General features: G+C 51.0%; 1 protein-coding gene, 2 long non-coding RNA genes, 1 other non-coding gene and 1 pseudogene across 4 annotated transcripts; 2 read left to right on the forward strand and 3 right to left on the reverse strand.

The window, feature by feature from the left end:
* Positions 1–924: 924 nt before the first annotated feature.
* Positions 925–7,652, reverse strand: LOC144576725 (uncharacterized). Its single transcript, XR_013519154.1, has 3 exons — positions 7,602–7,652; positions 3,883–4,164; positions 925–1,824 (listed from the first exon to the last, which is right to left on the reverse strand). It is a non-coding gene; the product is annotated as an uncharacterized LOC144576725 (long non-coding RNA).
* Positions 7,653–7,759: 107 nt separating this feature from the next.
* On the forward strand, positions 7,760–9,192 carry TEX44 (testis expressed 44). Its single transcript, XM_002749937.7, has one exon. The coding sequence runs from the start codon at positions 7,796–7,798 to the stop codon at positions 9,032–9,034; it is 1,239 nt and encodes a 412-aa protein (XP_002749983.1). The 5' UTR covers positions 7,760–7,795; the 3' UTR covers positions 9,035–9,192.
* An 11,422-nt stretch (positions 9,193–20,614) lies between these two features.
* LOC144576726 (uncharacterized) lies at positions 20,615–24,675 on the forward strand. The gene is made up of 2 exons (XR_013519156.1): positions 20,615–23,955; positions 24,338–24,675. It is a non-coding gene; the product is annotated as an uncharacterized LOC144576726 (long non-coding RNA).
* Positions 24,676–41,979: 17,304 nt separating this feature from the next.
* Positions 41,980–42,950, reverse strand: LOC108592091 (small ribosomal subunit protein uS5 pseudogene; annotated as a pseudogene).
* Positions 42,951–64,500: 21,550 nt separating this feature from the next.
* On the reverse strand, positions 64,501–64,608 carry LOC118154900 (U6 spliceosomal RNA). Its single transcript, XR_004745152.1, has one exon. It is a non-coding gene; the product is annotated as a U6 spliceosomal RNA (small nuclear RNA).
* Between the last annotated feature and the right edge of the window lie 5,680 nt (positions 64,609–70,288).

Below are 70,288 nucleotides of genomic sequence, written 5' to 3' on the forward strand. Positions count from 1 at the left end.
GTGCTAGGATTATAGGCCTGAGCTACTGGGCCTAGCCTGACATTTCTTGAGTGATAGATAGGAGCGGTTTTTGTTTGTTTGGTTTTGGTATTTTTGGGCTGGGGACAGAGTATAGCTCTGTCACCAGGATGGAGTGCAGTGGCATGACCTTAGCTAACTGCAACCTCTGCCTTCCGGGTTCAAGTGATTCTCCTGACTCAGCCTCCTGAGTAGCTGGGACTACAGGCGTGCCAAGATGCCCAGCTAATTTTTGTATTTTTAGTAGAGACGGGTTTTACCATGTTGGCCAAGATGGTCTTGATCTCTCAACCTTGTGATCCGCCGGCCTCAGCCTCCCAAAGTGCTGGGATTAAGGCGTGAGCACCATGCCCGGCCTTTTTTTTTTTTTTTTAATAGAGATGGGGGGTCTCCTATTTCACCCAAGATGGATTGCAGTGACTATTCACAGGTATGATCACAGGGCACTGTGCCTCAGAAACCCTGGCCTTAAGTGATCCTCCAGTAACCCACAACAGGGTCACCTTGCCCGCTGCCTAGACAGAGCCAATTTCAAGACAGGGAAATTCCAATAGAGAAAGAGTAATTCAAGCAGAGCTGGCTGTGCAGGAGACCGGAGCTTTATTATTACTCAAATTAGTCTCCCTGAACATTCGGGGATCAGAGTTTTTAAATTTATTTTTATTTATTTATTTATTTTATCTGGACAGTTTTATCATAAGGGGATCAGAGTTTTTAAGTGTAATTTGATGGGTTGAGGGGCCAGTGAGTTGGGAGCATTGATTGGTTGGGTAGGAGATGAAATCATAGTGAATCGAAGCTGTCCTCTTGCCCTGAGTCAGTTCCTGGGTGGCGGCCACAATATCAGACAAGCCAGTTTATTGATCTGTGTGGTGCCAGCTGATCCGTTAAGTGCAGGGTCTGCAAAATATCTCAAGCACTGATCTTAGGTTTTACAATAGTGATGTTATTCCCAGGAGCAATGTGGGGAGGGTCAGAATCTTGTAGCCTCCAGCTGCATGACTCCTAAATCATAATTTCTTTGAGATGGAGTCTTGCACCATTGCCCAGGCTGGAATGCAATGGCGCGATCTCAGCTCACTGCAACCTCCGCCTCCTGGGTTCAAGTGATTCTTCTGCCTCAGCCTCCCGAGTAGCTGGGATTACAGGCGCCAGTCACCACACCTGGCTACTTTTTTGTATTTTCAGTAGAGACGGTTTCCCACTGTTGGCCGAGCTGGTCTTGAACTCCTGACCTTGTGATCTGCCCACCTCAGCTTCCCAAACTGTGCCTGGCCCCTAAACCACAGTTTCTCATTTTTTGGCTAATTTATTAGTCCTACAAAGGCAGTCTAGTACCCAGTCAAGAAGAAGGCTTGTTTTGGGAAAGGGCTGTTACCGTTTTTGTTCTAAACTATAAACAAAGCTCCTTTGCTATACAAGATGGTGAAACCCCGTCTCTACTAAAAATACAAAAATTAGCCAGGAATGATGGCAGGTGCCTGAATCCCAGTTATTCGGGAGGCTGAGGCAGGAGAATCGCTTGAACCCGGCGGTGGAGGTTGAATGCAGTGAGCTGAGATTACATTTAGCTGCATGTAATAGAAGACCAAAAATAATCATTTGGGCACATACGGTGTTATTTTCCCTCACATAAAGGAATTCGAGAGGTTGGCGATAGTCTGGTCCAGTGGCTGCTGGACAGCTCCAACCATGGGACCCAGGGTCTGTCCATTCTTGCTTGGCCCACGGTCTTAGTGTGTGCCTTCCACCCTCAAGATTACCTCGTGGACCAAGAAGGTTGCTGTTGCTCCAGCCTTCACGTTTCTGACAGAGGAAAGAGCAAAAAGATGTTAAACTCTTTGAAGGATTCTTTCGGAAGTTCCACCCAATATTTTCTGCTTACTTCTCAATGGCCAGAAAGTCACATGTTCTTACCTACCTACAAAGAGGCTGGGGAAATGTGTTCTTTTAGCTAAGACATGGTGGCCCTAAATAAAATCAGGGTTCTGACACAGTGTCAAAAGACAAAATTACAGTCGGTTTAGTTTAAAGATCTCAGTTGGCTTCGTGATTCAGAATCAGGCAACACCTGATTTCCTCAAATAGAGTAAGGGTGCCAATGAATGAAGCAGTGAAAGGTGGCTTTATAGACAAGAGGAGGGCAGAGGAAAGCAGAAACTAAAAACAGAAAGCAGGCTAGCTGCAGTGGCTCATGCCTGTAATCCCAGCACTTTGGGAGTGAGAGGTTCACTTGAGCCCAGGAGTTAGAAACCAGGTGGGGCAACATACCAAAACCCAATCTCTATAGAGAATTTTTTTTTTTTTTTTTGACACGGAGTTTCACTCTTGTTGCCCAGGCTGGAGTGCAATGGTGCATTCTCGGCTCACCGCAACCTCCGCCTCCTGGGTTCAAACGATTCTCCTGTCTCCGCCTCCCAAAGAGCTGGGATTACAGGCATGTGCCACCATGCCCAGCTAATTTTTTGCCTTTTTAGTAGAGACGGGGTTTCACCATGTTGGCCAGGATGGTCATCTCTTGACCTCGTGATCCACCCGCCTCGGCCTCCCAAAGTGCTGGGATTACAGGCGTGAGCCACTGCGCCTGGCTCAAGAATTTTTAAAATAGTTGTATGTGTTGGTGTGAACCTGTAGTCCTAGCTACTCAGAACGCTGATGCTGGAGGACTGCTTGAGCCCAGGAGTTCAAGACTGAAAAAAAAAAGGATTAAAACAGAGGGAACAAGCCAGGTGCGGTGGCTCACACCTGTAATCCCAGCACTCTGGGAGGCCAAGGCAGGTGGATCACGAGGTCAGGAGATCAAGACCAGCCTGATCGATGTGGTAAAACCCCCTCTCTACTAAAAATACAAAAAATTAGCTGAGTGTGGTGGCATGCCCCTGTAGTCCAGCCGCTCTGGAGGCTGAGGCAAGAGAATTGCTTGAACACGGGAGGCAGAGATTGCAGTAAGCAGAGATCACACCACTGCACTCCAGCCTGGGTGACAGCAAGACCCATCTCAAAAAACAACAAAAAAAAAAAAAAAAAAGAAGGAATTTCATTATCATGTCACTTGAAGATTGAAACGGGCCTGTTTCTGTAATGTCGGCACTTTAGGAGGCTGAGGTGGGCATATTCCTTGAGCCCAAGGGTTCAGGACAAACCTGGGCAACATGGCGAATTCCATCTCTACAAGAAGCAAAAAAAAGCCAGGCACGGTGGAGTGTACCTGTATTCCCAGCTACTTGGGAGGTTGAAGTAAGAGAATTGCTTCAGCCTGGGAAGTTGAGGCTTCAGTGGGCCACAATGATACACTGAACTCCAGCCAACACCACAGAGCAAGATGCTATCTCAACAAAAAAAAAAAACGGGTGTGGTAGTTCACATCTGTAATCCCAGCACTTTGGGAGGCTGAGGTAAGTGGATTATATGAGGCCAGGAATTCAAGACCAGCCTGAGCTGAGGCAGGAGAATCGCTTGAACCCGGGATGTTGCAGTGAGCCAAGATCACGCTGCTGTACTCCAGCCTGGGCAACAGAGCAAGACTCTATCTCATAAAAAAAAAAAAAAAGAAAGAAAGGCCGGGTGTGGAGGCTCACACGTGCAATCCCAGCATACTTGGAGGCCAAGGCAAGCAGATCATGAAGTCAGAAGTTCAAGACCAGTCTGGCCAACATGGTGAAACCCTGTCTCCACTAAAAATACAAAAATTAGCCACGCATGGTGGCACACGCCTGTAGTCCCAGCTACTCAGGAGGTTGAGGCAGGAGAATTGCTTGAACCTGGGAGGCAGAGGTTGCAATGAGCCAAGATCATGCCACTGCACACCAGCCTGGGTGACAGAGCAAGACTCCATCTCGAAAAAAAAAAAAGAAAGAAACTGACCCATTTGGGAAACTGGCAATCATCTCTGTCTCCTGGCGATTTGGATCCTCAGCATGAGTGACCTCATCTTGACATTTAGTCCAGTCTGCTGGGGCCTGGTGCAGGAGCCTCCTGTAGTTTCTATTTAGCCATTGGTCTGACACTAAGGAAGAAGGCCCTCTGGGCTGCGCAGCTTCCAGCCTCTCCAGGACTGCTTCACAAGCTACAGGCTGTCCTCGTCAGTCCCTCATACTCCAACAAGCCTGGGATTGCCCTGTGACCTCTGAGCTGGCGAAAGGGTATCTGCAGGGAAAATAAACACTTAGTGAGCAAGGAGCCTGGTGTCAGAAGTGCAGTCTGGCTGAGTGGGAGTCAGTGAAAGGAGTGTGAAGGGAAGGCCTGATCCTGGGAGGGGGGAGGAGGGAGGGAGCCAGCCAGGAGAGGCAGCAGGAGAGAGGAGAGAAGACAAGGGCAGAGAGTTTCAGGGAGGGAAATTTTCCATACACTCCTGACAATGCTGCTGTTGGTGCAGCCCGGTGCTGGCAGCAGCTGTCACCTGCTGGTGTGGTAGAACCAGTTCTACTGGGCGGCAGCATCATTACCATGCTAGTCATTAGATATATTTTTTTCTTTTTTTTTTTGAGGCAGAGTCTCGCACTATTGCCCAAGCTGGAGTGCAGTTGCACAATCTCAGCTCACCACAATCTCCACCTCCCAGGTCCAAGCAATTCTCATGCCTCAGCCTCCTGAGTAGCTGGGATTACAGGTGCACACCACCACGCCCAGCTAATTTTTGTAATTTCAATAGAGACAAGGTTTCACCATGTTGGCCAGGCTGGTTTCGAACTCCTAACCTCAAGTGATCTGCCCACCTCAGCCTCCCAAAGTGCTGGGATTACAGGCATGAGCCACCGCACCTGGCTTTTTTTTTTTTTTCTTTTTTAAGGCACAGGATTTTGCTCTGTCACCCAGGCTGGAGTACAATCATGTGATCACAGCTCACTGCAGCCTTGAACTCCTGAGCTCAAGAAATCCTCCTCCTGGGCCTCAGCCTCCCCAGTAGCTGGGACTACAGGTGCACACCACCATGCCCAGCTAATTTTTGTTTTATTTTTTTGTAGAGACAGGGTCGTACTACGTTGCCCAGGCTGGTCTTGAACTCCTGGGATCAAGCTATCCTCCCACCTTGACCCTCCAAAGTTCTGGGATTGCAGGCATGAGCCACCGTGCCTGGCCACTGGTGCAACATTTTTCATATCCCTCCTGGGTATGAGAGTATTGGAAGTAGAGGCTCAGTGCCACAAAGAAAAATCAGCACTGAGAGCCGGGCGCGGTGGCTCACGCCTGTAATCCCAGCACTTTGGGAGGCCGAGGTGGGTGGATCATGAGGTCAAGAGATGACCATCCTGGCCAACATGGTGAAACCCCGTCTCTACTAAAAATACAAAAAATTAGCTGGGCATGGTGGCGCATGCCTGTAATCCCAGCTACTCAGGAGGCTGAGGCAGGAGAATTGCCTGAACCCAGGAGGCGGAGGTTGTGGTGAGCTGAGATCACGCCATTGTACTCCAGCCTGGGTAACAAGAGCGGAACTCCATCTCAAAAAAAAAAAAGAAGAAAAGAAAAGAAAAATCAGCACTGAGACAAAGGATCTTTCAGCAATACAATTTTTACTTCCTGGACTGCGAAAGGGTACTCTTGCTAACCATCTTGTCACAAAAGTACAATGAATCAAGGAAAACAGATAAATTTATTCCTTATGCATTTGGGGTTGTCTGTGTCTGATCTCCATTGGCTGGAGCCAGACCTCACAATCTAAACTAAAACCTGATCGGCTAACAACTTAAAACTTTTCTAAACAGGTAAAAGCAATGGAGAGCTGGGGCATGACTGTGAGCATGTCCAGCGCAGATATCTTGGTTAAAGTACAAGGACATAGAATGCACTACGTGCCCGTAAGCATGGCGTGTCTAACAGCTACATAGGATAGGGCTTAACAGAGTTATTAGCACACTCATGATTTATTCTTTAACAAGAAAGGAAACTTTAAAAAGGAACTTTCTACTTCCCACAGAGAGAGTGCTGGAAAGCTTAGTATTGAAGCCAGACAGGGTTCAAATCCCAGATTCAGCGCTTATTAGTGGTGTGGCTTTAATTCACTTATTCTCCGTGAGGCTCAGCATGCCTATGTGTAAACTGGGTATACTAGTAGATCCACACCTACCCACAGGTGATGGGTGAGGGGAGGGTGCCACGATTCTTTTCCTGCCCACAAGCAGTCACCAAATGTTAGCTTATAACCCCTGGAGAAGCACAGACACGACAGACTGAGCCTTTTCCTCCAACCATCTTCTTTTTTTTTTTTTTTTTTTTTGAGACAGAGACTTGCTCTGTTGCCAGGTGCCAGGCTGGAGTGCAGTGGCGTGATCTCGGCTCACTGCAACCTCTGCCTCCCAGTTTCAAGCGATTCTCCTGCCTCAGCCTCCCGAGTAGCTGGGACCATAGGTGTGTGCCACCCCACCCAGCTAATTTCTGTATTTTTTAGTAGAGACGGGGTTTCATCATAGTCTCGATCGATTTCTTGACCTCGTGATCCACCCACCTCGGCCTCCCAAAGTGCTGGGATTACAGGCGTGAGCCACCGTGCCTGTGCCTGGCCTCCTCCAACCATCTTCTTAATGACCATAGGCAGAAGTAAGTTTATCCGGCGTTATCCTTTTCTGAGGAATACTCAGAGGTCTGTAGACCTTTTGTTATTCTCTGCCCTCCCAGACCGGTTGGGCAAGGAGAAGATGGAGATTTTTTCCCTACATCAAAAGGGTTAACCCTGCAGCCACAGCTGGTCAGGAGCTGCCCAGGCCCTTGGCTTTTGCTTATTCCTACTCTCACTGCTGGGAAAATGATTCCCTGCAGGAAACTGATTAAATTAGGGTCTTTCTTAATTTCGTTTTCTTTTTTGAGACAGAGTCTGCTTCTGCCCGGGCTGGAGTGCAATGGTGTGATCTCAGCTCACTACAACCTCTACTTCCTGGATTCAAGTGATTCTCTTGCCTCAGCCTTCCGAGTAGGGATTACAGGCACCCACCACCATGCCAGGCTAATTTCTGTACTTTTAGTAGAGACAGGGTTTCACCATCTTAGCCAGGCTGGTCTCAAACTCCTGACCTCAGGTGATCTACCTGCCTCAGCCTCCCAAAGTGCCGATTACAGGCATGAGCCACCATGCCCAGCTTAAATTGGGGTCTTGAGGCTCCAGAGTAGACAGAGAGGTGCCAGGAGGGATCCCTTATAAACACTGATTCTATTTTTTTATTTTTTTGAGATGGAGTTTCACTCTTGTTGCCCAGGCTGGAGAGCAATGGCGCAATCTCGGCTCACCGCAATCTCCGCCTCCCAGGTTCAAGCGATTCTCCTGCCTCAGGCTCCCTAGTAGCTGAGATTACAGGCATCTGCCACCATGCCCAACTAATTCTGTATTTTTAGTAAAGACAGGGTTTCTCCATGTTGGTCAGGCTGGTCTTGAACTCCCAACCTCAGGTGATCCGCCCGCCTCAGCCTCCTAAAGTGTTGGAATTACATGCGTGAGCCACCGTGCCAGGCCAACACTGATTCTGAGTCAACATCTGCATCCCTTCTCATCTGTCAAAGTCCCAGCTCTCACTCCTCCTGCAGGCCTGTGGCTGTACTTGTCCCTGTATACACCCCTCCAGCCCTTTCCAAGACATTTTTTTCCTATATACCTGCAAAGTTGGTGACAAATTGTCCCATAGACTCAGCCCACTTGGAAGGCTGCTCCAGAGGCTCAGGACCCTTGCTCTACAGGTACCTGTGACATCACCAGTGACCAGTCCCTTGTGACCTCGCCACCTGGACAACCCAGCCCAGCTGGGCTGCAGCCACTCCCTCCAACTGCCACAAGTAGCAAAGAGCATAGATGACCACAGGAGAGCCCTCCGTAGAGGCCAGCACCACCAGCAGCCCCACACATGGCACTTCCGGGGTCCCCCCAGGCAACGTGGCTGACAACACTTCTAAGGACATCCCAGCAGGAGGGCCCCAAGGTCAGGTCCCACTCACAGCAGATGTCTTGGTGGTGAGCAGCTCTGCCGCATCCACAGACCAGCAGGATGTTGATCAGGCCTCCTTCCAGACAACCACTCCGGAGGCCATGTCAACATCTGGGGACAAAGACAAGGGTGCAGTTGTTCCAGAACATGACCAGAAGACACCTAGAAAAATCACAGCCCTGCTTCCCAGCCAAAACCCAGGTCCCCAGCAAATGTCTATGAGCCTCCAGAATCCAGCGTGGGACACGCTAGTTCAAGACACAAGGACAAGTCAGAGTCTAGTGGTTTTCCCGGGTCACCTCCTGGGTAAGGACAAGACATCACAAACGGCGAGTGTTCCCAGGAGAGAGCGGGAGTCAGCCCCCTCTGCCCCTAGTGCTGAGCCACAGTCCACCCAGCACATGGAGGCTCAGCCGGCTGGGAGTGATGCTGACAAGGTCACAGCCAGTGCCGATGGCCAGCATGGCCCTGAGGCCACTGGCACCACCAAGGCTGCAAAGGAGAAAGCTGAGTGTCTGAAGGCCCCACACCCCAACGCTGAAGCTTTGCCATCCGATGAGTCCCCGATGGCCATGGGGGAGAACGTGGTGGACAGCTTAGGAGACCCACAGGTTTTGTTCTTCCCTCCATCTCCAACAGGCAATGTGCTCCCGTCACCTGGCCCCCAAGAGGTGGCCCTGGGGAGGAGACCCCTGGACCCCAGCCTGTACATGGCCAGTGATGAGAACGGCTACATGTACTCCATGACCAGCCTGCTGGGCAGGGGTGAGGGCTCCATCAGCTCCCTGGCAGACATCCTGGTGTGGTCCGAGACTGCCATGGGCATGGCTGTGGCCACGGGCTTCCTGGCCTCTGACCACAGCACTGTGGCAGACCTGCTGCACAGCTCGGGGCCCAGCCTGCACTCGGTCTCCAGCATGCTGGGAAGCGTCGGCTCGGCCTTCTCCTCCAGGCTGGTGTCCGGGACCGGCTCGGCCCTGCGCACCATCGCCCACGTGCTGGAGACAGTGGAGCAGAGGACCATGGAGGGCGTCCGCTCAGCCATGAACTATCTGACCAGCCACCTCACGGCACGCCAGGCCCATGCTGACCCCAACTATGATTAGAGCCCCGCACAGGGACCCCCGAAGGGCTGGTTCAGTGGCCTCCAGAGCCCCCTGGGACCCTCACCCCCTGCTCTCTTGCCCACCTCTGCTCTGGATGGTTCCCCCAGCCCGTGCAATAAATCACCAGCAAGCGTTTCTTTCTAAGCACCAGCCTCCTCCCTTGGGGTGCAGTTAGCAACATGATGACAGCACAGGGGGTCTGAGGGTGGAGTGGGAACAATGTCCCCTGAGGGTTTCTCAGGTTGACCCATTCAGGGGCAAATGTGCAGGCAGAGAAGAGCCTGGGCACAGCTGGGGGCAGTATGGGCAGGGGGAAGCGATGCAGGTTATCATGCATGGTGTCTTCTGGCACTTGATAAGCCACACGTCGTGGCTGCCATTATCCTTCTCCCCTGGCGGGCTGGGGGTGCGCAGGGAGCAGGACTCTAAGCAAACCAACTGTCCCGGCTTGCATCGGACTAAGGGGGTTTCTGGGTTGTCGGACTTCCATATTTACAACCATAAAACCCCAGGCAAACTAGGATGAGTTGCTTACTTTAGACCCAGGTCTCTTTCCGTGGTACTTACTCGTGTGTGTGAAGATATACATCTGGGAAAGCATTAGCAAGGCCAGGCCTTGAGTGCAGTGATGGGGCAGCCATCTGCTTTGGAAGCCGTCAGCCCACACTCTGGCAAGACCCTCTGCAGCACCCGGCAGTGTAGCCTGGTGAGTGATGCCCCAGCTGGATGTCTGCTCCCACCCTGCCCTCAGCGAGTGCCCTCAACAGCTCTCACCCTCGTGCCTTCATGTGTAGCCCTGGCCTTGGATCATTCACTTGCCCTTCCTGGTTCCCAGCAGGGTCTCCCAATGGGAACCCTGGGGCCACAGCTAGCCAACTGATGGGTTGTTTGACCTACGTAGTTTCTCAAATTGTAAACTAATCGCTAGCATTTAAAAAATAGATTTTAGAGTGGGGTGGGGTGGCTTATACCTGTAATCCCAGCACTTTGAGAGGCCAAGGTGAGTAGATCACCTGAGCTCAGGAGTTCAAGACCAGTCTGGCCAACATGGTGAAACCCCATCTCTACTAAAAATACAAAAAAATTAGCAGTATGTAGTGTTGCACACCTGTAATCCTAACTACTCAGGAGGCTGAAGCAGGAGGATTGCTTGAACCTTGGAGGCAGAGGTTGCAGCAAGTCAAGATGGCACCACTGCACTCCAGCTTGGGTGACAAGAGCAAGACTCGATCAAAAAAAATTTTTTTATAAATACCCACTTCCCTCCAAAAGCTGCCACTTTCTTTTTCCTTTTTTTTTTGAGACGGAATTTTGCTCTTGTTGCCCAGGCTGGAGTGCAATGGCACAATCTCAGCTCACTGCAACCTCCACCTCCTGGGTTCAAGTGATTCTCCTGCCTCAGCCTCTTGAGTAACTGGGATTACAGGCATGCGCCACCATGCCCGGCTAATTTTTTGTATTTTTAGTAGAGACGGAGTTTCTCCATGTAGGCCAGGCTGGTCTCAAACTCCCAACCTCAGGTGATCCACCTGCCTCGGCCTCCCAAAGCGCTGGAATTACAGGCATGAACCACCTCGTCCAGCCCAGGAGCTGCCGCTTTCTGTAGGTGCAATGGGAACTGTCCATATGTCATGAAAACAATTAATTCAGAGGAGTGAGATTGTGGATACAGATCCCAGTAATCAGGGGACTCTCAGAGAAGCAATTAAGCCAGTCCCTAAAAGAGAGGAGGAGGATGCCTCCCAGACAGAGGCAATAAGAACAAAAGCAAGCCAGGCGCAGTGGCTCACCACTGTAATCCCAGCATTTTGGGAGGCCGAGGCAGGCAGATCACGTGAGGTCAGGAGTACGAGACCAACCTGACCAATATGGTGAAACCCTGTCTCTACTAAAAACACAAAATTAGCTAGGTGTGGTGGCACAAGCCTGTAGTCCAAGCTACTCAGGAGGCTGAGATAGGAAAATCGCTTGAACTCAGGAGGCAGAGATTGCAGCAAGCTGAGATGGTACCATTGCACTCTAGCCTGGGCAACAGAGTGAGACTCTGTCTCAAAAAAAAAAAGAACAAAAGGCAAAACAGGCATGATGGGAGTGCTTGGGGTGGAATCAAGCAGCTGGGGCCCACTGCAGACGGCGATCAAGCTATCAAAATGTGCTCACTAGTGATTTTTTTTTTTTTTTTTTTTTTCTGTGAGACGGAGCCTAGCTCTGTCACCCAGGCTGGAGTGCAGTGGCACGACCTCGGCTCACTATAACCTCCCCAAGTGATTCTCCTGCCTCAGCCTCCTGAGTAGCTGGGACAGGTGTGTGCCACCATGTCCAGCTAACTTTTGTATTTTTAGTAGAGATGAGGTTTCACCATGTTGGCCAGGCTGGTCTCAAACCCCTGACCTCAGGTGATCCTCCTGCTTCAGCCTCCCAAAGTGCTAGGATTACAGGCATGAGGCACCACACCCAGCCTCACTTTGAGATGGAGTCTTGCTCTGTCACCCAGGCTAGAGTGCAGTGGCCCAATCTTGGCTCACTGCAACCTCCATTTCCTGTGTTCAAACAATTCTCCTGCCTCAGCCTCCAGAGTAGCTGGGATTACTGGCACGCGCCACCACCCCCAGCTAATTTTTGTATTTTTAGTACAGACAGGGTTTTGCCATGTTGGCCACGCTGGTTTCAAACTCCTGACCTCAGGAGATTCGCCCTCCTTGGCCTCGAAAAATGCTGGGATTATAGGTGTAAGCCACCATGCCCAGCCTCAACAAATATTTTTTTAAACATCCACTATATGCCAGGCACTGCTAGATACTGAGACCACAGGGTGAACCAGACATCAGAAGGAACAGAAACCAAACTCGAACCCGATTAAGCAAAGAGATGAGTCAACCAGCACAACGGCCAGGTGTGGGCCAGGCAGAGCCAGGGCCTGGTCCTCTGGGCTCTGCTGTTCTGGCTCGGCTCCCTGAGCCGGAACTGAGACTCTGTGCTCCCAAGTCTCAGTTACCTGCTGAAAAAAGAGAAGCTTGTTCCCACCGGCTCTGGCAAGAGAGTCACGGGAGGCCGCTGCTGGGCCTAGCTTGGTGCCTGTGCCCTCTCCTGAACCAATCACAGAGGGCACAAGAATGAAATCCGTCATCACCTGACCTGGGGCCAGGGTCAGACCAGAATTGGGGCCTTCCCAGCGGAAGGGATGCTGGACCCACAGCTGGCAGAGTAGTAGCGAGCGCGTCCTTTGGGTCCAGCTGTCTTGAATCCTGACTGTCCCTCCCACAAACTGTGTCACCTTCATCTCCCCATGCTTAGTTTCCTCATCTATGAAGTGATAACAGTATCCTCGCTTAGGACTATTGTGAAGATCAGATGAGTAAATATGTCAAGTGCCTACAACAGCACTATGTGATCAGAATCGTCTTTTTTTTTTTAGATAGAGTTTTGCTCTTGTTACCCAGGCTGGAGTACAATGGTGCAATCTCGGCTCACCACAACCTCCGCCTCCCGGGTTCAAGCAATTCTCCTGCCTCAGCCTCCCAAGTAGCTGGGATTACAGGCATGTGCCACCATGCCCGGCTAATTTTGTATTTTTAGTAGAGACGGGGTTTCTCCGTTTTGGTCAGGCTGGTCTCAAACTCTCAACCTCAGGTGATATGCCCACCTCAGCCTCCCAAAGTGCTGGGATTACAGGCATAAGCCACCACGCCCGGCTCGTCTTGATGATTGCTGCATGCAGCTATGTGCCAGGGCACTCATGACTTTATTACAAGGGGAGTGAAGACAGGGCTGCAGCAGCTGCACATTGGCAGTTACTTGCACTGGGTGTTTGCTGTTGGAGAGGGAGGGAGGGAAAGAAAAGTGGCAAGCTAGCACACTTTTTCCCATCAAAGTGTTTCTGAGGGGTTCGTATTAACACCTAAAGATCAATGCTACTCAGCAAGGACAAAGCTCCTGCCCAGAACAGGGAAAAGCTGTGAAGTCTCACTGGAACCACACAACTCTGCCTTGCATTGCATTCTCCAGGGCCAAGTTCCCAGTCCCCCATTGGCTGCTTTGAGTCCCCAGGGCCCCACCACTGGCCAACTCACTCTGTGCTGCTTTGAAGCCCACTCAGTCCAGTGTCGCTGGACAGACCCTCCCCGCTTGCTCTTCTTGCTCCTCCCCTCCTTGCTGTGGGGTAAACAGTTGTGTTGGCAAACCCACCCGGGCAACACATGGTCTCCGAGGGGACCCCCAGGCATCAGGTACTATCACACCTGGGGAGGCGGTCAGGGCTGCAGGCTCAGGGCTGGGGTGTCTGACACGGAGCGAAAGGGTACACTCCAGCTCAGGATGGATGGCTGAGGGAGACATTATAGAGTGAGAAAGATAAAGTGCAAAGACAGGAGCTTGGGGAAAGGTCCCATCCCACAGGCAAGAGAAGAGGAAGCAGTTCCTAAAACACAGGAGCAGTCCGAAAGTCGGGGTCATCCAGCCCCTCGTGGGGACCTGGGCTTGAAGGCATAGGGGACCACCCCAAAATATACCCTCTGGCATAAGGATTATTAGAGCTGAAGGCAATTGAGAAAAAGCAGACGGGATGAGCTTTTTCCTGAAAAGCAGGGTGCACGTTTCCTTGTGAAGCCCTTCAACCTTGTCCATACCAGGCAGGGGAGAACAGCTTTATCACTGGAGACAGAGACGGCACCGAGAAGTGTCTACACAGACAAGCCTTACTAAATAGCCTATCTACCAGTGTCCCCTCATTTACCTTCCCACAGCCTGCTACCCCTAAAAAGTCCAGGAGCCACTTCCCTTTGCCTTGTCACTTCTCTACAAATGTATCGTCTTTTGTTAGAAGGGTATAAAGCCACCAGGCCTGCTTTGTGGGGTTTCTCTTCCATGCAGCCCCCCCCCACCATGCCAGGTAACACTTTTAACATTAGAGAGTCACCCGAAACCTATTCTGGTATAGGGGTCCACCCAATCTGAAAAACAAAAAAAGCAAAACTTTTAACATCAAATAAAATGTTTATGCCCTTCTCCAGTTTTGTTGTTTTTTGAGACAGTGTCTTGCTCTCTTGCCCAGGCTGGAGTGCAGTGGCACGATCTCGGCTCACTGCAACCTCAAATTCAAATTCAAAATCAACCTTCCAAATTCAAGCAAGTCCCCTGCCTCAGCCTCCCAAGCAGCTCGGATTACAGGCGTGCACCACTATACCTGGCTAATTTTTGTATTTTTAGTAGAGACAGAGCTTCACCACGTCGGCCAGACTGGTCTTGAACTCCTGACCTCAAGTGATCCACCTGCCTTGGCCTCCCAAAGTGCTGGGATTACAGGTGTGAGCCATCACTCCTGGCCTTTTTCTCCTGTTAATCTGTCATTTGTCCAATTATTTTGCAGGCCCAGCTACTGAACCTAAGAGAGTAGGATATACTTTTTCCTCCCCTATAAAGGCCCCATGTGGTCCCCTGGGTTCAATGGATGAAAACTGAATAAGGGGGAGCACCGTATACGTATATATACGTATATATATATTTTTTTTTGGGGGGGGTACGGAGTTTCACTCTTGTTGCCCAGGCTGGAATGCAATGGCATGATCTTGGCTCACTGAAAACTCCACCCTCCTGGGTTCAAGTGATTCTCCTGCCTCAGCCTCCTGAGTAGCTGGGACTACCGGTGTGCACCACCATGCCCAGCTAATTTTTGTATTTTTAGTAGAGACGGGTTTCACCACGTTGGCCAGGCTGGTCTTGATCTCTTGACCTTGTGATCCACCCGCCTCAGCCTCCCAAAGTGCTGGGATTACAGGTGTTTGCCACCTTGCCCAGCCAACAATCAGCATTTCTCTAGGATCAACAGCCATCTCTCTGGTGTGTTCTGCCAGGAGATATTGGCCAAGTAAGCTGAGGTCTGCACTGGCCAATAGACACGGAGGCTTTACCAAGAGCCAGCAGGGCAGGGACCATGTCCTAACAACCGAGCCCACCAGGAGATGGCTAAGGGGAGGCCACCAACAAGTCCTGGCAGACATCAGAAGGGACACCCGGCCTCCCCGGCCTACACCCCAAGGTTGGACTGTCCTAACCCCCTCAAAGAAGGCCTTGTTCCCCCAGCCGCTGGGAGCACTGACGTTGGATAGCCTTCAGCCTCAGCTCCTGCAGAGAGCACCTCACCCAAGGTCATGAGGTCCCAGGCCCAATCCCCACACTGATCTGTGCAGGGTCTGAGGCCTGATCATCCTGACCTACCCAGCTTGGGATAACCGCAGCTCCAGAGCTCCCGTGGGGCTGGCTGGGGCTGTTATTGAACCTGCACTACCGGCTCAACCTCTCCCTCTCACACTCCAGCTTCATTCTGCTCCTCCTCACAGGGTGTGATCCCAATAAACATTCCATGCACCAACCCGTGGCTCAGGGCCTGCATTCTGGGGAAGCTAATGTATCACCACAGGCTGCTAATTTCTCCCACCTGAGATGTGTTGCAGCGAGGGGGATTCAAAACATAGAAAACTTTAAAGATTAAAAAAAAATTTTTTAAAGAATGTGTCTCTTGTTTTAAAGTTAAAAATTTGGCTGGGTGCAGTGGCTCATGCCTGTAATCCCAGCACTTTGGGAGATTTAGGCGGGCAAATCACAAGCTCAGGAGTTCGAGACCAGCCTGGCCAACATGGTGAAACCCCGTCTCTACTAAAAATACAAAACAATTAGTTGGGTGTGGTGGTGTGCACCTAATCCCAGCTACTCAGGAGGCTGAGGCAGGAGAATCAATTGAACCTGGGAGGTGGAGGTTGCAGTGAGCCAAGATCGCACCACCACACTCCAGCCTGGGCAACAGAGTGAGACTCTGCCTCAAAAAAAAAAAAAAAAAAAAAAGCTAAAAATTTCAGGTAACTTTTGAGAATGGTAAAGGAACCAAATCTTCATTAGTGTTTGTACTTGCTTTGTAAGCACAATATATATGTTTTTGATTTTTGTCAACACACCTCTGCTGGCAGGAATGTCGGATGATATTTCTGTGTAGTCTCTGGGCCTGCGGCTAATTGGTTGAAATTCCTATGCGACTGTAATCCAGGTTATAGGTCTGGCTGGGTGAGGTATAGCTTCTGTCAGGGAAGAGTGTCTCCAAAATAAGGTGATAAAGTGATCACACATAGGACAGTCCCTCAAGGTGGATGTGATAAAGTGTAGAGGTAAATTAAGTACTTAAGTACATACTTAACTATTTAAATGAAAGACCAGCCCAAGCTAAGAGGTAGCCCTCTGTCCTAGACCGACTTGATCTTGAGCTTCCAGAGTCCCAAAGAACACAGACTGTGCCCTCTGCTGGAGGGAAGGCACCACCAGCCCACATCAGGGGGGCCCAACGGTGCGGTGGCTCAACCTGCAATCCCAGCACTTTGAGAGGCCAAGATGGGAAGGTCACTTGAACCCTGGAGTTCAAGACCAGCCAGGGCAACATAGCAAGACCCCATCTCTACTTCTCTACAAAATTTTAAAAAATAGCCAGGTGTGGTAGCACATGCCTGTAATCCTAGCTACTCAAGAGGCTGAGGCAGGAGGATCACTTAAACCCAGGAGGTTGAGGCTAGGGCAAGTGGCCAAGGGAGCAATGATCACGTAACTGCACTCCAGCCTGGGTGACAGAGTGAGACCCTACCTCAAAATAATAATAAAAAGAAAAGTATATTTTTTTAATTTTTTTTTTTGAGACGGAGTTTTCACTCTTGTTACCCAGGCTGGAGTGCAATGGCGCCATCTCGGCTCACCGCAACCTCCGCCTCCTGGGTTCAAACAATTCTCCCGCCTCAGCCTCCTGAGTAGCTGGGATTACGGGCACGCGCCACCATGCCCAGCTAATTTTTTGTATTTTTAGTAGAGACGGGGTTTCACCATGTTGACCAGGATGGTCTCGATCTCTTAACCTCGTGATCCACTCACCTTGGCCTCCCAAAGTGCTGGGATTACAGGCATGAGCCACCGCACACGGCCCTATTTTTTTAATTTGTTAAAGAAAGGGGACAAAAAGGGCACAAGGACTGAGGGGCACAGACCCTCCAACTGCAGTGACTGCCAGAGTTGAACAGCACATCAATATAACAGTGCTCCAAGACTCAGACCACAGAAGGTACAGAGCCCTCCAGGAAGGGCCCAGCCACAGAATACAGGTCTCCATGGGTGGAGTCTGGCTGAGGGGGGTCTCAGGACAGGCAAGGTCCCCTGACCCTGTGCCTAGAAGCAGGTTGGCCCACCCTGTGGAATCCTGCACAACTGGACACTGTGGCCCTTACTGTCTCCAAACCTCAGTTTCCTCATCTGCAAAATGGGTCTTCCATTTGCCTCACAGAGATGCTGTGGTCAATAATGCTTTTTTATTTTATTTTATTTTTTTGAGATGGAGTCTCACACTGCTGCCCAAGCTGGAGTACAGTGGTGCCATCTCAGCTCACTGCAACCTTCATCTCCCAGGTTCAAGCAATTCTCTCACCTCAGCCTCCCAAGTAGCTGAGATCACAGGCACTGGCCGTCATACGCGGCTAATATTTGGATTTTTGTAGAAATGGGGTTTCACCAGGTTGGCCAGGCTGGACTTGAACTCCTGACCTCAGGTGATCCCCCTGCCTCAGCCTCCCAAAGTGCTGGGATTACAGACGTGAGCCACCATGCCTGGCAATAATGCATATTTTTCAAAAACAGCATTTAACAACGGGCATATGGCCAGGTAAGGCTCATGCCTGTAATCCCAGCACTTTGGGAGGGTAAGGAGGGCTGATCAAGAGGTCAGGAGATCCAGACCATCCTGGCCAACATGGTGAAAATCCATCTCTACTAAAAATACAAAAATTCAGCCAGGTGCCTTGGCTCATGCCTGTAATCCCAGCACTTCAGAAGGCTGAGGTGTGTGGACCACCTGAGGCTGGAAGCTTGAGACTAGCCTGACCAACATGGAGAAACCCCATCTCTACTAAAAATACAAAATTAGCTGGGCATGGTGGTGCATGCCTGTAATCCCAGCTACTCAGGAGGCTGAGACAGGAGAATTACTTGAACCCAAGAGGCGGAGGTTGTGGTGAGCTGAGATTGCGCCATTGCACTCCAGCCTGGGTGACAAGAGAGAAACTCCATCTCAGAAAAATAAAAATTAAAAAATTTGCTGGGCATGGTAGCTCGCCCCTGTAATCCCAGCTACTTGGGAGGATGAGGCAACAGAATCACTTGAACCTGGGAGGCAGAAGTTGTGGTAAGCCAAGGTTGCACCCCTGCACTCCAGCCTGGTGACAGAGCGAGACTGTCTCAAAAAAAAAAAAAAAAAAAAAAAACAATGGGCATGTGACAAATGCCAGTTTTCTTTTACTGGGATTTTCTACATGATCTGTGTACTGGTGAGGAGCCTCTTAATTGAAAGTGACAGGAACCCAGCATGTAGTAGCTTAGGCACAAACCGGATTAATGGGCTAGGTCAGGAAGGGCTAAGGTGAGACTGGCTGTGGGGATGCTGGGAACAGGAACTCAGTGCTCCCAAGACTCTGTCCCCATCATTTGTGTCCTCCACCTGCCATGGAGTTTCTGTCTCTCCGCCAGCCTTCTGCTCCTTGCTGGGACCATGGGCCCTGGAGGCTCCAGGCCCACAGGTTGGTCCTTGAAAGACCAAAGAGGAAAAGCCTCAGTTTCCCCTGTTGAATCTGATTCATCCTAGGGGGTGGGACCCTGGTTGGCCCAGCCTGGATCCTCTCAAAGCAGGCTGCTCCCAGAGGGGGAAGGAGAGACCCAAAGCAGCCTGTCCTAAGGCTCCCCTAAGTCCCCACTGTAGGGGTCACTGTCCTAAGCCCTGTCCCTCCTATATCTGAAGTTTCCCCAAAAGATAAGAGTTGCCTTTCCCACAAAAATAGGCCAGGAAACCAGATGGGGTCTGATTTTTGCCTAAGGCCACACAGAACCCACAGCTGGGCTCTGGGCCCTGGGGCATGCCCACCCACAACACACAAGTTTGCCTGTGAACACCCTGCACACAACCAGAACCTTCCTTTAACCACGCACTTTGGCAAGAGCCACGGCACTCAGATCTTTCAATACTCATCCCCCAACCCCATGGATTAAAAAATATTCCTTTGCACCAGGCTCAGTGGCTCACACCTGTAATCCCAGCACTTTGGGAGGCCAAGGTGGGCGGATCACGAGGTCAGGAGATTGAGACCATCCTGGCTAACACGGTGAAACCCTGTCTCTACTAAAAATACAAAAAATTAGCTGGGCATAGTGGCACGTGCCTCTGGAGGCTGAGGCAGGAGAATTGCTTGAACCCAGGAGGCAGAGGTTGCAGTGAGCCAAGATTGAGGCCACTGCACTCTAGCCTGGGCGACAAAGCGAGACTCTGTCTCAAAAAATAAATAATGAAAATAAAAATAAATTCTTTTGCATCTCTGAATATTCAATGTCAACCAATAAGGAAATAGAATTCACCTAAAATTCTACTTTGGCTACTCACCTCCTGTATTTTATTAGTACGTTTCAAAATACAGTCTTTGGGGAGGAAAAACACCTCCCACCAATGGTCTGACCACACTGAACTTGAACAAGGCACGCAGAGTCCTTGTAAGAGTCCAGTAAGAGATGGTTAGGATTACCCCAGCGGCAGATGGGTAAAGTCGAGGCACAGCAGGGCAGTGGCATGGTGGCCCGTGCCGGTGGCACTTGCGCAGGTTCTGGGCCTTGTGTCCCAGTCTGGGTTCTGGCTTCAGCACTTTATATTCTGCTGCGGTGGGAACAGCCTATGAACAGGGCCCATGCCAGAAACTTGGAGGTGGTCAGTGCAGACCTCTCCGGCCCCAATGCCCTCACCCAAGGGTGGCCTGGGCTGGCCTGACTGCCCCCAACCTCAGGCAGCGGTGAAGCAGAGGGATGTCACACAGCACAAACGCCAGGGGGGCCACAGGCGTGGGGAGGGCGGCAAGGGATGAAGCAGAGTGGAGGGCGCAGACCCCGCGTCTCCTCCCCCAGGGCAGGTGGCCAAGCTCAGAGAGTTCCTGGGTGATTAGAGGGAGGGGCGCAAAAACGCCCAGGGCGGCCACCTGCTCCTTGTTGCCAGAGCAGGAACCCAGGTTGGGGCTTGGGGAGCAAATGAGGCTGGAACAGAGCACGGGGCAGTCAGATGGGGTGAGGCGAACAAAGGCCTCTCTCTGCGAGAGAAATCCCGGCTGGCTGCGGGGCGCATTCAGGCCACAAAGAGGCTTTCTCCGGCCACCGGCGGCCTGGCCAACCCGAGGGCAAGGCAGGGCGTCTGCGCTGCCGCGGGCCAGGCAGCGCCGCTTCCGCGAGGAAAGAGCAGCTACCGGGTTGGGGCCGGAGCCGGAGCTGGGGCTCCGAGGCGGGACCAAGGGCGCGGGGGGCCGGCTGGACCTGCGAGGCCGGGCGAGCACCCCCAGCCCCATCCCCCAGCCCAGCCCTGCCCTGCCGGCCCTGCCCCGCTGTCTCCATGGCGACCGTGATCTCAGTGCCTGGGCGGGGAGGGAGAGGCTGAGCCGGTTGCTACGCGACGGCCCGGTGACGTCAGACAATTGAGTTTGGTTCCCAAGGCAACTGGCCCGGCAGCTGGGCCGGGAACTATTTGTGTCTGTCCCCAGAGGAGCTGCGGAGCTTCCAGGGTCTGGCGCAGCTGAGGAAATGCGCTCTGGGCCCAGGGCAGGCGGGGGCCGGGACACAGAGGCCCTTTCAGCCCCCGGAGGCCTCGGCCCGGGCGGGGCGGGGCGGGGCCGCACCCTACAGGAGGACGCCCGGCCTTCTCCCCACTCCTGCCTGGGAGGCCCCTGGTCCCGCAGGCTTTGTCCTGTTTATAAAAGTGCTCCAGAGTAAACTCACTGAAGAAAGGGGCCTCTGTGTGCAGCAGCCCGGCCCATAGCGCCGCCCTCAGTGGGCCCTCAGCACGGCCTTCTCATGGGACCGAGGAAAAACGCAGACCCTTGGGAGCTGCCAGGCCCCTCCAGCACTCAGAACCCCTGACACCAGGCGCCTGGACACCTGCGCCCTGGGCCGCAGTGCTAGAATAAAATGCATGGCCGCTTGTTCTAAAACCATGGACGGACAGTGTGGGAAACAGGTCACAGCCCTGCCCACTGAGGGTGAATGCACGAGTGAAAGTGACAATACATGGATAAACTGAGGCGGCATCAGCCACAGGGAAGAGAGGATAAAGTTCTAGCCTGGGGTGGAAGAGGAACAAGATGCAACAGGAGCAGAAGGACTATCAGGTGTGCAAAGATAAAGCGGGGACCTAAATTTGGGCCTGAGAGCTGGCCCAGGCCTGCTGGTGGCAGTGACTTAAGACCTGGGGCGCTGTGACTGAGTCTCAGACCCAGTGATGCTACCTACCCAGGCCTCTCCCAGGCTTCTCCCCCAGTGGCATCCTGTCACTACAGGGTGACATCCAGGCCCTTCACGATCTGTCTCCAGGGAGCCACCACCTCCCCCAGCCCAACAGGCCAAGCACTGACATCCAAACCCACTACCTGCCCAGGAGCCAGGGCAGGCTTTGTCCGTCTGGCCAAGAGAGGCGTCAGCCCATCCCTGTAAACAGCAGCATCTCTCAACAGTCAACGACTGCCTTCTGACAGCCTGACTGGGGGCTCTGAGTGTGGGAGGCGTCTGCCATCTCTGAAAGGGTGGTTCCAGCCTGGCTTCCAGAACAGGGATCTGCAGACTGTCCACCACCAGAGCGCCACTGCAGTTGGAAAGGCCTCAGATCTATGTCCTCTCCTCTCTGGGTGGAGCAGGCACCATGATCCGTGTTTCATGCACAAGGACACTGATGCTCAGGGACTGCAGGGCCCGTGCAAGTATCCACCCAAGCCCACATCCCACCGAGGTTCCCCAGTCTCTCCCAGATAATCCCTCAGAAACCATTCCTGGGCCCAGGAACCAGAGCTGCTGAGCAGGCCCACCAACATAATTTGTGGAGCCCAATGCAAATTGAAAATTTGAAGCCCTTTGTTAAAAAATTATGAAGAGGCCGGGCACGGTGTCTCACATCTGTAATCCCAGCACTTTGGGAGGCCAAGGCTGGATGATTACTTGAGTCCTGGAGTTCGAGACCAGCCTGGCAAACATGTCAAAATCCTGTCTCTACTGAAAACAGAAAAATCAGCCAGGCATAGTGGCTGGTACCTGTAATCCCAGCTATTTGGGAGGCTGAGGCAAGGAGAATTGCTGGAACCCAGGAGGCAGAAGTTGCAGTGAGTCAAGATCGTGCCACTGCACTCCAACCTGGGCAACAGAGGCTGAGCCTGGTGGTTCACACCTGTAATCCCAGCACTTTGGGAGGTGGAGGTGGGTTGATCATCTGAGGGCAGGAGTTCAAGCAAGACCTGGCCAACATGTGAAATCCAGCCTCTACTAAAAATACAAAAATTAGCCAAATGTGGTGGTGCGTGCCTGTAATACCAGCTACTTGGGAGGCTGAGGCAGGAGAATTGCTTTAACCCAGAAGGCAGAGGTTGCAGTGAGCCACGATTGTGCCAATGCACTCTAGCCTGGGCAACAGAGTAAGACTCTGTCTTAAGGGCCAGGCATGGTGGCTCATGCCTGTAATCATAGCACTTTGGGAGGCCAAGGTGGGTGGATCACCTAAGGTCAGGAATCTGAGACCAGCCTGGCCAACATGGTGAAACCCCATCTCTAAAGAAACAAAAAAAAAGACTCTGTCTTAAAAAAGGAAAATTATGGATTTCAAGACAATATCAGCAGACCATCAAACTAAGGATGAGACCTATGTGACTGCACAGGTCATAGGCTCATGAAGCTGGCCAGGACGGCAAGTCCAGGACACCAAGCCACCAAGCCAGCCTCCTTCCCAGGCACCAGCCACCTCTTCCCTCATTCTGGGTCCACCTGCTGGCCAGTTCCTGGGATCTCTCTGGCCCGCCCACTGGACGCTGCTGGACATCCAGGGCATCCTGAGAGAGGTCCGCTAGACATCAGGGTGGTGCCCAGTACTTTCCCATCAAAGACCACAGAACACTTCTGGAAACGCTTCCAGAAATGCTCAATGCTGCCAGCACTGGAAGTTTGCCTGCCTATTTTCAGCTGAAGAATACTTGCTCTTGAAGAAAATGTAGCAGGGGCATCTACCTAAAGTTAAATGTAGCAGCCGAGAGATGAGAATCTGACACTGATCAACATTAAAACAATTTATAAGAATGAAAGTCAGCCAGGCATGGCGGCTCATGCCTGTAATCCCAGCACTTTGGGAGGCCAAGGTGGGCAGATCACAAGGTCAGGAGTTCAAGACCAGCCTGCCCAACATAGTGAAACCCCATCTCTACTAAAAAATACAAAAAATTAGCTGGGCATGGTGGCACATGTCTATAATCCCAGCTACTCCGGAGGCTGAGGCAGGAGGAGAACTGCTTGAATTGGGAGGCGGAGGTTGCAGTGAGCTGAGACTGTGCCACTGCACTCCAGGCTGGGCAACAGAGTGAGGCTCCATCTCGAAAAAAAAAAAGAAAAAGAAGAACAAAAGTCGAGGACATGTTTGTAGCCTCCTAAGGTCCATGTCATGCCCCTGATTTGTCTCACTCTGCCCTTGGGAAGCCAGGGAAGGGAACTTCTGCCCTGGCCCACCTGGGTTTGTCCCTACCCTGGCATCAGGCCATTTACCTTTCGTTCCCTTGAACCCAACACCTCAATTTCATTCCCACCCAAGAGCTTTGAACTTGCCTGGTTAATGTTCGTCTTCTAGTCTCTACGGGGATCCCTGTGCACCCTGAGCTCTCTTCCAGCTTGTCTGGATCCTGCCCTTCTGTCTCAGTGCCGCTCGCTGGGCTGCCCAGATACCCCACAGGACTGCAGGGCTGCTGGCCTCAGACAAGATGGCCCTCCACTGTCAGATCCCTCCAGAGATGGCCTCGACTGGAGGGAATGCCTCTCAAAAGCCCACATCTCCCCTTCATGGGTTCACTCAATTACTGGTAAGCAGTGTCATCCTGATGAGCGACCAGGTCTGGATGGGGGCGGGGGGGTGGATAACCTGAAGTCAGCAGTTCAAGACCAGCCTGGCCAACATGGTGAAACCCCATCTCTACTAAAAATACAAAAATTAGCCGGGCGTAATGGCACATACCTGTAATCCCAGCTACTCGGGAGGCTGAGGCAGGAGAAACGCTTGAACCTGGAAGGCGGAGGTTGCAGTGAGCCAAGACTGCACCACTGCACTCCAGCTTGGGCAACAGAGTGAGACTCTGTCTCAAATTAAATCATAATAATACAAGACCATCCCTGCTCTGGAGCTCCCCTTGGGGTTAGCAGGATCTTCCAAGTTCTCCCTCTGCCCCTCCTGCTGCCTTCCCACAGAGGTGCCGACCCCTGGAACACGCCCTGATGAACCTCCTGCCTGGCAGTCTCCCTCTCAGAGTTGGCTTCCCAGGAAAGCTGACCTGCCTCCATGAAGCTGCGTCTCCCCTACCTGGGGCAACGGTGAGCACCTCCCACCTCTTCAAATGCCCTGTAATAGTCATCTACTCAGCAGATCCTCTGTGAAGGCCTCCTATGCGCCAGATGCTGTTCTGGGTGCTGACGGTAAAGCAAAATGAAGCAGACACCCCTGCCCTCATGGAGCTCAGTCCTGCAGATGAGCAGGCAAGAAGCAACGGGAGATTTAATGCAATGACATTAAACATCATATAAAGGAATGATACAGCAGAGAATCTGATTGTGGCTGGGGGCACCTGCTTTACACCAAACTTCCTCTGGGTCAAGGAAGGTCTCTCTGAGGCACCATGTCTGAATCAGAGGCCAGTCGCTAGGCAAGTTGAAAGACAAACATTAACCAGGCAAATTCGAAGCTTTTGGGTGGGAATGAAATTAAGGTGTTGGGTTCAAGGGAACGAAAGGTAAACTGGAGTGAAGCTGATGATGGGAGATGTGGTGAGAAGTAGGACCAGGGCCGGGCACGGTGGCTCATGCCTACAATCCCAGCATTTTGGAAGGCCAAGGAGGGCAGATCACTTGAAGTCAGGAGTTCAAGACCAGCCTGGCCAACATGGTGAAACTTCGTCTCTACAACAACAACAAAATTAGCCAGGCATGGTGATGTGTGCCTGTAGTCCCAGCTATTTGGGAGGCTGCTGCATGAGAATCACTTGAACCTGGGAAGGTGAATTTGCAGTGAGCCAAGATCATGCCCCTGGGTGACAGAGTGGGACTGTCAAAAAAAAAAAAAAAAAAAAAAAAGCAGGACCAAGCAGGACCAGAGGATGCAGGGTCTTGAAGACGAATCTAGCTTTTGTTGTGAGTGAGGTGGGAATGTCAGGTGGTTCTAAGCAGGGCAGTTGTGGAATCTCTACCCGCTTCAGGCGTCACTGGCCACCAGACAGAAAATGAATTCCTTACATGAACCACCTACTGTTTGGCACGTGAGCATTTCTGGAAGCATTCTGTAAAATGGCTGTTAGGTTTGGGGTTTTTGTTTCTTTTTTGGCCATTAGGTTTTTTGGTTTTGGAGGTGTTTTTAGAGCTAGGGTCTCATGTGGCCCAGGCTGTACTCAAACTCCTGGGTTCAAATGATTCTGTCACCTCAGGCTCCCAGTAGCTGGGGCTACAGGCACGCACCATTGCACAGGCTGAACATTAGCGTTTTGTTTTTTTTTTAACAGATGGGGTCTCGCTATGTTGCCCAGGCTGGAGTACAGTGGCTATTCACAGGCACAGTCCCACTACTGATCAGCACAGGAGTTTTGACCTGCTCTGTTTCCAACCTGGGCCGGTTTACCCCTCCTTAGGCAACCTGGTAGTCCCCCACTCCCAGGAGGTCACCATATTGATGCCAAACTTAGTGTGGGCCCCCGATCAGCATAGCACACTACAGCCCAGAACTCCCAGACTCAAGCAATCCTCCAGCCTCAGCCTCCTGAGTAGCTGGGACTATAGGCGTGTGCCACCGCACCCGGCAACATCAGCTTTAACCTGCGTTTGTGGAATATCCTGTCTGCTGTTTAGGGGCTGGAATCCAGCACTTGAACTCGTTTGGATCCCCAAACTTCCATGCTCTGAGTAGGTGTTTAATGAACATTTATTATTTGAACATCTGATGAGTTGAGGCTTCTGTTTTAGTTATCATCTTCTGGTCTTTTTTTCTTTTTCTTTTTTTGAGAGAGAATCTCGCTCTACCTCCCAGGTTGGAGTGCTCTAGTGCGGTGGCGTGATCTCAGCTCACTGCAACCTCCACCTCCCAGGTTCAAGAGATTCTCCTGCCTCAGCCTCCCAAGTAGCTGGGATTACAGGCACCCGCCACTATGCCCAGCTAATTTTTTTTTTCTGAGACAACAGTTTCGCTCTTATGGCTGGGCGCAGTGGCTCACGCCTATAATCCCAGCACTTTGGGAGGCCGAGGCGGGTGGATCATGAGGTCAAGAGATGGAGACCATCCTGGTCAACAAGGTGAAACACTGTCTCTACTAAAAATACAAAAATTAGCTGGGCATTGTGGTGCGTGCCTGTAGTCCCAGCTACTTGGGAGGCTGAGGCAGGAGAATTGCTTGAAGCCAGGAGGCAGAGGTTGCAGTGAGCCAAGATTACACCATTGCACTCCAGCCTGGGCAACAAGAGCGAAACTCCATCTCAAAAAAAAAAAAGAGTTTCGCTCTTGTTGCCCAGGCTGAAGTAGGATGGCACGATCTCGGCTCACCACAACCTCCACCTCCCCAGTTCAAGTGATTCTCCTGCCTCAGCCTCCCGAGTAGCTGGGATTACAGGCGTGTGCTACCACGCCCAGCAAATTTTTGTATTTTTAGTAGAGGCTGGTTTCACTATGTTGGCTAGGCTTGTCTCGAACTCCTGACCTCAGGTGATCTCCCCCCCCACCCCCTCGACCTCCCAAAGCGCTGAGATTACAGGCATGAGCCACCGTGCCAGGCCTGATCTCCTGGTCTTCTCACAATGTGGTCCTTAGACCAGCATTGGCACCAGCTGGGAGCTCGTAGGAGATGCAGAATCCTAGGCCCCACCTAGGCCTACTAAATCAGAATCTGCAATTTAACAAGATCCCCAAGAAACTAATGAATGGTAAAGTTTAAGAAGCACTTCTAGAGGGCAGAATAACTGAAGCACCTCAGAGAAACCCCTCATAGGCAGCAGGAAGGGGGCGGGGGTTAAAAGAGAGGCAGCCCTTATTAAGCCTAGCTGAGATGAGGAAGATTTTGATTGGGGGTAAGAGAAGGCTAAGACAAGGCTGGGAAGGAGGAGGCAGGTGTGAGGCTGGAGGGCTAGTGGTCTGAAGCAGCCAGCCCTAAGGGCCGACAAAATGAGGAGGTGGAGATTCCCAGAAAGGCAGGAAGGGCCAGGCGCAGTGGCTTACACCTGTAATTCCAACACTTTGGGAGGCCAAGGCAGGTGGATCACCTGAGGTCAGGAGTTGGAGACCAGCCTGGCCCAGATGGCGAAAACCCGTCTCTACCAAAAATATAAAAATTAGCCGGGTGTGGTGGTGGACGCCTGTAATCCCAGCTACTTGGGAGGCTGAGACAGGAAAATCACTTGAACCTGAGAGGCGGAAGTTGCAGAGTCAAGATTTCACCACTGCACTCCAGCCTGGGCAACAGAACAAGACTCCATGTCAGAAAAAAAAAAAAAAAGAAAGAAGAAGAAAGAAAGAGAAAGAAACAAAGGAAGGAAGGAAGGAAAGAAGGAAGGAAGGAAGGAAAGGGAAGGGAAGGGAAGGGAAGGAAGGAAGGAAGGAAGGAAGGAAGGAAGGAAGGAAGGAAGGAGAAAGCTCTCTCGGGAGCAGCCCCTTAGATGGCCAGACAAGAATGGGGAGTTAGGTGGCGTGAGGCTGAATTCTGGCTCTGGCTCTGGCTCTGGCTCTGGCTCTGGCTCCCACGAGCTGGGCGACCTTGGGCAAGTTATTATACTTAACTTTCTGAGCCTCTACAAAGTGGGGATAATAATAGATGTGCCAGCTGGGGGGGGGAGATTAAATGAGATAACACACATAAAACGCTTACTTAGTAGAGTGCCTGGCACAGGGGAAAGGTGGGGGGCACTCAGTAAATGGTAACTGTGATGATGATTCAAGTGTGGGTTGGATTGGGAGGGCGAAGAGGGGCACTGAAGGCTTCTGAGATGGGGAGTACTGGGGCCTGTGTGTGGTTTCTTTTGTTTGTTTTTTTGAGACAGAGTCTCACTCTGTGACCCTGGCTGGAGGGCAGTGGCCTGATCAGTTTACTGCAGCCTCCACCTCCAGGGTTCAAGCAATTGAACCCTCCCTGGTAGCTGGGATTACAGGCGCACGTGCCTCAGCCTCCCTAGTAGCTGGGATTACAGGCGTGCACCACCATGCCCAGCTAATTGTTTTGTATTTGTAGTAGAGACGGGGTTCACCGTGTTGGCCGGGATGGTCTCGAATTCCCGATCTTGTGATTTGTCCGCCTCAGTCTCCCAAAGTGCTGGGATTACAGGCATGAGCCACTGAGCCCAGCCAGCAGCCTGTGTTTTAGGGAGATGAAGCCAGTGGGAGCACCAGGGACAAGGGAAGCGGGGTGGCCAGAGGCTGTGGGGGAAGCAGCTGGCCTAGGGGCCGAAGGAGGGAGGGGCAGGATGGCTCTGGGCTTCTAGGAGTGGGCCAAGGACAGGCAGGCTCTGGGGGAGACTCGCTGTGGGAAGTGTCTGGCTAGTGGGGAGGGGGGCTGCAAGGGATAGCAGAGAGGGTAAGACTGAGGCATAGGAGAAGGATCAGGACCAGAGTCAGAGAGGAAACCTTCAGCCACAGGGCTTTGTGGGTACCTTGGGACAGGTGAGGCTGCTCCCAAGGAGGTCCTGAGGGAGCAGGAGGTGAGCTCACGTCACACGGGGGCTCAGTTGGGGAGTCTTAAAAGTGGCAGCCACCCTGGGTCACTAAGTCTAAGAGATGTCACCTCTGGCAGACAGGAGGAGTGGTGCTCCCTGGGATGCTATCTCTGGCCAGTCCCTGGTTTGCAAATCCCTTCCTTGCCTGTGAGGTGGAGCTAGTACCGTCACCATCCTATACTGCAGATGGAGAAACCGAGGCCCAGTGCGGCGGCCGTATTCCAGACTCTTCCGCGAGGACACACGGGTTTGGCTAAACCTGGTGTTTGTGGCAGGGTCTGTTCTGATTGGCCGACGCCTGTCCTACTGGTTAGTCAATGTTTTGAAGGTCACCCTGGTTACACAGCTGGATGGAGGAGGCGGGATTCCAACGAACCCCTGGGGCTGGAGCCCGGCTCTGAACCACGACCCTCTCTCCAACTAGCGCCTCAGCACAGCTCAGAACAAGCCATGTGTGTCGAAGGGCTTTGGATACTGTAAGGCACAGTATAAATACCAGGTTCCTCCATTCCTCCCGGCCGCGAGAAGCCTGTTGAGGCCAAAGAAGCTGGGCCATGAAAAGGCAGAGACGCTGCGGTGGGGAACCAGCATTCTCTCTGTTTACACGACGGGGAAAGTGAGTTAGAAGGGAAGCCTCCCTGAGTGGAGCCCCATGGTCAGCCCTTGGGAGGTTCTCACTTGCCAGACGCCGTCCGGCAGTAACAAGGTTAGCCTGGGCTTGTCCCCAGGAACAGTCCAGGCTCTCCTGCAACTGGCCACCAGGGGGCGCCGCTCCCCCAGCCATCTCACTGACCCGCCCCCTCCGGCCCCCGCCTACCCACTCCCGCCAAACCTGCTCGCGAGAAACCAGGCCTTGGAAGGAGTCCCTGAGAACAGGCATAGAGACTGAAAGTAGCGAAGACGCGGGAGATGCTGAGTGGAGGCGGGAGTTCGACCCTGCCCCACTGGAAGGGAGAAGGGAAGGCGGGACGGAAGCCTAGTTATACCCATTTTCAATTCCCAGACCAGCCCTGTGGAGGAGCGCCTGTTCCCACTTTACAGATGAGGAATTAGAGGCCCAAAGATGTTGGGTGAGATCAAGAGGCTAGGGACAGGCAGCGGTGGGTCGTCTGCTTCCAAGGTCAGTGACCAACGGGACCACAAGCAAATGCTAGCTCATTTGGCCCTGTCGCCTCCCGGGGTTCCACCCCGCCCCGGCCACCCTCCGCCGATCCTGTTCTGAGTCTTGGCCAACATCACAACCCATTCCCCCGCTGTGTTCCAACAGCAATCCCAGCAGCCCCTTCAACAACCTGAACTTTTTGGAAGCCCGGCACCTGCTTCATTGTTCTCCAGGGAGCCCCATCAGCCACCCATCCCACAGCCTCCCCATCTGGGCGGAGCCGGGAGCCCCCACTGCAGCCCTGTCCTGCTTGACATCCCTTCCCCACCCCAGAGACCCCGCGGGGTCAGGCTTTGCTCCTCGGCACTCCATGGCAGGCAGCAGCACGAATAAACAATGGGACATTCGAACCAGGAAGAGCCTGCGGTTGAGGCCAAAACAGGCACCAACGTTTTCTCTCAGCTCCTACCAACTCCTTTTATGGCCTCTGGGCCCAGTTCCTTCTTCATAAAAAGTCAGAACTGGAAAAGGCCTCGAGTCACTGGGTCCAACCTGAGCCAACACTTTCCTTCTCTATAGGAAAACCCGTCGTGCCGCCTCCCCGGTTCCAGCCAGGTTTACAGCATCAGACTCGGGCCGGCAGCGTCCGGCACCAGAGGGAAATTCTGGCCCTGGTGCGGGACCTGGGCAAGTCCGCCCGGGAGGCCCAGTCCCTGCACCTGTAAAGTGGGGGACGATCCTAACTGTAGCTTGTTCAAAGCCCACCCCCCGCCCCCAGCTTGAGGTTCTGTATCTAGCCCCGGGACCCGCCCTAACGAACACTTATTTCGGCCCCCTCTGTCCAACCGTTTCCTTCCCTCTGCCCTGAGAGCTGCGGGCAGCTTGCGTGTGTGGGCGCACGTGCGTGCAAGTGATTCTGTGTGTGCAGGAGCCAGCGGCAGCCGGACACACGTCGGCGCACGCGTCCGCGTCTGTGCGCGCCCCGGCGGTGCCGGCCTCCCCTCGCCAGCCAGGTGGCCGTGTGCAGCGCCGCGTGTGCCCCGCGTGTAGCAGCCCGGGCCGTCAGCCCCTCGCGGCGGACAGCACGCGGTGCGCGGCAACCGAAACGTGGGAGCTTCTGGTTCCTGGTCCCGGGGACCAGCGCCCCCTCCCCGCCAGGGATTTTTTTTTCTGCTCGGCGAGGCGCGCTCCGGGGCGGGGGCCGAGAGCAGCCCCGCCCGGGCCGGCCTGCTAGGGCGGCTAGGCTGCCGGGAGCGCGCCGCCCCCACCCCGGCGCCCCGATGGGTTTTTCCATGACTGCATCCGGCCTCGGGCCGCCTTTGTTCCCGCCGTCCCCGGTCTGCCCGCGAGCCGGCCCGCCTCTCCCTGCGCGCCGGGGTTTTTCCAGGGCTCAAGTGGAGCAGGAGCGAGCCGCCTCCCCACCCCCAGCCTCCCGCGCCCTGGCTGCCCCCGAGTCCTCTTTCGGGGATCCGAGCCCTCTCCAGACACGCTGCTCTGTCCCCTGTCCCCGCCTCCAGGGCCTGCGTCCTCCCAGCCCGACAATTGTGCGCAAAGTTGACTGTCACCGGGACGGCGCGGTTCGGCATCTCGCAAAGGCGCTGCCGGCGCCCGTAGTCCCTCCCGGGGGCTGCACGTTGGAAAGGATGAGGTCGCCCCTACTTTGCAGTTGCAAAGGGTCTCGCGTTTTCCCCAAGGGGCAGGCGGTGCAGTCAGGGCCCTGGGAGGCCTGGCCCACTGCGGAGGGGAACTTGCTCGCGCGCACGCGGCCCGACGCCCCTGGGAGATCTCCGTGTGATCACCGTGCGTGGCAGCTCCTGAGCGGAAACACCTCCCACCTCCACGTGAAAGTGGGCTCACCTGCGGGCGGAAAGCGACAAGACTGGGTGCTCCCCTAATCCCCTCCCCTCTGTCAATAAGGAAATGGAGACAAACCGAAAATAGGCCTTGGAGAAAGGAGAAAGGCGGGATGAGGGAGTCGGGGGATTATTAGAGGGAGTGAGGTCACGCTCAGAGTCTCAGATCCCCGGTGCCCGTGGGAACTGCGTGTCCGCCACCGATCCTGCCAGCTCCGGGTTGAGTTCAGTCTGTGTCTCTGCGCGCTGCGACTTTGCGCACCCGGGGGCCTCCCAGTTATTGCCTGGCTATGCTGGCGGGGAAAGTGTAAGAAACGCTGTGTTTGCCCTGCAGGAGAAGCCAGACTCGCAGGGGTGCTCAGGCTGGGGAAGGGTGCCTGCCTCTGTGGGGCTTTTGGAATCCCAGGTGGCGCCTTTCTACAGCCGGGTAGAAGGCAGCCATGACCTCAGGTGGGGAAAGATCTGGAAGTGCGGGTGGGAGGAGGATGAGGACGGGGCGGGAGAAACTCCCTGATCGGCAGAGGCCAGAGTCCCAAAACCATCTTGCTGTGCGGGGTCGGAGGGAACGCCCTGTCGGCCCTTTGAGTGCCAGCTCCCTGGTCTAACCAGTCTTGAGGGAACCCACAGGCTGCTCCGGAAGGGCCTTTCCTCCAGGTGTCCTCTTGGTCAGCTTTGCCTGCTCTTTGGGGTGTCCCTGTGTCTCCGACCGTCCATTCTCAACCCTCTTATTTGCTTTCAGAGGCAGGATACCAGTCCCCATCCCCAACCATCCCAGGATAAGAAAGTCTTGGTCCTGGCCGGGAGCACTGGCTCCCAACACCTGTAATCCCAACACTTTGAGAAGCTGATGCAGGAGGATCTCTTGAGCCCAGCAGTTTGAGGCCAGCCTGGGCTACATGGCAAGACCCCTTATCAGTAAAAAACAAAAATAAATTAGCCAGAAGTGTGGCCTATGCCTTTGGTCCTAGCTGCTCAGGAGATTGAGGCAGGAGGATCTCGAGTCCTGGAATTGGAGACCAGCCTGGGCAACATAAGGAGGCCCTGTCTCTCAAATAAAAATAAAATAAAAAATAAATAAAGCCTTGATCCCACACCTGGATTCACTGCTGCTCACAGGCTAACTCAGAGGCCCTTTGCCCTTGTGGAATTTGCCCTTGTGGGATTTGCCCTTGTGGGAGATTCCCGAAGTAGGGGCCCAGCCCTCCCATAAGGAGAACTTTAACTGAGATACTTGCTTCCCTCTTCCATCAGTCCCCCCAACGCCATGGCGATGGAGGCCTTCAAGGTGCACAACTCCTCATCTACTATGCCAATTGATACTGACTAGACCGAGCAGACAGCAGGGCCTCCTTAGATTCACCTAAAAATATTGGGGCAAGCAGGATGGCATCCAGTTGTGGCATCTCCTCTCTCCTTCCAACACCCTGCACAGGGGAGGAAGTCACATTTAAAGAGCTAGTCAGGGCCGAGTGCGGTGGCTCAAGCCTGTAATCCCCGCACTTTGGGAGGCCGAGGCAGGTGGATCACGAGGTCAAGAGATCGAGACCATCCTGGTCAACACGGTGAAACCCCATCTCTACTAAAAATACAGAAAATTAGCTGGGCATGGTGGCACATGCCTGTAATCCCAGCTACTCAGGAGGCTGAGGCAGGAGAATTGCCTGAACCCAGGAGATGGAGGTTATGGTGAGCTGAGATCGCGCCATTGCACTCCAGCCTGGGTAACAAGAGCGAAACTCTGTCTCAAAAAAAATAAATGAAGAGCTAGTCAGTGCCAGGCGCAGTGGCTCACATAGCGAGACCCATCTCTACTAAAAATACAAAAAATTAGCTGGGCGTGGTGGCGTGCACCTGTAGTCCTAGCTACTCGGGAGGCTGAGGCAAAAGAATTGCTTGAACCCAGGAGGTGGAGGTTGCAGTGAGCCAAGATGGCACCACTGCCCTCCATCCAGCCTGGTTGACAGAGCAAGACTGTCTCAAAAAAAAAAAAAATCTAGTCAATTCCGGTGGTGCCAATGGTAATGGGGCCAATTTAAGTGGTGTCAGATGGTTTCTACCAATCCTCCCTGGCCAGGGCCAGCCTCGGGCAGCAGGAGGTAAAAAGGTGCTTGGGGTAGTGGGTCCCAGGTGTGACTCTCATGTGGGGACAGACATCAAAGGTAGTGTCACTCAGAGATGAGGGGATTGCACCACTAAATCCTGTTTGCTGTTCCTTCATCCTCAGCTGTCATTTCGACTGTTCACCCTTTAATCTCCATGTCCTTGCTTAGGCTGCGAATATTCTATTTTTGTTTTGGAGACAAGGTCATACTCTGTTGTCCAGGCTGGAGTGCAGTGGTAAGATCCCGGCTCCCTGCAGCCTCCACTTCCTGAGCTCAAGCCATCCTCCTGCCTCAGCCTCCTTAGGACCTGGGATTACGGGTGCACACCACCACGCCCAGCTAATTTTTTGGATTTTTAGTAGAGAGATGAGTCTCGCTATGTTGTCCAGCCTGGTCTTGAACTCCTGAGCTCAAATGATCTTCCCACCTCGCCTCCCAAAGTGCTGGGATTACAAGTATAATCTTTTTTTTTTTCTTTTTTTTTTTTGAGACAGAGTTTCGCTGTTGTTACCCAGACTGGAGTGCAATGGCACAATCTCGGCTCACCGCAACCTCCGCCTCCTGGGTTCAAGCAATTCTCCTGTCTCAGTCTCCCAAGTATCTGGTACTACATGTGCGCACCACCATGCCCAGCTAATTTTTTGTATTTTTAGTAGAGACAGGGTTTCACCTTGTTGACCAGGATGGTCTCCATCTCTTGACCTCATGATCCACCCGCCTCGGCCTCCCAAAGTGCTGGGATTATAGGCATGAGCCACCGCGCCCGGCCTTACAAGTGTAATCTTAACTCACGACCTGAAGCATTTTTCTTCGTCATCACCTCCCACCTACTCACATACACTTTGCAGAACATTCCTTCTAGTCAGAATGTTTTCTCCTCCCTTGAAAGGCAGAGTTCAGGAGAGCAGAAACAAAGAGGAATGCTCTGATCTTGGTGCATCCTAAAAATGGAATTAAACTTCCAGTAACAATAGCAAATGCTTAGTTAGTATTTGCTATTTGCCAGGCTGTTCACATATGTTAATTCATTTAACCCACATAACCACCCTGGGAGGTGGGCACCATTATCACTTCCATTTTTTGGATGAGAAAACAGGCACAAGAAGTGAGGCAACCCATCCAAGGTCACACAGGCAGAGGCTCCGCTGGGTGTTGACTGCGGCAGCCTGGCCCAGAGCCTGTGCTTCTAGACTGTGCTTATAAAATTTTGCACAGGCAGAATCAGGAAGTGGTGTGAACACACACAGCTCATCCACAGAGCAGGATGAAAACAGTAGGTGCTGGGGTTTAGGAGACATTTTCCTAGGGCAGTCACATTCATAATGGCGATGCCTGCTGCACTTCCCACTTTGTGGCTGTTACAGTTGTTTTACGGGTTTTTTAAATCACAGCTGTCAACTGAGAAGCGTATGCCAGTCACATCATTACCCTGATGGAAGAAAACGCCAGTCCTGCCAGCAGTCACGTGCACCCTGTAGTATTTCTTCATTTCATATTTATCGACCCACTTGCCTGTGCCCAGCGCTGTAGCAGAGGCTGGGGGAACATTCTTAGCAGGAAGAGAGCTCACTTCACTGTCTTCTTGGGGAGACAACACATACATCCATGTAATAGTGATGTCTTCACTTGCCAAAGGGAGCATTTCAATTGACCTGATGAGGTCCCGTGGCCAACCAACAGAAGGTGGGCTCATGATCCCTCTGGTCTCCATGCCTTTGTGAGACGCCCCCAACTTGGGTGTGGGTGGGGCCTGTGACTTGCTTCTAACTAATTGAATATGGCAAAGGTGACAGGCTGGATATGACTATGTGTGTGTTTGTTATATGAAATTATAATGACAGTTCTGCCAGGATACATCTTTCCTTGTTGGCTTACAAGCAAGAAACTGATGCCCTCAGCTCAACAGCCTTCTCAGAGCTGAATTCTGCCAATGAGTACATGAGCTTGGAAGAAGATCCCTCCCCAGTGAAGCCACCACAGGTGAGACTCCAGCCCTGGCCTATACCTCGATCACAGACTTGGAGAGGACCCAGTTGAGCCATACTTAGACTCCTGTAAGAAAATTGCAAGATAATCTATGGCCATATCACCCTGAACGTGCCTGATCTTGTCTGAAAATTGCAAGATAGGCTGGGTGTAGTGTCTCATGCCTGTAATCCCAGCACTTTGGGAGGCTGAGGCAGGCGGATCACCTGAGGTCAGGAGTTCAAGACCAGCCTAGCCAACATAATGAAACCTTGGTTTCTACAAAAATTAGCTGGGCACGGCTGGGCGCAGTGCCTCACACCCATAATCCCAGCACTTTGGGAGGCCAAGGTGGGTGGATCACGAGGTCAAGAGATCAAGACCATCCTGGTCAGCAAGGTGAAACCCTGTCTCTACTAAAAATACAAAAATTAGCTAGGCATGGTGGTGCACGCCTGTAGTCCCAGCTACTCGGGAGGCCGAGGCAGGAGAATTGCTTGAACCCAGGAGGCGGAGGTTGCAGTGAACCGAGATCGTGCCATTGCACTCCAGCCTGGGTAACAAGAGCGAAACTCCGTCTCAAAAAAAAAAAAAATTAGCTGGGCATGATGACAGGTGCCTATAATCCGAGCTACTTGTGAGGCTGTGGTGCGAGAACTGCTTGAACCCAGGAAGCAGAGATTGCAATGAACCAAGATGGCACCATTGCATTCCAGCCTGGGTGACAGAGAGAGACTCAAAAAAAAAAAAAGGAAAAGAAAAAAAAAGAAAATTGTGAATAATAAATATGTGTTTTTGTTTGTTTCATTTTTGTAGAGACGGGGTCTTGCTGCTATGTTGCCCAGTCTGCCTTTGAATTCCTGAGTTCAAGGGTTCCTCCTGCTTCAGCCTCCTAAGTCTCTGGGACTACAGGTCTATGTCACACTGCACCAAGCTAAATGTGTATTGTTTTAACCCTCTACCTTTGTGGTGACATTCTTATGCAGCAACAAACAAGCAATATAGAACCTATTAGGTACAAAGTAGGGCTGTTAGGGAATACCAAAAAGTGTAAGGAACCCAGCACTTCAGGAGCTTCCCAGCAGTCAAGGTGAAAAGGAACGACAGGGTGGTTCTACTATTTGAAAAAAGAAAATTAACGTTTCCAAAGACTGAACCCAACCAGCCACAGTGGCTCATGCCTGTAATCCCAGCACCTTGGGAGGCCCATGTAGGAGGACTGCTTGAGGCCAGGAGTTTGACATCAGCCTGGGCAACATAGTGAGACCCCCAACTAAAAAATAAAAAATAAAGAGGAAACTGGCTCCTGATTCTAAGAGGAATTTATCGTGTGGTCAGTATCAATGTACACTCTGTGAACAGAGCACTGACCCTGTAGGGGATGGACCGCCTGCAATTCAAGAGTCCTCCTCATCCTACCTCCTTTGGGTCTGACCTCCTGCCACCTCACACCCTCCTGCTCATTGCCCTCCTCCTGGACTGCTGGTCTTCCTTCTCGGCCCATTGCCTCCTACATTTCTTTTTTTTTTTTTAAAGACGGGGTTTCACATGTTGGTCAGGCTGGTCTTGAACTCCCGACCTCAGGTGATCCGCCCGCCCTGACCTCGAAAGTGCTTGGATTGCAGGCGTGAACCACTACGCCCAGCCGCCTCCTACATTTCAAGGACCAGCTGGGACCTGTCACTCCTCCTTCAAAGGCTTTCATTCCCAAGCAGAATTAACTGGTTTCTCCCTAAACTCCCAGATTGCTGTTACCAAAGGCATCACGTCGTCTTCTTCGTTTTTCTTTTTTTTTTCCTCTGTCTCATTTCTGTAACTTAGACTTGATGCGGAGGTGTGTTCTTCATTTTTCACTGTTTTTACTGAGCACCTGCTAAATGCTGGGCCTCCTGTTAGGTGCAAGAGACACAGTCACAAATGCAGCACAGGGCTGTCCTTGGGGGCCATCGGCCTGTAACACCATGGTCATGGCGCCATCCTTTCCCCCACATAGGGCCTGTTATCTCTTTGCATCTGTGGAGCCAGCATGACACACAGCAGCCTTGAGTCTCAGCATTGTCAAATGAATGATTGAGGCTGGGCAGACATGTCTCTGCCAGCTCAGATGCAGCTGCTGCCTTCCTGACAGGCTTTGGGGTAAGTGTTTGCTTAAAATATGTCCCCAAGTAGCTGAATCTGTAGGGTATCATAATTCCGCGCTGTCCATGTGAACTCAACATTCAACCTACTGAGAGCAAAAGCAGAAACTGACTTAGTTTCCCTGTTATTGATATGAGGCTTTGGGTGCTGACTTAGTAGGGTCAGCAGCCTTTAAAGGTTGCTCGAGGTTTCTCATAGTGGTGTCTCCACAGTGTGGAAGGAGATTTAGAACATCCTGTGGCAGTGATTTTAGGCATCTAATTTATCTGAAAACTGAAGGACTTTAGCGACAAATTAAGAGGGAAGGCATAGCCGGATTGTGGTGGCTCACCTGTAATCCCCGCACTTTGGGAGGTCAAGAGATGGAGACCATCCTGGCTAACACAGTGAAACCCTGTCTCTACTAAAAATACAAAAAATTAGCCGGGCATAGTGGCAAGTGCCTGCAACCCCAGCTACTTGGGAGGCTGAGGCAGGGGAATCGCTTGAACCGAGAGTTGGAGGTTGCAGTGAGCCCAGATCGCGCCACTGCACTGCAAGACTCGGTCGCAAAAAAAAAGAAAAAAAAAACGGGGGGGAAGGCGACCAAGGTATGGTCCCATTAGGTTTGTCGCTCAGCACTTCGCCGCAGGTGTTTACAGGAGGGGCTACACAAGTCCTCTGTCACTAGCGGCAGTCTCAAAGGAGAAGACCTCAGGGGTGCTACCTGCACCGTAGAAGGAGGTGGGGAATGTCTGAGGGCCCCCGGAGGACACAGACCGGCCCTGGGGGGGTAGCTATGGGGGCAGCCCACTCCATCCCCTCACCCCCCACCCGACTTCCTGGCCTTCCATGGCAAATGTAGGCCACCTTGTGTTCCGTTTCCTTGAGAGTCTCCTTTCCACAGGATCCCGGTCCCCCGGAGAGGGGTGAGAGCTACCCCTGTCCCCGATCTGTGGGGCCTGTCCGCCTTCAGCAGGGCTGTGCGCCATTCCCGCATCGCGCTGCGTCTGGGGATGATTTCCTGGCAGTGGCCCAAGCACCTGGAGCCTGCATTATTTCTGCTCAGAATTTCCAAGCCTCGCCTAAGTCCTCCAAGGAGAACCCCTCGCCCCACCCCCAGACACCTATGCGGGCCTCCAAGAGTTTTTTGTAATGTGACAAGGTTCCTGGAATCCACGGGAGTTTTTCTACATTCCCTGGGACTTGTTTACCGCATATGCAGATTGCGGCGGCAGGGGGCGGGGGGCGGGGGGATGAGCCTTCTCCCCAGAGCTGAGGAACCTGTTTCTGTTTCTGTTTCCTCACTGTGCCTGGTGTGCCCTCTTGCCCTCTTAGGCAGAGCTGATGCCCCATTTTAATCTAAGCTGCAGGAGAAATGGTCGCAGAAATGGCTCAAAACACTGCCCCTGCATCCCATAATCTAAATTTCAAATATTCCGTGAAGCATGCCCCTTGTATCATATCAGCTGTCCTCTTCCCTCGGTCCTCCTTAGACCTGCACCTTTTGGTATCCTGTGTGTGTGTGTGTGTGTGTGTGTGTGTGTGTGTCCCTCCGTCCTCCTGAGACCTGCAGCTTTTGGTGTTCTCGTGTGTGTGTGTGTGTGTGTGTATAGTTTTGCTCTTGTTGCCAGGTGTCCTCTGTGTGTGTGTGTGTGTGTGTGTGTGTGTAGTTTTGCTCTTGTTGCCCAGGCTGGAGTGCAATGTCGCAATCGATCCTGGCTCACCACAACCTCCTCCTCCTGGGTTCAAGCAATCTACCTGCCTCAGCCTCCCAAGTAGTTGGGGTTACAGGCGTGCACCATCACACTCAGTTAATTTTGTATTTTTAGTAGAGATGGAGTTTCTCCGTGTTGGTCAGGCTGGTCTCAAACTCCCGACCTCAGGTGATCTGCCCGCCTCGGCCTCACAGTGCTGGGATTACAGACGTGAGCCACCACGCTTGGCAGCCTGAGTAAATCTTAAAGAAACAACATTTTGACTGGCACAGTGGCTCACACCTATAATCCCAGCACCTTGGGAGACCGAGGCAGGTGGATCATCTGAAGTCAGGAGTTAGAGACCAGCCTGAACAACATGGTGAAATCTGTCTCTACTAAAAACACAAAAAACTGGGCACGGTGGCGGGTACCTGTAATCCCAACTACTCGGGAGGCTGAGGCAGGAAAATTGCTTGAACCCAGGAGACAGAAGTTGCAGTGAGCTGAGATCGCGCTGCTGCACTCCAGCCTGGGCAACAGAGTGAGACTCCGTCTCAAAAAAAAAAAAAAAAAAACTTCAGATGATTGATCATATGTCCCAGCCAGAGAGAATTCAGGAATCTACAGACCCTGGAGAGAGGAGCCTAATGGAGATGGCGCATGAGTGAGTGTGGCCCGGAGCTCTCTTTGTCCCCAAGAGAAGCCACCCGATGGCCCAGCCTGGACACCCACCAAGAGGAAGCGCCTTAGTGGCTGCCCAGGACTCCCCTCGAGCTCCATTAGGAAACATTTGCTTTTTGAAACAAGTACTTGAAATGAGGACTTAACTCCCTGGGTTTCTGGGTGTCTTCCTCTGTGGTTGGCTTGTCGCTCTGCCTCCTGGCATCTCTGTCAGGCATTTTGAGCTTCCCACAGCCTTTGTTGGAAGGACAATTAGGGCTGGTGTCGACCTAGGCTCTGTGAGTCTGGGTTATTCTCTGAAAAGCTGCTTCTGAGAGACGCTTGAAATGGAGTTTTGCATGCCCTTCAGATGGCAGAAGGGAACCCACAGAGGCCATCTCCCTGTCTCAGTCCCAGGAATAGTCGAACAGAGGGTCACAGTGCTGAGTGTTAGAATCACAACCATTGGTGGCTGGGCTTGGTGGCTCATTCCTGTAATCCTGGCACTTTGGGAGGCTGAGGGGGGTGGATCACTTGAGGCCAGGAGTTTGAGACCAGCCTGGACAACATGGCGAAGCCCTGTCTCAACCAAAAAATACAAAAATTAGCTGGGCATGGTGGTGCACACCTGTAGTCCCAGTTACTCAGGAGGCAGAAGCATGAGAATCACTTGAATCCAGGAGGCCGAGGTTGCAGTGAGCGGAGACTGTGCCACAGCATTCCAGCTTGGGTGATAGAGTGAGACGTTGTCTCAGAAAAATACATAAAATGAAAATAAATAGAATCATAGGCATTGTGTGAGAAATGGGAGCTTCTGAAGTACCCATCTCAGCCTAGAACTCTGCAGAGGATTCACTCTCAATAGTTGAATGTCTGAGCGTAAGGACCCCTGAGCGTCCAACAGTCCTTGTTACACAATAGGAGGTGATGGGGGACCCCACCAGCAGCACCTGGCCCACCTTGAAGCGGGCAGTCGTTCCCCTCTAGGAACCATCCTTTGCAGGGGCACACTATGGACAAAGCCACACTAGTGGGGAGACAGGAATATACAAAATGGGTATTTACAGCCAGAGATATAAGCAAGGCTCAACGAACTGTCAGGCTGGAACCAGATAGCTGAGCAATCTCTTTCATCTGAGCACATATACAAGAGGATGATACCATTGCATTCCTTTAGGGAGCAGCAGGAGTAGAAATGAATCATCATGAAAATCAAGTAACTCAGAGATGACCCCTGACATGTTAAAGTGCTAAAGATATTTAGCCCACTGCTATAGTTGGACTTTATTTTATTCTATTTTATTTTTGATGGAGTCTTGCTCTCTTGCCCAAGCTGGAGTGCAGTGGTGCAATCTTGACTCACTGCAGGCTCTGCCCCCCGGGTTCCAGTAATTCTCCTGCCTCAGCCTCCTGAGTAGCTAGGATTATAGGCATGCACCGCTGTGGCCAGCTAATTTTTTTTTTTTTTTTTTTTTTTTTTTTTGCAAAGGGATAAGGGAGGAAGGGGAGGGGAGCCTAATTTTTATATTTTTAGTAGAGACAGGGTTTCGTCATGTTGGCTAGGCTGGTCTCAAATGTCTGACTCAGGTAATCAGCCTGCCTCAGCCTCCCAAAGTGCTGGGATTACAGGTGTGAGCCACCGCATCTGGTAGACTTTATTTTTTTTTATTTTTTTATTTTTTTTAATGTTAATTCACTTTATTTTTCTTGTATAAAAACCCTATGTTGTAGCCACAGCTGGAGCTTGGGTCCTCTGCACGGAGACTCTGGTGTGGGTCTTGACAAGGTGGTCAGTGAATTCCTGATAGGGAGACTTGGTGAACACTGTCTCCTTCCAGAGATCGGGGTTCAGGTAGCTGTAAGTCTTAGAGATGGCATCAAAGGTGGCCTTGGCAAAGTTGCCCAAGGTGGCAGTGCAGCCCCTAGCTGAAGTGTAGCAGTCATCGATACCAGCCATCATAAGCAGCTTCTTGGGCACAGGTGCTGAGACGATGCCAGTACCCCTGGGCGTGGGGATGAGACGCACCAGCACAGAACCACAGCGGCCTGTCACCTTGCAAGGGACGGTGTGGGGCTTGCCGATCTTGTTCCCCCAGTAGCCTCTGCGCACGGGGACAATGGAGAGCTTGGCCAGGATGATGGCCCCACGGATGGCAGTGGCCACCTCCTTGGAACACTTAACACCCAGACCGACGTGACCATTGTAGTCCCCAATAGCAACAAACGCCTTGAACCTGGTGCGCTGGCCAGCACGGGTCTGCTTCTGCACCAGCATAATCTTCAAAACCTCATCCTTGAGAGAGGCCCCCAGGAAAAAGTCAATGACTTCAGATTCCTTGATGGTCAGAGAGAAAAGATAGATCTCCTCCAGAGATTTAATCTTCATGTCTTTGACCAGGCGGCCCAACTTGGTGACAGGCATCCATTCCTTATCCTCGGCTTTGCCTCCGCGAGCTCCGCGGCCTCGCCCCGGCCCCGTCCACGGCCACGACCCCGGCCCCGGATGCCACTGCCGAAACCTCCGCGGAAGCCACCGCGGTTCCCCATCCCGGGGCCCCCGGGGCCTCCGGGCCCCCCCGCTGCACCGGCGTCATCCGCCATTTGGTGTTTTATTGGAGAAGAAGCAGACTTTATTTATTTTATTTTATTTTATCTTATTTTATTTTATTTATTTATTTATTTATTTATTTTTGAGATGGAGTTTCCCTCTTGTTACCCGGGCTGGAGTGCAATGGCGCGATCTCGGCTCACCGCAACCTCCACCTCCTGGGTTCAAGCAATTCTCCTGCCTCAGCCTCCTGAGTAGCTAGGATTACATTTATTTTATTTTTGATACAGAGTTTCGCTCTTGTCACCCAGGCTAGAGTGCAGAGGCATGATAGTGGCTCAGTGCAGCCGTGACCTCCTGGGCTCAAGCAATCCTCCCACCTCAGCCTCCTGAATAGCTAGGACCACAGGCACGTGCCACCACGCCTGGTTAATTTTTTGTATTTTTCGTAAAGACAGGGTTTCACCACATTGCCCAGGCTGGTCTCGAACTCCTGAGCCCAAGCAATCCTCCTGCCTCGGCCTCCCAAAGTGCAGAGATTACAGACAAGCCACTGCACCAGGCCTAGTTGGATTTTAAAAGGAGGAGTTGGAATGATCCAAGATGGCCGATCGCTAACATCCAGGGATTGCAGCTCTCAGGGAAAGCGCGGAGAACTAGAGGACGCCACACTTTCAGACAAATTCTGGTCGCTCACAGAGCAGAAGATCCCCCAGTGGAGGAAACACACGGGTGGCCAGCGCGACTCTCGTGGCCGGCGCAGCGGTTCCACCGGCACCTCGGCGCGGCAGCTCTCGGAGCAGAGTAAACAGGTTCGGAGGACCCACAAGGGCCCCCAGCAGGACACCAGAGCCCGGCACAGGCTTCGATGGCACCTCGGCGCAGAGTACACGGGACCGGTTCCCCTTCTGACCGAGGTTTGGAGCCCCGGGAGGCAGAGTCGCCTACTATGGACACAAGAAGGAAGCCAGACAGGAGAATCCTGGGCAGAAAAGCACCATCCGTTTTAATGCCGCTGCTCTGGCCCTGGGAACTAACAACCTGGACGTCCACTCAAGAGACCTAATCTGAAAGTTGGTAATTTCAAAGACGACAGGAGGATAAATTTACAATGATGGGAAGAAACCAGCGTAAAAAAGCTGAGAATACTCAAAGTCAGAATGCCTCTCCCTCTAAAGATGATCACAGTTCCACATCAACAATGGAACAAGGCTTGATGGAGAACGAGCGCCTCCTGATGACAGAGTCACTCTTCAAGGAATCGTTAATAACAAACTTCGGTGAGTTAAAAGACCATGTTGTAGCCCAACGTAAAGAAACTAGGAACTTTGAAAAAAGGTTTGATGAAATCCTATTGAGAATAGACAACTTAGAGAGGAATATAAGTGAATTAATGGAACTGAAGAGTACAATACAAGAACTCCGAGAAGTATGCACAGGTTTAAACACTCGAATTGTTCAAGCAGAAGAAGGGATATCAGAGGTCAAAGTCCAACTTAATGAAATAAAATGCGAAGAAAAGATTAGAGAAAAAAGGATAAAAAGGAATGAGCAAAGTCTCCAAGAAATGTGGGACTATGTGAAAAGACCAAATTTACGTTTGATAGGTGTACCTGAATGCCACGGAGAGAATGAATCCAAGCTGGAAAATACCCTTCAGGATATTATTCAGGAAAATTTTCCTAAACTAGCAAAGCAGGTCAACATTCAACCCCAGGTAATACAGAGAACACCACAAAGATATTCCTCAAGAAGAGCAACCCCAAGGCACATAATCATTAGATTCACCAGGGTTGAAACGAAGGAGAAAATACTAAGGGCAGCCAGAGAGAAAGGTCAGGTTACCCACAAAGGCAAGCCTATCAGACTTACAGCAGATCTCTCAGCAGAAACTCTACAAGCCAGAAGAGAGTGGGGGCCAATATTCAACATCCTCAAAGAACAGAACCTTCAGCCCAGAATTTCATATCCAGCCAAACTAAGCTTCACAACTGAAGGAAAAATAAAATCTTTTATGAACAAGCAAGAACTCGGAGATTTTATTACCACCAGGCCTGCTTTACAAGAGCTTCTGAAAGAAGCATTACACACAGAAAGAAACAACCAGTATTAGCCTTTCTAAAAATACACCAAAAAGTAAAGAGCACCAACATAAAGAAGAATTTACACCAACGAATGGATAAAACAGCCAGTCAACATCAAATGGCAGTAACCCTAAATATAAATTGACTAAATCCCCCAATCAAAAGACACAGCCGAAACCCAATGGCATGTTACATCCAGACCTGTTTCACTTGCAAGGATACACAAAGACTCAAAGGGATGGAGAAAGATTTACCAACCAAATGGAGAGCAAAAATAAATAATAAATAAATAAAAAGCAGGAGTTGCAATTCTCGTATCGGATAAAATAGATTTTAAAGCAACAAAGATATAGTGGTAAAAGGATCAATGCAACAACAAGAGCTAACGATCCTAACACCCAGATACGAGACTTAGATTCAATGAGACAGAAAATTAATAAGGATATCAAGGACTCGAACTCAGATCCAGAACAAGTAAACTTAATAAATATTTATAGAGCTCTCCACTTCAAATACACAAAATATACATTCTTGTCAATACCACATCACACCTACCCATAAGTTTAAATGAAACATTGATTGGCCATTATTAATACCCAAGTTTTTTCAAAATAAAGCAATATTTCCATTTACTCTCCCTCTTTCTCTTCCTCTTTCTTCCTCTCCTTTACTTATTATTTTTCTTTTCTTTCCTTCTCTCAAAAAAAAATCAACTTGTAAACCTCTAGATCCAGGTCGGCAATGTCTCTCTCATTGCTTTATTTCCTTCCTTCCCTTCCCTCCCTCCCTCCCTCCCTCCCCGCTTTCTCCCTTCCTTCCTTCCTTCATCCCTTCCTTCCTCCCTACCGTCCTTCTTCCCTCCCTTCCTCCCCCCCCAAAAAAAATAAATAAATAAAAATAAAAGGAGGAGTTAAAAACCTAACGTGAGGGCCAGGCACAGTGGCTCACGCCTGTAATCCCAGCACTTTGGGAGGCCGAGGCGGGTGGATCACAAGGTCAAGAGATCAAGACCATCCTGGTCAACATGGTGAAACCCCGTCTCTACTAAAAATACAAAAAATTAGCTGGGCATGGTGGCGTGTGCCTGTAATCCCAGCTACTCAGGAGGCTGAGGCAGGAGAATTGCCTGAAACCAGGAGGCGGAGGTTGCAGTGAGTTGAGATTGAGCCATTGCACTCCAGCCTGGGTAACAAGAGCGAAACTCCATCTCAAAAAAAAAAAAAAAAAACGAAAGTGAAAATTAGCTAGGCATGGTGGTGTGTACCTTTAATCCTTGTTGTTGGTGAGGCTGAGGCAGGAGAATGAATCCCTTGAGCCTGAGAGGTTGAGGCTGCAGTGAGCCATGATCATGCCACTGCACTCCAGCCAGGGCAATAGAGTGAGACCCTGTCTCAAAAACAAATAACAACCACAACAACAACAAAAAAAACCTAAAATGGAAGGGAATTTGGTTTCCAAAAGCCACAGCCTGGTGAAGAAACGAGGCTTATTCTGGGAAGAAAGATCAGTCTTCGGATTTCTTCCCCGCTCCCATCACATTCCAGGAGAGAGTTTCCAGTTCATTGGCAGGTATATTTCACAACACCCTTGGGGGCAGGAAAAAACCAGCCATTTATTTTTGGAGTTCAGGACCAAATAATTCTGGGATGGATTGACTCACATAATCAGGGTTAGACTTGCCTAATTCATGTAGGCTAAAGGGTAGTAACGCAAAAGACTTCATTCCTCCCATGGGAAAATTGCTGCACATTCCAGGGCATTCTGTGGGAAGAGCAGAAAGCTTCAGACCCACACTGGGTAAAGTTTTTCTCAGGCTGACGACGGTGGAACAGTGTGGTCAGAGCACAGTCCAGTCACCAGCTTAAGAGGGGATCTGGGGAAGGGTCCCATGCAGGGCTCAGAAAGTCCTGGGGGATTTGTCGTCCAGGGTCAAGATGGAAGAACAATCCCAGCTGCATAAACAGTCAAGAAAAGATTGGGAGCAGTACAGACTGACTGGAAAATATGGAAGAAAAATCTTTTTTTTTTTGAGACAGGTTCTAGCTTTTTCACCCAGGCTGGAGTGCAGTGGTGCGTTCTCTGCAGTGCGGCCTCGACCTCCCAAGTTCAAAACCATCCTACTGCTTTAGCTTCCTAAGCAGCTGAGGCTACAGGTGTGCACCACCACACCTTGCTAATTTTTTTTTATAGAGATGGGGGTTTCGCTATGTTGGCCAGGCTGCAGGCTGGCCTTGAACTCTTAAGCTCAGCAATTCACCTGCTTTGACCTTCCAAAGTGGTGGGATACAGGTGGGAGCTGCTGTGCCTGGCCAATTTTTTTTTTAAAGAGATGGGCTTTCACCCTGTTGGTCAGGCTGGTCTTGAACTCCTGGCCTCGTGATCCACCTGCCTTGGCCTCCCAAAGTGCTGGGATTACAGGCGTGAGCCACCGCACCCGGCCTCGGCCAATCTTTTTTAAAATAATAAATCTGAGCCAGGCATGGTGGCTCATGCCTATAATTCCAGCACTTGATCCTGGGCAACACAGTGAGATCCCATCTCTATTAATTTTGAAAATAATTTATAAAAAGAAATAAAATTTTAAAAGGATAGTATGGCCAGGCATGGTAGCCCATGCCTGTAATCCCAGCACTTTGGGAGGCTGAGGCAGGGTGATCACTTGAGGTCAGGAGTACGAGACCAGCCTGGCCAATATGGTGAAACTCTGTCTCTACTAAAGATTTAAAAAAAAAAAATTAGCTGGGCATGGTGGTGCGCACCTGTTGTCCCAGCTACTTGGGAGGCTGAGGCAGAATAGCTTGAACCCAGGAGTGAAAGTTGCAGTAAACTGAGATCATGCCTCTGCACTCCAGCTTGGGCAACAGAGCGAGACTCCGTCTCAAAAAAATTAAATTAAATAGTCCCTTAAATAAATAAATAAATAAAAAGAATAGTAAATCTGCTGGGCATGGTGACCCATGACTGTAATCCCAGCTTCTCAAGAGGCTGAGGCAAGAGGATTACCAGCCTGGGTAACATAGGGAGACCTCGTCTCATCTCTAAAACAAAGAAAAATAGTAAATCTGAAAATACCAGATACTGGTGAGGATATGGGGAAATTAGTACTTTTTATTTTTTTTTGAGACAGGGTCTTGCTTGGTTGCCTATGGCACACTCTGGGCTCACTGCACCCTCGACAAATCTGGGCTCAGGTAATCTTCCCACCTCAGCCTTCAAAGTAGCTGGGACTACAGGCATCCACCACCATGTCTGAGTAATTTTTGTATTTTTTGTAGAGATGGTGTTTTGCCATGTTGGCCAGGCTGGTCTCAAACTCCTGAGCCAAAGTGATCTGCCCACCTTGGCCTTCCAAAGTGCTGGGATTACAGGTGCGAGCCCCTGCGCCCAGCCTGAAATGACACTGTCATTGGTAGGTACTTTCGGAGCCTGTAGCAACACCTGGTAATGCTGGAGGTGTGTGCATGGGCTCTTGGGAGTTCCTTACCCAGGCTTTTGGAACAGGTGTTCAAGAAAACAAGTACAAAGATATTTCCTGGAGCACTGTTTGCAATGGCAAAAAGAGTTAAAACAACCTAATTTGCCATGCACGGTGGGTCATACCTGTAATCCCAGCACTTTGGGAGGCCGAGGCGGGCAGATCACGAAGTCAAGAGATCAAGACCATCCTGGCCAACATGGCGAAACCCCGTCTCTACTAAAAAAGACAAAAATTAGCTGGACGTGTTGGCACGCGCCTGTAGTCCCAGCTACTCAGGAGGTTGAGGCAGGAGAATTGCTTGAACCCAGGAGGTGGAGATTGCAGTGAGCCGAGACTGCGCCACTGCACTGCAGCCTGGCGCCTGGCGACAGAGCAAGACTCTGTCTCAAAAAAAAAGACAAAAACCTAATTTTCTCTCAGCCACGGAAAAGACCACACGAAGCCAAACTTGCTCAAGGTGGCATTCCATGCTGCAGTTAAAATGAATGAACAAGATCTCGATTTTTGGCTAGGCATGGTGGCTCACACCTGTAATCACAGCACTTTGGGAGGCTGAGGAAGGTGGATCTCGAGGACAGGAGTTCAAGACCAGCCTGGCCAATGTGGTGAAACCCTATCTCTACTAAAAAGACAAAAATTAGCTGGGTTTGATGGCCTGCATCTATAATCCCAGCTACTTGGGAGGCGGAGGCAGGAGAATCGCTTGGACCTGGGAAGTGGAGGTTGCAGTGAGCCCAGATCATGCCACTGCACTCCAGCCTGGACAACAGAGTGAGACTCCGTCTCAAAAAAAAAAGCAAAAGTTGGCCGGGCATGGTGGCTCAGGCCTGAAATCCCAGCACTTTGGGAGGCTGGGGCAGGCAGATCTCCTGAGCTCAGGAGTTTTAGACCAGCCTGGGCAGCATGGCAAAAACCATCACTACAAAATATACAAAAATTAGCCAGGCATGGTGACTTGTGCCTGTAGTCCCAGGAACTCGGGAGGTTTCGGCATGAGAATCACTTGAACCCGAGAGGTGGAGGTTGCAGTGAGCCAAGATCACGCCACTGCACTCCAGCCTGGGTGACAGAGTGAGACTCTTCTGTCTCAAAAAGAAAAGAAAAGAAAAAAAAAAGTTGCAAAAAGCAAAAGTTGCAAAATAGTACACATAGTGATTTCATTTACATAAAGTTCTAAAACACACACACAAAATGGTAAACTGTGTTTAGAAAGACATTTATAATATGTAGTAAAACAACAGAAAACATGCATGGGGTGATTTACACCTATCTCAGGCTAGCAGTCACCTCTGGGTGAGGTGAGAGAGGGAGAGAAAAGCCATAGAGGGCTTTGGCTATTTCTGTAAAGTTTCATTTCTTTTTTAGGAATCTGAAGAAACTGAGGTAAAATATTCATATCTATTTAATCATAGTGGTAGACACATGTGTGTTTATTATATTTCATTTTATACTTAGGCTGGGCTGAATAGTGGCACCTCCAGAGATGTCCACTCAGTATCCTAATTCCCAGAACCTTCATGTGGTAAAAGAACCTTTGCAGATGTATTATACGTCTCCAGATGGGGAGATTATCCTGAATTTTCTGAGTGGGTCCAACATTGTCACAAAGTTCCTTGTAAGAGGGAGGCGGGAAGGTCAAAGTCAGATTGGAAATGAGACGATGAAAGTAGAAGTTGGGGTGATGATGTGTTTTTTTTTTTTTCTTTTTTGTGGGGGAACAGAGTCTCACTCTGTCACCCAGGCTGGAGTGCGGTGGCGCCATCTCAGCTCACTGCAACCTCCACCTCTCTGGTTCAAGCAATTCCCCTGCCTCAGCCTTCGGAGTAGCTGGGATTACAGGCACGCACCACCACAACCAGCTAATTTTTTTGTATTTTTAGTAGAGACAGTATTTCACCATGTTACCCAGACTGGTCTCGAACTCCTGACTTCAGGCAGTCTGCCCAACTCAGCCTCCCAAAGTGCTGGGATTACAGGCGTGAGCCACCATGCCCGGCCTGGGGTGACGTGTTTTAAAGATGTGGGAAGGGATGGGCGCGGTGGCTCATGCCTTTAATCCTAGCATTTGGGAGGCCAAGGTGGGTGGATCACGGATCACCTGAGGTCAGGAGTTCAAGACCAGCCTGGCCATCATGGTGAAACCCCATCTTTAAAAAGAAAAATTTTTTTAAAAAAGATGCAGGAAGGGGCCCCGAGCCAGGGAATATAGACAGTTCCTAGTAGCTGGAAGAGGAAAGGAAACCAATTCTTCTCTGAGGCCTCCAGAAAACAACATGGCCCTGTCAACACCTTCATTGTAGCCCTCTTTTTTCTTTCTTTTGTCACCCAGGCTAGAGTGCAGTGGTGGAATCTCAGCTCACTGCAGCCTCGACCTCCTGGGCTCAAGCGATCCTCCCACCTCAGCCCCGCAAGTAGCTGGGACTACAGGCACACGCCACCACTCCCAGCTAATTTTTGTATTTTTTGTAGAGACAGTTTTGCCATGTTGCCCGGGCTGGTCTGGAACTCCTAAACTCAAGTGATCCACCCACCTCGGCCTCCCAAAGTTCTGGAATTACTGGCATGAGCCACCATACCCGGCCCTTCATTCTAGACTTCTGACCTCCAGAAATGTGCGAGAATAAATAAGTTTGCATTGTTTTAAGTCACTAAATTTGTGGTAATTAGTTGCAGCAGCAATAGCAATAGAATCCAGGACTTGTGGGAACGTTTCATCATTTTAACTTTGTGTTTGTTTTTCTTGTAGAACGTTAAGCTCCGCGAGGCCTGAGTCCCGTCTGTTGACATCTTCCTATTCCTCCCCCTCAGAGGCGGTAGAGAGCTGTTGAGGAGTATTCTCACCAGCCACACCACGAATACATCATGAGACTTCTGTGCGAAAGACGGAGCTGTGCGCCCATCTCAGGTGCCCTGAGGTTTCTGGAAGACCTGGTTGTCAGAAGATGTCTGGGGGCTGGGGTGAGCTGCTCTCGGAGAATCTCTGGAACTGGCCCCTTGCTCCCGGGAAGGTGGAGCTGCCGGAGGCTCACACAAGGCTGAGGGTGACAGTTCGCAGAGATGAGCTTTGAGGCACTGAGCCCGCCTGGAACACTCTCCTCGCCCTCTTTTTTTTTGAGACAGAGTGTCACTCTGTCGCCCAGGCTGGAGTGCAATGGCACACAGTTGGTTCACCGCAACCTCTGTCTCCCAGGTTCAAGCGATTCTACTGCCTCAGCCTCCCGAGTAACTGAGATTACAGGCACGCACCACCACGCCAGGCTAATTTTGTATTTTTAGTAGAGGCAGAGTTTGTCCATGTTGGTCAGGCTAGTCTCGAACTTCCGACCTCAGGTGATCCTGAGGTCTCAGGTGATCCGCCTCGGCCTCCCAAAGTGCTGGGATTACAGGCCACCATGCCTGGCCTCCTCGCCCTCTTTATCCATCTCCTGAAAAGGCTGCGTGGACCCACCAGAAGCTGGCCAGTGTCAAGGAGATTGGCCTGGGAAGGGAGGCACCAGATGTCAGATGAGCAGGTCCTCCTCCACCGCCAGAACAGCTTGGGAATAAGGGCAGGAGCACAGTGCCCACAGGGGCTGACACCCCTCCCTTGGGGCAGTGCCTCCCAGGTCCACCTGCAAGCTGAGCTGGTGCAGCTGGGAGGTGCGGAGCCAATGGTGCCCGCACGTTAAAGTTGAGCTCGAGAAGGAGGCTGATAGGAGAGGGGGCTACAAGGCCTGTAAGGACCCAGAAAAAATTATGTTCAGAGGAAAATACCGGTGCATATTCGTATGCATGTATGTGCGTGCGTGCGTGTGTGTGTGTGTGTGTGTGTGTGTGCAGGCATGTATGTAGAGGCCACAAATAAGAGCAGTGTGTCTGCGTCTGTGTGTCTGTAGACACACAAGAGTAAGGGTAAGGAGGCAGTGTGATAGTATGTGTGAGTGTGTGTATGTACGGGCTACAAATAAGCAGCATGCCTATGTGTATCTATGTGTGTTTGCCTGTGTGTGTGCCTGTGTGTCTGTGTGTCTCTGTGTCTCTCTGTGTGTCTTTGTGTGTGTCTCTGTCTCTGTGTGTGTGCCTGTGTGTCTCTGTGTGTTTCTCTGTCTCTATGTGTGTCTGTGTGTGTCTCTGTGTGTGTCTCTCTGTGTCTGTGTGTATCTGTGTGTGTGTGTGCGCACAGGCAGGCATCTGTATACATTTCCTGACCAGCCTGGAGACTCTGGGAGTATAATAGCCAAAGCCCTGGGGAGGAGGGCCAGGATGAGGAAAATGGGAGAAAACGGCAGGGCTAAGACACGCTTTAGGGAAGAAGTGAAGGAAACAGCTGACTCTCTGGTCACAGCACAAAGGGTCTGGCCAGTACGGTGGCTCATGCCTGCAATCGTGCACTTGAACCCAGGAGTTCGAGACCAGCCTGGGCAACACAACCAACACCCATCTCAACAAATGATACCAAAATTAGCAGGGCATGGTGGTGTGTGCCTGTAGTCTCAGCTACTCAGGAGGCTGAGGCAGGAGGATCTCTTGAGCCTGGGAGGTTGAGACTGCAGTGAGCCAAGAACGAGGCTTCAGTGAGCTGAGATCACACAGCTGCACTCCAGCTTAGAATGACAGAGCAAGACCGTGTCTCAAGAAAGAAAGAGGGAGGCGGTGGCTCACGCCTATAATCCCAGCACTTTGGGAGGCCAAGGCGGGTGGATCACGAGGTCAAAAGATCGAGACCATCCTGGTCAACAAGGTGAAACCCCGCCTCTACTAAAAATACAAAAATTAGCTGGGCATGGTGGTGCGCACCTGTAGTCCCAGCTACTGGAGAGGCTGAGGCAGCAGAACTGCTTGAACCCAGAAGGCGGAGGTTGCAGTGAGCCGAGATCGTGCCATTGCACTCCAGTCTGGGTACAACAGTGAAACTCTGTCTCAAAAAAAAAAGAAAGAAAGAGAGAGAAGGAAGAAAGAAAAAAAGAGAGAGAGAAGGAGAGAAGGAAGGGAGAAAGAAAGGTGACTGCTAGGCCTGCAAGCCCAGAATTGGGCTTGGCTGTGTACGGGGCCCATCCTGAGGTGCATTTTGCTGGGTAGGGTGAGGGGACAGAGAGAAACAGGGTGGTTCCAACCTTAGGCCAGGGCCTCTTCAGCAGAGGCCTCCTCACCCCAGACACCTGCCTGAGCACCAGGGCTCCGGCTACCTGCAGTCCAACTTCCAGGCTGCTCCCCAAAAGCTCACTGGTTCATCCTGCCAACTGCTCTCCCACAGCGTCCGTTCCCCACTCCTCGGCCTCATTCCAAGGTCCCACTAGTCTCAGAGCACCAGGCTTCGGGAAAGACTCTGTCCGCGGGCGACTGCGGGGCCAGGGAGGGGCTGGGCGAAGCCTCAAACTTGCAGGCTCAGAATATTTATCAACTGCATTTTTTTATTAAGGCAATAAAATATGCAATAAGACTCTGGCACAGGAGGTGCAGGATTTAAGTAAATATAACGTAAAAAGGACCCAGGGGAATTGGGTATATAGTCAAGAAATGAGAAAATTACAAATCATTTTTTTCTTTTTGTTTTAGCAACAATACTGCAATGAACATTTTTGTTGCTACATTTTGGATGTCTTAAATATTCCTTCCAGAATAATTTCTAGATGTGGAAATGACCAGTCAAAAGGAATTGGTAATTTAAAGGCTTAATTTTCTGCCAAAAAGTCTCTTCCCATGATATGCATTCTTAGAAGTAATTAGTGAGAAAGCCTCTCCTCTAAGTGATATTCTTTTGCCAATCTGATAGGTGATAGGAGAAATGTTATCTCAAATGGTTTTACTTCGCCTTATGTTGAATACAGAGAGGCTGAAGATTTTCTCCTCTTATTAACCATCTGGCTCACGGTTGAGTCATCTGCTAGCTCACACATGCTCCATCTTTATCCTTGGTGCCCTATTCTTTTTTATCTGGAGACTCGCGGTCTCGGCTCACTGCAACGTCCTCCTCTCAGGTTCAAGCGATTCTCCTGCCACTGGGATTACAGGCACCCTCCACGACACCTGGCTAATTTTTGTATTTTTGGTAGAGATGGGGTTTCACCATGTTGGCCAGGCTGGTCTCGAACTCCTGACCTCAGGTGATCTGCCCACCTTGGCCTCCCAAAGTGCTGGGATTATAGGTATGAGCCACCAAGCCTTGCCAGTGCCCTATTCTTTAAAAAAAAAAAAAAGCCCCTTCTAGGCTGGGCATGGTGGCTCACACCTGTAATCCCAGCATTTAGGGAAGCCAAGGCAGGCAGATCATCTGAGGTCAGGAGTTTGAGACCAGCCTGGCCAACAGGACAAAACCCTGTCTCTGCCCAAAATACAAAAATTAGCCAGGCGTGGTGGAGGGTGCCTGTAATCCCAGCTACTCAGAGGCTGAGGCAAGAGAATCACTTGAACCTGGGAGATGGAGGCTGCAGTGAGCAGAGACTGCACCACTTCACTCCAGCCTGGGGAAAAAGAAAAGCCCCTTCTATATAAAGGGTATTTGTCTCTGCCTGTCACTTTGCTTGTGGCTTTTACCCTATAAAAAATTTTTCATGCCAGGCGCAGTGGCTCAAGCCTGTAATCCCAGCACTTTGGGAGGCCGAGGCGGGTGGATCACGAGGTCAAGAGATCGAGACTATCCTGGTCAACATGGTGAAACCCCGTCTCTACTAAAAATACAAAAAATTAGCTGGGCATGGTGGCGTGTGCCTGTAATCCCAGCTATTCAGGAGGCTGAGGCAGGAGAATTGCCTGAACCCAGGAGGCGGAGGTTGCGGTGAGCCGAGATCGCGCCATTGCACTCCAGCCTGGGTAACAAGAGCGAAACTCTGTCTCAAAAAAAAAAAAATTTTTCATTTAAAAATTAAAACTGGGCTAGGTGTGATGGCTCATGCCTGTAATCCCAGCACTTCGGAAAGCCAACGCAGGAGGATCCCTTTAGCCCAGGAGTTTGAGACAAGCCTGGACAACATAGTGAAACCCTGTTTCTACAAAAAAACAGAAAAATTCACCAGGGGTGGTAGTCCCAGCAACTCAGAAGGCTAAGGCAGGAGGATCTTTTAAGCCTGGGAGGTTGAGGCCGCAGTGAGCTGAGATCACATCACTGCCCTCCAGTCTGGGTGACCGAGTAAGACCCTGTCTCAAAAATTAAATTAAATTAAATTAAAATTAAGGCCAGGCATGGTGGCTCATACCTGTAATCCCAACACTTCGGGAGGCCAAGGCAGGCAGATCACTCAAGGCCAGGAGTTCAAGACCAGCTTGAGCAACAAAGGGAGATCCCCATGTCTACAAAAATTTAAAAATTAGCCAGGTGTGGCTGGGCGCAGCGGCTCACACCTGTAATCCCAGCACTTTGGGAGGCCGAGGTGGGCAGATCATGAGGTCAGGAGTTCGAGACCAGCCTGACCAACATGGAGAAACCCCATCTCTACTAAAAATACAAAAAATTAGCTGGGCATAGTGGTGCATGCTTGTAATCCCAGCTACTCGGGAGGCTGAGGCAGGAGAATCACTTGAACCTAGGAGGCAGATGTTGCAGTGAGCCGAGATCGCACCATTGCACTCCAGCCTGGGCAACAAGAGCAAAACTCCATGTAAAATATATTAGATATATTTTATTTTTTTATTTGGTCTTTGGGAGGAGGGACTGAGTGTGACTTGGCAAGAGGAGGCATCCAAGGGCAGAAACGCCAAAGGGAAAGGGCGAAGGGCGCAGAGCACCAAGGAACACGGGAGGCTGACTCTCCCAGTGGGGTTCACAGAGGCCCAGTTCACTAAGGGTCACTGTTCCAGGGAGGGAAGGAAGTGGGGGAGGAGGGGAAAGGAGGAAGGAAAGGGCAAGGATCTTCATGGCCAAGTGTAGCTCCAAGGTGCTCCTAGGTCAGTCCTGTGGGGTGACAGTGCTGGAGAGGCCTGGCCTAGCCTCTGGAAACCAGATTATCTCGCCCAAGCCAACACAGGCTTGGAAACATCCCAAGAATGGGACAGAACTGATGGAGTTCAGGACATACCACCCCAAAATATGGCACCTCAGCATCTGGAGAACCCTAGGAGCAAAAAGGACTCTCTCACCCTCCTCTCACCCTGCTCCTCTAAAGCAGGTTATGAGAGTCTCACTCCAGGGTCAGACGCAGTGGCTCACGCCTGTAATCCCAGCACTTTGGGAGGCTGAGGTGGGTGGATCACGAGCTCAGGTGTTTGAGACCAGCCTGGCCAACATGGTGAAACCCCATCTCTAATTTAAAATACAAAAAAATAGCCCGGTGTGGTGGCAGGTGCCTATAATCCCAGCTATTTGGGAGACTGAAGCAGGAGAATTGCTTGAACCTGGGAGGCAGAGGTTGCAGTGAGCCAAGATCATATCACTGCACTCCAGCCAGCGCGACAGAGCAAGACTCTCTTGGTGGGGAAAGGGAAAGAGTCTCATTCCAGAGATGCCCTTCTGATATCTGGAGGAGAGGAACAGCCTTATCTGCAAAGACACAGGGACACAGACAAGACTCTGAGCAAACAGTCCTTGCTAAATCCCACACACCAGCCCTCCCCCACCAGTTTACTGCCATTAGATAATATTTATTTATCACACCACACTTCTCCATGACTGTACACTTCATCATCAAACCTAACATAAAAAATACACAGGTTGGCCAGGCGCGGTGGCTCACGCATGTAATCCCAGCACTTTGGCTCAAGTAAACACTTTAAATTCTGAGTGTGTGTGTGTGTGTGTGTGTATGCATGTATATAGATAGGGTCTGGCTCTGTTGTCCAGGCTGGAGTATGGTGGCACAATCATGGCTCACTGTAGAGAGCCAGTCTCAAGTAATTCTCCCACCTCAGCCTCCCTAATAGCTGACACTACAGGCAGGCGCCACCACACCCAGCTAACTTTTTCTGTAGATAGGAGGTCTCACATTATTGCCCACCCTGGTTTCAAACTCCTGGGCTCAAGCGTCCTTTCCCTTCAGCCTCCCAAAGTGCTGAGATTACAGGCATGAGCCACTGTGCCCAGCCTAACCTGTTTCTTTTTTTTTTTTTTTGAGATGGAGTCTTGCTCTGTCACCCAGGCTAGAGTGCAATGGCGTAATCTCGGCTCACTGCAACCTCCACCTCCAGTTCAAGCGATTCTCCTGAGTATCCTGAGATTACAGGCGCCTGCCACCACACCCAGCTAATTTTTTGTATTTTTAATAGAGATGGGGTTTCACCGTGTTGGCCAGGCTGGTCTCAAACTCCTGGCCTCAACTGATCCACCAGCTTCGTTATCCCAAAGTGCTGGGATTACACTGTGAGTCACAGAACCCACCGGCCTGTTTTATTTTATTTTATGTATCTTATGTTATTATTTTATGAGATGGGGGGGTCTCACTATGTTGCCCAGTTTGGATTTGAATTCCTGGGCTCAAGTGATCCTCCTGCCTTGGCCTCCAGAGTAGCTGGAACTACAGGCATTCACCACTGCACCAGCTACACATGGTTTTTTGTTTTTTTGTTTTGAGATGGAGTTTCGCTCTTGTTGTCCAGGCTGGAGTGCAAATGTGATTTCGGCTCACTGCAACCTCCACCTCCCAGGTCAAAGCCATTCTCCTGCCTCAGCCTCCCAGGTAGCTGGGATTACAGGCATGTGCCACCATGCCCGGCTAATTCTGTATTTTTAGTAGAGACGAGTTTTCACCATGTTGGCCAGCATGGTTTCAAACCCCTGACCTCTGGTGATCCACCCACCTGAGCCTCCCAAAGTACTGGGATTATAGGCATGAGCCACCACACCCAGCATTTTTTTTTTTTTTTTTTTTTGAGACAGAGTCTTGCTTTGTTCCCAGGCTGGCGTACAGTGGTGCAATCTCAGCTCACTGCAATGTCCGCCTCCAGGTACATGCCACCACTCCCAGCTATTTTTTTTTTTTTTTAATACAGACAGGGTTTCACCGTGTTGGCCAGGATGGCCTCGATCTCTGACCTCGTGATCCACCCGCCCTGGCCTCCCTAAATGCTGGGATTACAGGAATGAGCCACCGCGCCCAGCCTACACACTGGTTTTTAAAGGTACAAAAGGGAGACAGGGAGAATAGGCTAATACGAGGTTGTTCGTCGGAATTTCTCATTGGTTTACAGAAGTAACACTGATTAATGATTGCCTTTACATTGTGAAGCTCCAGGTTAAGTTTTACAATGATGCGGATCATACAATGGTAGAGAGTCCCCTCATGGCATTATTAGGTTAATAGCCAGCAGTTTCAGAGATTAATGCTCTGTTGAAAGCGGGCAGTAGGCCCGGATTGCTGGCTCATTTTAATGTCACTCTGGGCCTGATAACTGAAAAGGACTCAAATTCCTCAGATAAAAGATCTTTTCTTGGCCGGGCCAGGTGGCTCATGCCTATAATCCCAGCACTTTGGGAGGCCGAGGAGGGTGGATCACGAGGTCAAGAGATCGAGACCATCCTGGTCAACATGGTGAAACCCCGTCTCTACTAAAAATACAAAAAATTAGCTGGGCATGGTGGCTCATGGCTGTAATCCCAGCTACTCAGGAGGCTGAGGCAGGAGAATTGCCTGAACCCAGGAGGCGGAGGTTGCAGTGAGCCGAGATCACACCATTGCACTCCAACCCGGGCAGAAAGAGCAAAACTCTGTCTCAAAAAAAAAAAAAAAAAGAAGAAAGAAAGAAAAAGAAAAGAAATCAAACCAAACGTCAAAGGCATTATTTGTAAGTTACTGTAGATCTTTCGAAACAACCCTTGGCTACTACTTAGAAGTTACAGAAATAGATCATTTGGTCACTGGCTGATTAAAATGGAAAAGCTAAAGGTTTTCCAAGGGAAAACCAAAGGAGGCGAGGAGTCTAGACCGAGCACCCAGAAGAGAGGGTGTGTTACTAAGGGGTGACTGGGAGTGGGGCCTTGCCTGGACACTGTCCAAATCCGGGGAAGTGTTCTGGGGGGCAGATGAGTGGGCTTTTCAGTTCCTCAGCCGGTTCTGCCCGGAGGCTTTTCCCAACGGTCACATTTGCTTGGAGAGGGGCCCTGTGGAGCAGCCTGCTTCCTGCAATTCTGTTTGTGCCCAAACAGTATGAGTGTGTTGTCCCAAAGTGGGTGCGTCCCTGTGCGCTACTGCTCTGTTGCCCAGCAACCCAGTGTGTGTCTGTCCCCTTAGAATTCGCTCTACTCCTGGAGCCTGAGTCAGAGCCGGCATAGCGGGCATCCAGGGCTGTGGCCACCCCGACCTGATCCATCTGGGATAGCCTCTGCCCTACAGTCCCAGGGCGAACATAAGCCCAGGAGGTGTGGCTGGGGACCTGCCACACTGCTGCCTCTAGGGGTTGTGGCTGAAATGGGAAGTTTCCATTTGGCCGCGTGTGTGTGTGTGTGCGCGCGCGCGCGCGCGCTCCCGTGCATTCTGTGTCCGAGTGTTGGGCTGTTCAAGGCTCTACCAGGACCCTGCTCATGGCTGAGAAGTTTAGAAAGTGGAGCTTGACCATCCAGGGCGGTTGTCCCCCTCTGGGGGCCAGCTTTGAGCATTGGGTGGATGTGGCTACAGTGACCGCATTTGCCAGACCCTTCTCAGTAGTCTTTTTTTTTTTTTTTGAGAGTCTCCATTGCCCAGACTGGAGTACAATGGTGCCATCTCCGCTCACTACAACCTCCACCTCCCGGGTTCAAGTGGTTCTCCTGTCTCAGCCCCCCCAAGTAGCTGGAACTACAGGCACCCACCACCATGCCCAACTCATTTTTGTATTTTTAGTGGAGACGGGGTTTTGCCATGTTGGCCAGGCTGGTCTCAAACTCCTGGCCTCAAGTGATCCACCCGCCTCAGCCCTCCGAAAATGCTGGGATTGCAGGCATGAGCCACTGTGCCTGGTTTACAGGAATCTTTTAAATTCATTGTTTGGAACCAGCATGAAGTGTCTTGGTACCAAGGGTAATGATCACTCAAGACAAAAACAAAATGCCTGGAAATGTGCCAAGGCCGACTTGTATGTTCCAAAAACAGGTTCTGAAATGAATTTTTTTTTTTGAGATGGAGTCTTGCTCTTGTTGCCCAGACTGGAGTAAAATGGCACGAGCTCGGCTCACCACAACCTCTTCCCAAGTTCAAGCGATTCTCCTGTCTCAGCCTCCTGTGTAGCTGGGATTACCTGCCACCACACCCAGCTAATTTTGTATTTTTAGTAGAGATGGGGTTTCTCTATGTTGGTCAGGTTGGTCTTGAACTCCCAACCTCCAGTGATCTTCCGGCCTTGGCCTTCAAAAGTTCTGGGATTAACAGGCATGAGCCACCGTGCCCAGCCGGAAATTTTTTTTTTTTTTTTTTTGAGACGTAGTCTCACTTTGTCACCCAGGCTGGAGTGCAGTGGTGCGATCTCACCTCACTGCAGCCTCCACCTCCTGGGTTCAAGCAATTCTGCCTCAGCCTCCTAAGTAGCTGGGACTATAGGCACGCACCCTTGTGATCCACCCACCTGGGCCTCCCAAAGTGCTGGGATTGCAGGTGTGAGCCGCCACACCTTTTTTTTTGAGGTGGAGTTTCACTCTTGTTATCCAGGCTAGAGTGCAATGGCTCGATCTCAGCTTACTGCAACCTCCACCTCCCAGGTTCAAGCAATTTTCCTACCTCAACCTCGAGACTACTGGGATTAATGGCATGCGCCACTATGCCCAGCTAATTTTTTTGTATTTTTAAGTAGAGATGGGGGTTTCACCATGTTGGCCAGGCTGGTTTCAAACTCCTGATCTCAAGTGATCTACTGGCTCGAACCTCCCCAAGTACTGGAATTACAGGCATGAGCCACCACGCCCGGTCAGAATTTTTTTTTGTTGTTTAGATAGTGTTTCACTGTGGCCCAGGCTGGAGGGCAGTGGTGCAATCACTGCATCCTTGACCGCCGCGGCTTTAGTGACCCTCCCACCTTCAGGCTTATGCCATCATGAAAAGCTAATTTTTTGTAGAGATGGGCTGGAGGGCGGTCTCCGTATGTGTTACCCAGGCTGATCTTGAACTCCTGGCCTACAGTGATCCTCCTGCTTCAGCCACCCAAGGTGCTGGGATTACCGGCGTGAGTCACTATGTTCAGCCCTGAAAAGAAGTTTTTTTTTTAAAAAAAAAAAAAAAGACTTTAGGCCGGGGGTAGTGGCTCACGCCTGTACTCCAAGCACTTTGGAGGCCAAGGCGGGCGGATCACCTGAGGTCGGGAGTTCAAGACCAGCCTGACCAACATGGTGAAACCCTGTCTTAAAATAAAATATGAACTACTTTAAAAATAACGTATTTTGAACAGTGAAAGCAACATCTTTGAAATAATCACAGAACTTTCTAGGATTATTCCTTTGAAGTTCCGTTCTATTTTGATTTTTAAAAGATCTCTCTCAATACTGTAGAGGTGAAAACAGGGGTTCAGGAAGAGGAGCCGACCCACGCTCGCAGCACAGGGGGCAGGAACCGGGGCAGAGCCAGGGCTGCAGCGGCTTCACCAGGGTCCCCGCGGCCCGGCCGCTCCTGGGGAGGGTTTCCAGTGTTTCTGTTTATATCTGTGCGTCTCTGGGTGTGTCTCCCTCTGGGCTGTGCACTGGCAGGCTCTAGGCGTGTCCCATCTCATAGCAGCTCAGCCAGGAGGGTGTTTCATCGCTGCAGGGAAATTCCAGAGGGCAGCTCCTGCCACAGCTGCGGTGAGACGTTATTTCCTTGGGAGGAAACCGGTTCTCAGCAGCCAGGAAGAAACAGTTTCCACTCTGGGAGGGCGCGGGAGGGTGTGGCCGCGGGCGGGGCGAGCTGCCGCCTGGAGGGCCTGCTCTCTAAAGCCTCCAGTCACCGTTTAAATTTAGACCTTCTATTCTAGTCTGAGCTGCTCACGCCTCACCCCGTGGCCACCGGTCAGCCAGTTTCCCCGCGCACAAGTGCGCTCCCGAGGGCAGAACGCGTAGGTCAACGGTGTCCTGACCATCGCCCTGTGGCGGTGTGGAGTGCAAGAAAGAGCAAACCCAGAAGAATCGTCCACCCTAACAAATTTCAGAACCAAAGACCCCCTGTCCACGTGCCCCATTAATGTCACAGACGGAAACACGCTGGTCCCACAGCCATTTGTGGAGCCAGTTGCGTGAGCCACAGAGATGAGGTCCCCATTCACGGTCTGGTGGAAATTCAGACAAGAAGAGGGCTGATTCGTGAGCAGGAAGATAGTGCACGTTACAGGGGACTTGAATCTTTGCCTGGGGGCGGGGGCGGGGGCAGGAGTGGGCCAAGTGCTTTGAATCCCAGCACTTCCGGAGGCTGAGGAGAGAAGCTTGCTCAAACTGAGGTTCAAGGCCAACCTAGGCAACATAGTGAGACCCAGTCTCAGAAAAGATATAAAAATGAGCCAGGTGTGGTGGCACACACCGTGGTCCCATCTACTACAGAGGCTGAGGTAGGAGAATCACTTGAGCTTGGGATCACGTGCCCCACTGACTTCACAGACAGAAATATGCTTATCCCACTGCAGTGAGCGGAGATTGTGCCACTGCTCTCCAGCCTGGGTGACAGAGCCAGACCCTGTCTCAGACAAAAGGAAAAAAAAGGCCGGGCGCGGTGGCTCACGCCTGTAATCCCAGCACTTTGGGAGGCCGAGGCGGGTGGATCAGAGGTTAAGAGATCGAGGCCATCCTGGTCAACATGGTGAAACCCCGTCTCTACTAAAAATACAAAAAATTAGCTGGGCACGGTGGTGCGTGCCTGTAATCCCAGCTACTCAGGAGGCTGAGGCAGGAGAATTGCCTGAACCCAGGAGGCGGAGGTTGCGGTGAGCCGAGATCGTGCCATTGCACTCCAGCCTGGGTAACAAGAGCGAAACTCCGTCTCAAAAAAAAAAAAAAAATCATATAACCATAATTCCTGTAATTTCCACTTCATTTTGTTTCCTGTTCGCTCTTTCCTTCCTTCCTTCTTTCTCTTTCCTTTCTTCCCTTCTTTCTTCCTTCCTTTCTCTCCCTTCCCTCCCTCTCTTTCTCCCTCTCTCTTCTTTTTTTCTTTCTTTCTTTTTTTTTTTACAGAGTTTCACTGTTGTTGTTCAGGCTGGAGGGCAGTGACACAATCTCAGCTCACTGCAACCTCCGCCTCACGGGTTCAAGCAATTCTTCTGCCTCGGCCTCTCCACTAGCTGGGATTACAGGCATGTGCCACCACGCCTGGCTATTTTTTTTTTTCATTTCTAGTAGAGACAGGGTTTCTTCATGTTGGTCAAGCTGATATAAAACTCCTGACCTTAGGTGATCCACCCACCTTGGCCTCCCAAAGTGCTAGGATTACAGGTGTGAGCGACCATGCCTGGCCCCTCTTTCTTTATTTCTTCCCACCTTCTGCAGTGGGCTGTGCTGCCCAAGGATCTGATTTTCTTTCTTTCTCTTTCCCTTTCTCTCTCTCTCCTTCCTTCCCTTTATTTCTTTTTATTTTATTTTGCTTGAGGCAGAGTCTCTGGCGCAGGCTGGAGTGCAATGGCACCATCTTGGCTCACTGCAACCTCTGCCTCCTGGATTCAAGAGATTCTCACGTGCCTCAGCCTCCTGAGTAGCCGGAACTATAAGCGTGCACCACCATGCTGGCTCATTTTTGTATTTTTAGTAGAGACAGGGTTTCACCATGTTGGCCAGGCTGGTCTAGAACGCCTGACCTCAAGCGATCCATCCACCTGGGCCTCCCAAAGTGCTGGAATTAATTATAGGCTTGAGCCACCCAGCCCCTCCCTTCCTCTCTTCCTTCCTTCTTCCCTCCCTCCGTCCCTCCCTTCCTTCCTTTTTTGTTTTTTATTATTATTATATTTATTATTTTTTTTTTTTTGAGATGGAGTTTCGCTCTTGTTACCCAGGCTGGAGTGCAATGGCACGATCTCGGCTCACTGCAACCTCCGCCTTCTGGGTTCAAGCAATTCTCCTGCCTCAGCCTCCCGAGTAGGTGGGATCACAGGCACCCGCCATCACACCAGGCTCATTTTTTGTATTTTTAGTAGAGACAGGGTTTCACCTTGTTGACCAGGATGGTCTCGATCTCTTGACCCCATGATCCACCCGCCTCAGCCTCCCAAAGTGCTGGGATTACAGGCGTGAGCCACCGCGCCCAGCCTTTTTTATTATTCTTTAAAAACTGGTGTCATCCTTGCGCAGGGGCCATGCTACTCTTCTCTGTATCATTCCAATTTTAGTATCTGTGCTGCCGAAGGGAGCACCATTCCTTCCTTTTTTTTCATAGCAACAGGGTCTCACTATGTTGCCCAGGCTGTTCTGGAACAATCCTCTCGCCTCGGTGCTGCGATTACAAGCATGACCTCTGCACCCAGCCTGCCAAATGATTTTGCTCAATTATAGGCTGACGTCAGTGTTCTGAACACATTTAGGGCAGGCAAGGCTAAGTGATGACAGCTGGTAGGTTAGGTATATTCAATGCATTTTCCACTTAAGATATGTATTTTTTTGAGATGGAGCCTCACTCTGTTGCCCAGGCTGGAGTGCAATGGCACAATCGCGGCTCAATGCAACCTCCACCTCCTAGGTTCAAGCAATTCTTCTGCCTTAGCCTCCCGAGTAGCTGGGATCACAGGCACCCGCCATCACACCAGGCTCATTTTTTGTATTTTTAGTAGAGACAGGGTTTCACCATGTTGGCCAGGCTAGTCTTGAACTCCTGACCTTAAGTGATCTGCCTGCCCTGGCCTCCCAAAGTACTGGGATTACAGGTGTGAGCCACTGCGCCTGGCCTTAGGATATTTTCTTTTTTTTAGAGACAGGGTCTGGCTATGTTGCCCAGGCTGGAGTGCAGTGGCTATGCTCGGGCTCCATACTGCTAGTGACCATCACAGTTCACTCCCCCTTAGGTAATCTGGTAGTTCCCTGCTCCTGAGAGGTCACCATATTGATACCAAACTCAGTGTGAACACCTGCTTGGCATACAGCAGTAACATCCTGAACTTCTGGGCTCAAGCAATCCTCCTGCCTCCGCCTGCTGAGTAGCTGGGACTACAGACACAAGCCACCATGCTCAGCAATATTTTCAGCCTACCATGGGTTTATCAGGGCATAGCCCCATCATAAATGATGTGTATCTGTATCACTGGTAGAGTTGTTTTGTTTTGTTTTGAGACAGGGTCCCACTCTTGCCCAGGTGGCATGATCACGCCTCACTTCAACTTCCACCTCCTGGGCTCAAATGATCCTTCCACCTCAGCCCTCCCAAAGTTGTTCTTCTTTTCCCCACTGAATATCTCTTATCTAAAAGCAGGTCCTCCCAAAAGAATCCAGCTGTCCTCAATATCCTTTCCTGGAGTTTCGCAACAGGAAGACAGAAAAGTCAGCACAATGTTAAGAAATCACCTAGGCTGGGAGGGGCGGCTCACACCTGTAATCCCAGCACTTTGGGAGGCTAAGGCAGGTGGATCACCTGAGGTCACGAGTTTGATACCAGCGTGGCCAATGTGGTGAAACCCCGTCTCTGCTAAAAATACAAAATTAGTCCCAGCTACCTGAGAGGCTGAGGCAGGAGAATCACTGGAACCCAGGAGGCAGAGGTTGCAGTGAGTGGAGATGGCACCACTGCACTCCAGCCTGGCTAGGGGACAGAGCAGACTCCATGGGGACAGGTGGCGGGGAGAATAAATCACCTCAACAGACATTGTAACAAAAGTATCTCCACTTATTCTCCTAAAGGCTTTTTTTGTTTGTTTGTTTGTTTGTTTTGAGACAGGGTCTTGCTTCCTCTCCCAGGCTGGAGTGCGATGGTGCCAGCAGAGCTCACTGCAACCTCAAAATCCTGGGCTCAAGCGATCCTCTCACTAAGAGCCCATTTATCTTTCCTAAAAATACTTTGTTTTCCCTAAGTGTCTTTTCTCCCCATTACTTCTCATATTAAGATAATATATGGGCTGGGAACGGTGGCTCATGCCTGTAATCCCCAGCACTTTGAGAGGCGGAGGTGGGCAGATCACTTGAAGTCAGGAGTTTGAGACTAGCCTTGCCAACATGGTGAAACACTGTTTCTAATGAAAATTTAAAAAAATTGGTCGGGCGTGGTGGCTCAAGCCTGTAATCCCAGCACTTTGGGAGGCTGAGGCGGGCGGATCACCAGGTCAAGGGATTGAGACCATCCTGGCCAACATGGTGAAACCCCGTCTCTACTAAAAATACAAAAATTAGCTGGATGTGGTGGCGTGCGCCTGTAGTCCCAGCTACTGGGGAGGCTGAGACAGGAGAATTGCTTGAACCCGGGAGGTGGAGGTTGCAGTGAGCCGAGATCGTGCCACTGCACTCTAGCCTGGCGCCTGGCAACAGAGCGAGACTCTGTCTCAAAAAAAAACAACAGGGATTTGTGCCTGAAATCCCTGCTACTCGGGAGGCTTAGGCAAGAGAATTACTTAAACCCAGGAGGCGGAGGTTGCAGTGAGCTGAGATCACACCACTGCACTCCAGCCTGGACGACAGAGCAGGACTTCGTCTCAGAAAAAAGGGCGGCGGGGGGTGGGGGGGGTGGGAAGCGAGGGGAGGAACAAAAAATAATATATAACCCCAAATTGTTTTTTTTTAATTACTTTTTCCCCTATGGCATTCAGTAGTATATAACCCCAAATTCTAACTGCCTCCTTGAGTTACATTTTTCTGCAAATTCCTGCCTGCCAACATGTCTCTTGTTTATCTCTTGTCAGCTTCATTTGCAGGCTCCAAAACGCTGAACCTAAGAATCCACCACGGTCTGCAGTACAGTCCCCAGCTCTGTGGGCCAGAGGGAATCCCTTTCTGAAGGACCAACTCACACTACCCAAACTCATCAAGCACTGAGGAATAGAAGAGATAATGGCCCTCTAACACCTGGACTTAGGGACACCACAGATAAAATCCTCCACCCAGAGACCAAGCTACCTCAGACCCTATTGATCAAAAATCCATCTAATCATTTTGGTGGTTAAAGCATCATAGTCCTATGAAATCCCTTTGAAATGCAAATCCACCACAAAGGAATACAGAACTACTCAACTCAGTATCCCTGGAATTTTGGAGGTGAGTAAGAGAATCCTAAAAGTATCCTGCAATTTCTAACAATGTCTCGGTATTCCTGTTTCTATGTGTGACATAGTAAAAAGCCCCATAAAACTGCATACCTCAACCATACCTCAGCTTTCTGTTGAAACTGCTCTCTATAACCCAAATGTGAATAAGTAATTAAGGACTGTGATCCCCACCCTACCCAGACAATGTGTAGACGAATGCTAATCTTAGCTTTTGTGAACCACTCAAGTAACAATCAGAATGTCAAAGAGTCCCCGGCCCTCGGAATGTCCGGAAACCCCTCACCCCCATCCCCGCCCCTCACCCTCATCTCCGCCCAGAAGGTGATTTGCAGAATCCACTAGCCCTCAGAATGTCTGAAGCCCCTCACCCCCACTCCAAAGGTGGTTTTACGGGTATAAAAAGGTCTTGTCACCCTTCTTTCTCTGCCACGGGTTGGAGAGATGGGAGTTCTCCGTGGCCGCCGGCAATAAACCCTGCAATTTGGCATACTTTTATCTTGGTGTTGACTTTCTATGCTCAGTCCGGTATAACATATGGAAAGATGTTATTTCAATGGACTGCTTGGAAATGATCTGAGAAAAATAAAGAGAAAAAATTGAGGTTGCTACTTCTTTTTTTTTGAGATGGAGTTTTACTCTTGTTACCCAGGCTGGAGTGCAATGGCGTGATCTCGGCTCACCGCAACCTCCGCCTCCTGGGTTCAGACAATTCTCCTGCCTCAACCTCCTGAGTAGCTGGGATTACAGGCATGCGCCACCATCCCAGCTAATTTTTTGTATTTTTAGTAGAGATGGGGTTTCACCATGTTGACCAGGATGGTCTCGATCTCTTGACCTCGTGATCCACCCACCTCGGCCTCCCAAAGTGCTGGGATTACGGGCGTGAGCCACTCTCTCACCACTTTGGGAGGCGGAGGCAGGCAGACCACGAGGTCAGGAGTTCAAGACCAGCCTGGCCAACATGGTGAAACCCCATCTCTACTAAAGATATGAAAGAAACGTGGTGGCGAATACCTGTAATCCTAGCTACCCAGGAGGCTAAGGGAGGAGAATCACTTGAATCTGGGAGGCAGAGGTTGCAGTGAACTGAGATTTCGCCATTGCACTCCAGCCTGGGTAACAGGGCAAGACTCCATCACAAAAAAAAAAAAAAAGCTAATGTGTGAGGCACCTGGTCTGCACTGGCATTTAAGACGCCAAAGGTGTGCAATGGCCCATGCTTGTAATCCCACCACTTTGGGAGGTGGGAAACTTGCTTGAGTTTAGGCGGTAGAGGCCACAGTGAGCCATGATAGTGCCACTACACTCCAGCCTAGCCAACGTTGTCTCTTTTTTTTTTGAGATGTAGTTTCACTCTTGTCGCCCAGGCTGGAGTGCAGTGGTGCTGTCTCTGCTCACTGCAACCTGTGCCTCACAGGTTCAGGTGACTGTCCTGCCTCAGCCTCCGGAGTAGCTGGGATTACAGGGATGTGCCACCACGCCCAGCTAAGTTTTGTATTTTTAGTAGTGACGGGGTTTCTCCATGTTGGTCAGGCTGGTCTTGAACTCCTGACCTCAGATGATCCACCCACTTAGGCCTCCCAAAGTGCTGGGATTACAGGCGTGAGCCACCGCACCCGGCACCTTGTCTCAAAAAGAAAGACCTGGTCCAAGAAAGAAAGAGTGGGGGGTGGGGTGTAGGGAGGAAGGAGGGAAAGAAAGAGAGAGAGGGAGGGAAAAGAGAAGAAGAAAAGAGTGCCGGGCGCGGTGGCTCAAGCCTGTGCACTTTGGGAGGCCTACGTGGGTGGATCACGAGGTCAACAGATCGAGACCATCCAGGTCAACATGGGGTTTCACCATCCTGGTCAACATGGTGAAACCCCGTCTCTACTAAAAATACAAAAAATTAGCTGGGCATGGTGGCGTGTGCCTGTAATCCCAGCTACTCAGGAGGCTGAGGAAGGAGAATTGCCTGAACCCAGGAGGCGGAGGTTGCAGTGAGCCGAGATCGCGCCATTGCACTCCAGCCTGCATAACAAGAGGAAACTCCGTCTCAAAAAAAAAAAAAAGGAAAAGAAAAAGAAGAAGAAGAAAAGAAAGGCAGCGTTAAAACACATATTCATTTTTTGGCTGTGTGTTGGACAACTCTGGAGAGGGAAACTGGTAAAATTTGAGGCCAGCCTGGCCAACATGGTGAAACTTCCATCTCTACTAAAAATACAAAATTTAGCCGGGCACGGTGGCTCAAGCCTGTAATCCCAGCACTGTGGGAGGCCAAGGCGGGTGGATCACGAGGTCAAGAAATCGAGACCATCCTGGTCAACATGGTGAAATCCCGTCTCCACTAAAAAATTACAAAAAATTAGCTGGGCACGGTGGTGCGTGCCTGTAATCCCAGCTACTCAGAAGGCTGAGGCAGGAGAATTGCCTGAACCCAGGGGGCGGAGGTTGCTGTGAGCCGAGATTGCGCCATTGCACTCCAGCCTGGGTAACAAGAGCGAAACCCCGTCTCAAAAAAACAAAAAAGAGATCGAGACCATCCTGGTCAACATGGTGAAACCCCATCTCTACTAAAAATACAAAAAATTAGCTGGGCATGGTGGCGCGTGCCTGTAATCCCGGCTACTCAGGAGGCTGAGGCAGGAGAATTGCCTGAACCCAGGAGGCGGAGGTTGCAGTGAGCCGAGATCGCGCCATTGCACTCCAGACTGGGTAACAAGAGCAAAACCCCGTCTCAAAAAAAAAAAAAAAACAAAACTTAGCCATGCATGGTGGCATTCGCCTATAATCCCAGCTACTCCAGAGCTGAGGCAGAAGAATCACTTGAACTAGGGAAGTGGAGGTTGCAGTGAGCTGAGATCATGCCATTGCA

Source organism: Callithrix jacchus, chromosome 6 (genome assembly GCF_049354715.1).
Source record: "Callithrix jacchus isolate 240 chromosome 6, calJac240_pri, whole genome shotgun sequence".
In the NCBI taxonomy this organism is placed as follows: Eukaryota; Metazoa; Chordata; class Mammalia; order Primates; family Cebidae; genus Callithrix; species Callithrix jacchus.

What these genes read in the sequence shown, in the direction of transcription:
- TEX44 (XM_002749937.7), top strand. Translation starts at nt 7,796, where the DNA reads ATGACCACAGGAGAGCCCTCCGTAGAGGCCAGCACCACCAGCAGCCCC.